Source organism: Hibiscus syriacus, unplaced genomic scaffold, assembly GCF_006381635.1.
Source record: "Hibiscus syriacus cultivar Baekdansim isolate YM2019G1 unplaced genomic scaffold, ASM638163v2 tig00111795_pilon, whole genome shotgun sequence".
Lineage (NCBI taxonomy): Eukaryota > Viridiplantae > Streptophyta > Magnoliopsida > Malvales > Malvaceae > Hibiscus > Hibiscus syriacus.
In genome coordinates, this window is record NW_024063181.1 from 82,051 (window position 1) to 149,072 (window position 67,022).

The window sequence follows — 67,022 nt, forward strand, 5'->3', positions numbered from 1 at the left end:
CTGCTCAACTTGGAAATGGACATTCTGCATTTCCTCTGAAAGAGACCAGACTATAGGCATTTGTTGTGGCATTTGAGAACTTTCTATTGCCATTTTTGATTTCTTAAGCTGCTCTGTTGCAAAAGACATCTTCGGTTCCAGCTCTTCGACTCTTAATTCTCGAGGTTGCTTAACTTCAAAACGGACATTTTGCATTTCCTCCGAGAGAGACCGGACTGCAGTTTCCGCATACTCCTCGCCTCCGAATGTTGCAGATGGTATCAAGCACAGGCATTCACCTATGTCTTTTATCACCCCTTCTAGCTTGGCTATGATACTTCCCTGGTTGGTTCTCTTTATGGCATTCTCCCACAAGATCTTTTGCCAGATTGACATTCTGGGAAATGGATTGTAGAATCTCCCTTGCATTTTTCGGGCGGTTTTCGGTACGCTTTAATTCCATTATCGCCGGAAAAACTCGATAAAGGTAACATCCAACTTCAAGAAAGCTTTCCTGCTCTATGTCTATACATTCTAATGATTCTGTTACTGCTGAAATATCTGCCAACAAGGATTCTAAAAGACCAGCAAAGGCGATGTTGTCTTTCTGGAAAACGAAAAAAAGATCGAATTCGAGACGTAAGTACTTTCTGTTTCTTGTAATTCAGATAAACAAGGCCAATATGAAAATTCCAGGATACAATCAAGCATTGTTCATGACCTAGACTATGGTTTCACTTCACATATTTATACATGTTTCGACGACGACGAGCTAGCCCATCTTATCCGGACTCGAGTATCGAATACAGTACGTATTGTACGATAACTATACTTGAATTTTCTTAAGTTCTTCATATATTCTAAAGACTATACATCAATAAATGCATCCAATACAAAAGAATGGAAGAGTGGTACAGAGAGATGAAGATTTTATAAAGCTCGTACCGACATCGTCGAACCGGAGCCGAAACCCTCCGAGGATTCTCCTGGTATTCAACAGAGTTTCAGAATCTCAAAAGACTTGAGTTGGGGATAACAAGATGTTTCAAGAAATAAAAGTAGGTCATTGAATCAGTCTCTTGTCCATGGTAGTTCAGCATCCTGTTCACTTTCATCATACTGAAAGTGGCCGATTTTAATTTCCTGATAAGAAAAGTCAATAACACTATTGATTATAATACACAAATTGTGTATGTATGTATATGTATTGACATGCATATACATACATGAATATGAGATAAAAAAAAAGTTGTTTGACAAAGGGTCATTTTATAATATTAATAATTCTAAATTCATCTCTTTTAGGGATTTCACTTTATATATTGACCTATAGGAGTTGTTAACTTGTGATTTTGGGGAAATGAAACCTTGGTTGATTTAATTAAAGATATTGGTCCACTAGTTGAGATGACGAGACTTTGGCCTTTGACTTTCGATATATATTATGTGAGAATAAATTACATAGTATGTTTAATTGACATTAATACTAGATTGGTGGTAGTTGGATGGTTACATCTTTGTTTATATATATATAATTATCGATATTTAATATATTGATCGACTAATTCAGATAGGGAACTGGAGAGGAAACGTGAACCTCCCAAACCAGTTTACTCCATTTGCAATCATCAGAGTTCGAGCCCCTAAAGAGAGCTAGAGTCTCATCCCACTAGACCAACTGGTTGTTAGTTGTCACATCTTTGCTTTGTAACATATTGGAGCATACTACATCTATATACATATAGTATGATTTAGGTTTTTCTCATGTTACTAAGAGTAGATTGTGAGTGTTGATCGAATTGATTAGGTCATGTAAAAATAAAGTAGGGAAAGAGAACCTCTCTCGACTTGTGAGTGTTGGTCTACTTGATTAGGGTATAAATGAACAAAAGTTCAATGAACTGTTCGGAACTGTTTGTATAATAAACATGTATGAACAAAATTTTTATGTTCATTTATTAATGTAAATAAACGAGTATGAACAAAATTTGTATGTTCAATAGACTGGTAGTTTATGTTCATTTATTAAGCTACATAAACGAGTATTAACAAAATTTGTATGTTCATTTAATAAACAAATGAACACAGAAAAAGTGTGTTCGTTTCGTTTATGTTTATGAACAAGCTCGTTTAGAAGCTTGTTTATTTTTTTGTATTTTAAATATTAGTGAATATATATACTAAATTGAATAAATGATGAAATTTGAGTTTAACTATGAATCCTAAGAAGTTTAAGCACTAGTTGTGTAGTTTTACCATTTTCCCTATTATAACACAAAAGAAAAACCTTTTCCCAGCTCTCTTTTTCCTTTTATTCTAAATCAACATGTTCGCGAAAGCTAAACAAATATATTTACAAATGATAAACGAATGCTAAACGAACATATTCGCAAATGATAATTGAATATTAAATGAACATGTTCACAAACGTTAAACGCTAAATGAATGTTCATAAATGTTAAACGAACATGTTTACGAACATTTAAACGAATACGAACACTTTCAAAAAAAAAAGTGAACTCGAACAAGATACTAAAAAATTAAACGAACATGAACACTATAAAAAATAAACAAATGAATACGAACACAACATTATTCGTTTAAATTCGGTTCATTTACACCCCTATACTTGACACTTATTATAACAATAAACGGTTTATTTTGCTGTGATCTTCTCTTGAATTCTTAAAACTTCTATCACTCGATCTATGAAGGGAAAGAGAACCCCTCTTGGCAGTGCTGCGGTGGAACCGGAGGCTCGGGAAGTCGGAATAGATGGTTACAATGGGCCTGAGACCAAGGAAGTAGTCACCTACAATGGGCCAAGTCTTAACCAGTTGGGTTTTGTTCTTTGTATTATAACCACCATGGATGGATCATACAGCATAATTAGCCCTACTATCACATGCTACGGACCTGGTGGGGGGGAACAGTCGATAGAAACAAGATTTAAGTAATTGTCTTATGTTTTCGATGCATACGAAGAAGAATTGTCGTCAATAGAAACAAGATTAACTGGCTATATCACCTAGAAGTAATCAAATTTGTCACAGTATATTGCACATTTCAATATGTCTAACTGTATTATTTCTTCTTCTCCAAATACGGTTTCGTACAATATTTTGTGGTGGCCATGTGGCGGAACATGCTATTCCACATGTTTCAAGGTACGTGTGGAACTATGTTTGCCGGATTTAGACCCACTGAATCATTCAAATGGTGTTGGAACATGAGCTTCAGCTTCACTGCTTTTCATGCATGGGTGTCAAGTAAGAGGTTGAGGGATTATTGTTATTTTTTGAAGTTTCGGGTGAATAACAGTTAAAACAACTGAAAATTGTTTTAAAAAAAAAGTTCGAGTAATGGGGGCATGGGAATGGGGAATAGTAGCCAACTGATTTGGGAAATCAAGATCGAAACCTTATATATATATATATGCGCAGCAAACAAAAATAAAAACTCTAATATTTAGGGTCAGTGCCCGTTTTGATGTTTTCGTTTTGTTAACGTCAGTGGACGTGTACTTTGTTCTTTGTTAAGAGTACTCTTTTCCTTCAATTAAGTTTAGGAGGTTTTTAACGAGACTTTAATATAAGTTTGTTTAATTAATAAAATTCATCTTGAGAAAAAAAAACCCTAATATTTCTCGTTGAATGCATGGCGGCAGACAGGAGCAGAACACACGTACCTTGCATTCTACGTTATCTAGCGCACCACCTCTAACACTATGCAGCAGCTTCATAGACCACTCTTTCAAATCCCCTTGCTCGTCTTGGACCTTGAAACAAGTATTTCAATTTATTACAAATTCTAAAAAGCATTGAGATTCCCATCTAGTTTTCAACTTCAATCTCGTTGACACAAGTGGGTGATATATCTGGAAGGTCCAAGTAATGTGTATATATATATATATATATAGTGAAAACCATAGTTCTAAGCTAAGAGCTTTGACTTGGGTTTTTGTTACATAGGTGCTGATATCTATATTTGACCTAATTCCACCTTTAAAACCTAAATTTGTTTCTGGTTTTTCATTCCCAGAAAGAAAAAATGGCTGCTGAGAGGGTCATAACATTCCTCTTCATTTTAGTTCTACTTTATTCTGCATTGATCTCCTTTGCACAAGACAATCAAGGTAACATAACACCATTATCAAATTTTTTTCCATCTGAGTATTTAATGCATGTTACCCTATAGTTTTAGGGTTTCTAAAGTTAAAGAACTTGATTTTCTCTTTATTGTTCCCAGGTTCAGACCATAACACAGTTCCAACGGAAAGGTAATATAAACTGATAACAATTATAATGATTTATAACTATTGAATGTTGCTTATGTCTGAAAAAGAAAAATATGGGTTTGAGCAGGAACTAGTGAATGGTGCAGGTGAAGTTGCTGCAAACAAGAACTGGGTAACTGGAGGGAGAAAATTAATGGTGCAAATGAAGACGGTGAAGGATGTGAAGATGAGTGCTGTTAACATTTCTGATGAGGCCAAGGATCATCAGTCAAGTTTCGAGACTTTGAATGCTGATTATCATGCACCAAGGCACCATCCTCCTAAGAATAACTAATTAGCCAATAATATATATATATATCAGTTTTCTTCAATAAAGAAGGTTTAAATTAAGAATAGTTTTGAGAATGTTTTGTTAAGATACAGTTCTGGTCTTCCCTTATATCCATGAATGTTAAACATATTAACATAATATCATCTTTTATCTTAAAGATGGGATGAGCTTTTAGTCCATGAATTTGGTAATATTTCTCCTTTTGATGGCACACACTTGTAGTACCATACCATCAGAAATAACGAATTGAAAAAAAAATGTTTTCTCAAGTACTATATGGAATTGCATGGGACGACAGTCATTTTAATAAAAGTTTTCTGATTTTAATGACTAAACTGTAAATACTCTAAAAATTCAGTGACTGTTAGTGAAGTTTACCCTTTTATTTTTATTCATATGGCATGTTCTGACCATTCAAAGAAAACTTCACATACCAACGTTTTTCAATTATCATCTCTTGCACAAACCAGAAGAATCCATGACGAACAAAGCACAAAATTCATCTCAAAAGCAATATTATTTATCAAACAAGGTCCATGAGGAGATGATTCAAGTGAAAGAACAAAATCCAAAGGGCTTAAAGAAGATATAAAACCAATTCCTACTCTGCTCACCCCCTTAGCTTAAAAGAAGCCAAATAATATTTACACCACACAACATTCCCAGAATCTTTCCCAACTAATCCTTCATCCCAACCGCAAACAAATCCTAAAACTACCTGGTATCAATATTCGGATATCTCGATGTCAAAACTGGCACGAAGTACCGAGCCTCGGTATCTGCTTCTGGCCTGAAGTAACGGATTTTCGTTTCTCGAATGCCGGGTGGAGCAACTCTTGGAACTTATCCAAGAAAAAGGTCCACTCCTCCTCGTTCATGTCGGCTAGCGTCACGAAGCTCGCACTTCCTGGAAGCTGCTCATTTGCACTCCTGTGGCCAGACGAGTTAGTGAGATAACCATTTTCTTGTTTTGTTTCAGAGGGTTTTGAATATTTCTGGCTCTTGTCACCTAAGCTGGTATTTTTTAGAGACATTGAAAGCTTCGAAATGGATGGGATCGTCTCGCCGGCTTTGAAAGCGGATAAACACTGCTGCTCTGCTTCCTCTTCACTTTCCTCCTCGTCTTCCTCAAAGCATTTGTCTAACCTTGAAAGTGGGAAATGGTGATTCACAAATCCATTTCCCAAATAGAATGGTGCTTTAGTCATAAAATCATCTGTACCCATTTTCAGGTTTACGTCTAACTCCAGGTCCTCAAAGTCGATATCAAATTGGAATTGAGCATCTCGCACATTTGACTTGGGAGATGACAGTTCCATTTCTGCAATCAACCTCCTTGCTTCAAGACAAACAACTTCAATCTCACTAGGTTCCTCTTCTCCAGTCCGGAATTCTCGACTCATCATTTCGCCGATCTCTGCGAGACAGAGACCAAGTGCTGCAGCTTCCTTGAGGAAAATTGTGCACAGTACCAGAACACGTAGGCAAGCCTCCCTGTCATGGGGAGTTCCCTTCGTAGTATCTCGCAATCCTTAATAGGATCAAGGTTTTGTATATACTCAAGTTCATCCTCAGAAAAAGGAATCGAGGCCTGAGGCCAATGAATCCACTCAAAATACGGATCCTCCAAAGTTTCAGGCAAGCAAAGACCATGATCAATGGGAATGAATTCCATTTGACCAAACCTTCCAATGCAATCAACCTTACACACTAAAATATTTCCGGCATGCCTATCCGTGTTAAAAATCCTTATATCGAGTATCCCTATGTGGTGCACAGAAGAAACAGGGAAGCTTGAGGTTCCATGATCACTACATCAAAATCATGCTGCACAAATTGTTGGAATGACGCAATCTTGCTAACCAGACTCTTCTTGTCAGGCCTATTTCCGTTCACACCATCATTTACATTGAAGACCGAGTGCGTAATCTTCACCAGCACTGTGGCGGCACATTGGAAAAGTGACCATGGTCGAGAAGGTCAGCCACAACTTCTCTGACACCTGTCTCTCCTACACGAACCGAGCGTTTCAAACCTGGTTGACCAAGGGCTTTCCCAGCAAAGCCTTTTGGATTGTTTGGTGCAAAAGGTTCTTCATCTGTCGGCTTCACAATCGCAACACTCTCACCTCTAGGGTTCCTAAAGTAGTAGGCACCCCCGAGACCACTATGAACCGGAATCGGATCAACACCCATCTTAATTGCCTTAAAAATATCCTTCACCACAACTTTTAATATATTAAAGCTATCAGAATGTCCCAGTATCTCAATAGGACCGCTTCTATCTCTCTGCTGAAGATCCTTTCCAATAGGCGAAAGACAGGGTAGAGGAGCTTCTGTGTAGGCAGTTCCTTGTTAGGAGAAGCGGAGTATCCGAACGGCACTAAGATCATTTTTCAACTCCATATCCCCGAAAGTCAGCAAGCTTTGCTCAATAGGGAAATTAAGTGCAACTTGCAACCTTTTTTTAACAGTATGAGCACTGTCACTGTGATCCAACTCCATACCCAACACACTACCCTTCTCTGTTTGCACAAAAACCCGTCTCCTTCCGACAGGTTGTTTACCTTCCATTCCATTCTTCTGAGGATATTCCCCTCTAAGAGGACTTTTAAACACTGCCAATGCAATCTGAGTTCTCCGAGACATAAATCGTCGAGAAAGACCAATCACAGGTTCCGAGGCAGCCTGAGGCAGAGGTGATACTGGGAGGGAGATTCGTCTTCCCCTCCAAGAAAACCCCAAACTGGGAATCCAATAGCAAATGAACAAGAAAAAACTCCAAATTCACCAACAATCATCAATCAATAAAACCAAAACCCCAACCCAAAACCTAAAATTAGAAACAATATAATACAAGTGACAGAACCAGCAGACCGAAATGAAGATATATCTTATACTACATCAAATAAGCCATCTTTAAGTGGAAATCCCCAAAAAAAAAAACCTGCAAAAACACAAGAACCAAGATTTGAATAAAAATCCTGAATTTGATTTAATCCAATAAAAGAATTACTATCAATATATACATCATATATCACGTAAATCGTTAGAACGTAGACAAATTAGTGTAAAGCTAGCTAAGTAAAGTAACAGTTACTAGAATCAATGCATTCATGACATGACATCCAGAAAAACAGAGTGAAATCAATTCAATTCTTCAATATTCAAGGAATCTAAGAAAGCTGCTAATATGAATATTAGCTTAAAAAGCAATCAGATTAGCAACCGAACCAAGGGAATTTAAGATTTTCAATCAATTCAACAAATATACATAAAACAATAAGAAATCTCTAGACATTGAATCTTTCAACGTTCCATTTTACAATAAAACACTGACATTCAAGCTCTAAAAGCACCCAGAAAAAAGAAAAGAAAAGGAAAATTAGCTTACCAGATGTTAGGATCCGGATAAAGGGTACAAAGAAATCTCGATTATCTGCTATCTGATTAAATTTGAACTTTCCCCAACAAAAATTTAAAAAAAGAAGAGAGAAATCCAGGAAATGATTTTAGAATCGGAATAGATGCGATGAATAAAGAGAAGCAATAAGGGCGAGTGCAAAAATAGCCCCAATGTTTACTAAAATAGTCATTTTGGTCCCTATTCTGTTTCTTTTTTAGCATTTTGACCCTAACATTTTGCTTCGGGAAAAAACTCTCTCTATAGATGAAAATCATTAGTTAACACATGATTAACACTAAAAAAAATGAGTCTTTTTAACCTAAAATGAGAAGTTGAGGGTTAATATGCCCTAGAAAAAAAGAGAGAATAAGAGATAAAATGATCATTTTGTCAAATGTTAGGGGTTTGTTTGCGCTAAAATAAAATATTGGGGGTCCAAAATGCTATAAAATGTAGAATAGGGGGCAAAATGACTATTTCTATAAACATTAGAGGCTAATTTTGACATTATACATTTATTATTAGGCTTAATACCAAAATAAGTGCTCAAACTATACCTCTTTTCCCAAATAGTTGCCTAAACTATTTTTTGACTCATAACGATACAAACGTTACCCATTTAGGTGCCCAACCGTCAACGTTGTTAATTCCTCCGTTAAATGACACTTGTCACAACCTAGTAATTTTAAAAATTTTATTTATATTTAAAAAATTAAAATTATATATTAAAAAAAAGAAAACACAAATTTTAAAATAAACTCAAAAGTTTGAAAGTCTTCATTTCAACCCCTAAACCCATATCGGCCGCCACCTTTTACCGTCGACGAAGCTCCACCCGACCTCCCTCCCCTCGAATACCAAAACCCCCATGAAATTGTGACCGACGGAAGACGAATCAATGTTTTACATCTCGCGAATCCTAGGATAAAAATCGCGATCCCACACGATTTCGACGTCCAATCGACGAAAACTATGATGACGTATGAGTAGGAGGATGGTAGAGACTATGTCAGTGGCAGTGGTCGTGGCCGGAAAAGGCAGCGGCAATGGATTAAGGTTAGGATATGAGAATTTGGGGTTGTTTTATAATATAAGAAGTTAGTTTTTTTGTAAATATTTTTAATATTTTTTAAAAAAAATTTCAAAATACCAAATTGTTACACATGTCACTTAACGGATGAAATTAACGCCATTGACGACCTAGGCAACTAAATGGGTAACTTTTGTAATGTTAGACACTAGATGAGTCAAAAAATAGTTTAGGTACTTATTTGGAAAATTTGTAATGGCAACCATGAGAAAATTTGTAATGTTAAAGGATGATGAAGGAGAGAGCTTGTTCTTTCTTTTACCTTGTATCATTCAAGTATCCCCCATGAGAAAATTTAGGAACAATAAGTGTGACATTCAAATATCTTGCAATGGCAACCATTTCAGAAACCTGTGGGAAGAAATATCATGTTAAAGGGGTAGCTAAATTCACTATCATGAACCCTAAACAATGTTGTATTTACTCACCCCAAGTCGCTTTTGATTCAATCCTCCATTAGGTGAAATAATTAGATATCCATTGCTTTTATAAACCCCTGAAAGTGGCCATTTAGAACAAAAAGAACACAAACAGGACATGGAATGAGGAAGAACAGGTAGAACTCACTTTGAGGTGGGAAAGAATCTGGGAAATAAAATGCAGATTTTGGCACCATGATTCCATCATCAAGTGTTGCCGACTGCATGGTGCAGAACCAAAGAATCAGTAGCATGGTTGAGATCACAAGTATCCAGAACTTGATGCAACCCAATGAAGATGGTTGATTTGCTGCTACAATCTTCATCTTTTCAGCTTAGAATAGTGAAGAAAGAAGAAACAGTTCTTATAACATTAACAATAAATCTATATAAATATATATATATGTTTGTGAAGTGTGAAAGAATTGATCAACGAAACATGGGACACATGTTGTGTAAGAGAGTTACCTTTAGTCACTTTGGAATGTGATGTTGATATGTTGTCTATGCAATTTCATTAAAAAAAATTTACAAAAGTTAATTTTATTAAATTTCTTCATTTTCAGCTCTAAACATGTGATGATATATTGAGAGAATAGACAATTACATAATTTAAAAATATTAGTCTTAAAATTATTGTGTTAGTATTGCATTTTATATCGTATTTAAGTTGTTTAATTTAATTTTTGAGATTTTTTAGGTATAATTATTGGTGTTCGATATATTACGATTAATCCGAATCGGATATTATAGAAGCGAGGGCGACCTTCCAACCCAATTTACTCAATTCACAATGTCAAGATTCCAACCCCTTTGTATATGATTTTCGAGATACATACAAATGTACGTCTACTTCTTTCCCAAACCTTTTTGTTTACCTTTTATAGAAATCGTGGTCTTTTATGCTTCTCTTTAATAATCTAAGTAAAGATTAATCGTATCGAATTTGCATAAATAAAAAAGGAAAAGGAAAATCCCAACATGTACAAGATAAATGTAATTTGATTTTACTTGCATACACAGTTGCATAATTAATAAACATGTAACAAATTTTGGTTTATATATATATATATATATATTCATGGTTCAGCTTCTGCATCAGTTTCTTGGAGCTGATCATCAGAAACTTGTGGATGATGATCAACTCTTGCCAATCATTCTTCTGGGTTTGTGTAAAAGTAATCTTCTTCCTTGGGCTTACCGGGAACCACCAATCTTTTTGCAGGGTCATCCGCGATCCCTTTCATTGAATCGTCCTTCCCTTCCCTTGTCATCATCAAATCCTTAGACTCACATTGCTTCGGAATTCCCTTGTTAGACTCATTTTCTTCGAGAGACAAGGGAACATCTTGCATACGTGTATCAGTGTCCTGTTTCTTGTTAGTCACACTCATTGTCGATATCTTTCCCAGAACGATTATCTTCAGGAGGCAAGGAAACGTATTGCAAGGGCATATCGATCTCCGACCTCTCTTTCATCAGTTTACGATCTCGATCTTTTACAGGATTGCAGAAAGTAGCAGACACTCTTCTCATCCACACCACTGTCGAACAAGATCTTATCTTGTGTCGGAACTCCCTCGTCAATACAAATGTCCTTGACAAAACTATATGCACTCTCTTTATAACAAACTACCAATTCAGGCAATTGACATTCCGTTACACTTTTGTCCAAATAGAAAACCGAGTCCTGAAAACAATCTGTATTCTTCGAAGAATGAAAGTTCGTCACATCGATGTCACAGAATCTCCGACCTCCTTTTCATTACCATTGGCAAAATCATGAACGCTGTTACAGAAATCGAGTTCCGGTGCTGTCAATGCATCTAGTGCATTCTCCGGATATCTCGAGAAATCTGAATCCTGATTACCTCCCTTTATATCATGCACGACTCCGCTCTGATTTTCCTTCAAAATTTCATCTGTGCTCAGTCCGGTGGAATCCAAAGGCTTGTCTTTGTTCTCGAAAGATTTAGAGTCGGCCACGAAGGAATAAGGCTTCGAGACACTACATCCTGCGGTTGAAATGCAAATCACTTGTTCATTATCTGCAAGCACATAAAACATATCTGGTAAACACCACATTCTTCATATATAAATCTCTAAATATAGTTGGCAGAGATGACGGAGGAAAATAGAAGTGTTGTTATTACCAAGTTTCATGTTTTATCATTCGTCCGCCTCGGATTACGATATCTTCACATACGGAATTCGAGACGAACTCTGCAGACGAAATGCAGGACAGGTTAGGTCAGCAATGAACTCGAAACTGAAACAGCTACCAGCAGACATTAAACATGAAATTGTTCAAACGCTAGGACAAAGCAGTTCATATGATCAACCGGAACCACCGTGTAACCAATGTTCGGCGAAAGCACTCGAGAAGATAAATATCGTCTTCCTCCATGATTGCTTTCAAACATTTTTACAAACACGGAAATACATGAAAATCAAACAAGGCAACCTTAACCCCAGAGATTGCTCCATGATCAAAGGACCTTTCATTTCACCATGGGGAATCTTACTTGTATCAGTCCCCAACATACAAAAAGAGGATAACAAAGCTTATAACTTTTTCAACAAAAGCTGCCATCTGTTCTGTTTATACCTTTAACTAGATCTAATCCATTGCAATTATTAATAAGAAAACCCCAGATTGGTTAAACTCAAATGCAGTAAAAAGCAGAAGGATATAATAATATCAAAGATCTGATAACAGATTCAAGCAAACACAAAAGAAACAAAAAGATGATAGTTTCTGTACCTTAATTTCTTCTCTGTGATTCAAAAACAAGTACTTTCATCAACCTTCACTGCAAAAACCAAGAAGATGGAAGGAATTAAGAAGCTTTTTGAATGAAGGAGAGAAGATGAAGAAGGATTTGGGATAAGTTTTTAAAGGTTGTTCTTTCAAACAATAGAAGCAGCTGTAGAAAGTGGAAAGATTGAGTTGATAAATAAGAGAGAAGCGGGATATGTAAATATATGTTATTAATGGCTAATCAAACCAAACAAATTCTCCATTTTTATTATTTTTTTATATTGGTTTATGGTTTTGGGTTTAGAGACTCCCACGTCACTCCTTCACTTTCCCAGAGAGGAAAAAAAGGACCCAGATTTTCTTTCCAACCAAACAGCAACATCAAGAAATACAGGTAAAAAGAAACCACCTTTCCCCTTTTGACTTTGATTTTGGAACCTGACAAAGATGATGGAGAATCTGAGCTCTTTTAAAGTTAAAATGGTAATGCTTATACTGTTTTTTCGCCGGAGAAACTGGTTTTAGTTAAAATTTAAAACGGCAGAGGGAGGAATATTATTGACGGAGGGGAGCTTAAACTGTAGATACGAATACATTGACGATGAAGAAGATGACGAACACGTGTCGCTTTGTTAGGCACCCACCTTCATCATCTCCACTTTTTTCGGGTCAAACTCCGATAGATATCCTCGACAATGGTTTTTACTGTAGAAAGTTGAAACCCATGGATCAGCCGTTGTATTGTGTTTAATAATATTTTCGTTGACTTCTTGATAGTATGGGTAAACTACCGGAATGATCACTTATCTTTTATTATATTTGTGCAATTTTGACTCACAACTTTCAAAAAACTTAAGTTTTGATAACTTAAATTATTGTTTTATTAAATTTTGATCACTGAGACGTTGAATATCATTAGTTTAATAATATAAAATATTAATAAAGTAATTTAACTTTTAATTCATAGATTTAAGTAAAATACTAAATATGTGTCGTTTTGTAATTTCAAAATAGTTTAGGAACAAAAATTGAATGTAAACTAAGGGATTGTTTGTTTACTTCAGAATGATTAAGCGCTGAATGATTCAAATGCTGAACGATTCAGAGACTCTGTATGAATTAGCTCTGAATGTGACGTGCTGTTTGATAATGGCTCTGAATCATTCAGAATGTACTTCTGTGCTGAATCATTCAACACTGTTTTGCTAAATCAGTCAGCACTGAATTATTAAGAGGTGCGAAACAAACGCTCTGAATGTTGAATGGTTCCATTAAGAGGCAAACAAACAGCCCCTAAGATATAGTTTTTACAAGATTCGAATTCTAAATATAATGTAAATCAAATTTAAATTCAACATAATTTTTTATTACAAAACCAACAAAAGAAGGAAAAAGAAGGAAATTTAGTTAATATGATATTTAACATTCTATTCTATTAAAAATCAACATTTAATTATTTAAGTTTCTCAAAACATATTTTTATTAATTTAAGGTGATTATAACGTAATATTTGTTCTAAAGATTCTCAATGATAGTTTATACCCTTGCATTTTATGGTGTTCGAATCTGAGACTTTCAAGAATAACGAACATTCTTTTTAACTACTTAAGTAACTTTGTTCGTGCTACATTTTTTTTATATAACCATCGGTATCTGATCTATTGATCTACCAATTTACTCCATGCGCAATAGCTAGAGTTTGAGGGACATCCATCTATTTATTTTGTATGTAAAATTGACGATTTCAGTATTATTTTCTCATAAAAAAATTCTTTTAAATGGAAAAATATAAGTGGGTTTCACTTACCAATTCTAGGCATACAAAATTTAGAAGGATTTGTGTCTTCTTAGGGTATTCGGTGGCAATATATAGAGTTTAAGGAATATAAATAATACTTTATAAAATGATGAAAAAAGTTAAAATAAAATAGAAAGAGAAATTATATTTGAAGTTTAATTTTTAAAATAGGTAATTTAGAGTTTTCAAACAAAAGTAATTTAGATAATACAAATTAGAAACAATAAGAACTAAAATCCTTTTTAAGTAAAATAAAATAAAATTAAAAATTAAAAAATAAGTCAAGCCTTTAAATTTAAAAAATAAAAATAAAAAAGTTAAATTTAACATATACTCATTTTAGTTTCAAATTTAAAATTAAAAACACGATTATTCTAATTAAAAATTCTAAAGCTATTCACTCATATTTTAAGGTGTAGTAGGTATCCTATTTAGACTTAATTAACCCTTTTTTTTATTAAACTAAGATGATTACAAAATAATATATATATATATATATTTTAAATAGTATCAATTATTTAACAATAAACGCTCAATCATCCTGCTACAATATTTGATGTTTAAACTCGTGATCTCTAAAAACAATAACTTTAACCACTAAAATAAGTTAATTCGTGCAATTAACCCTTTTTAGACATACTTTTAAACTTTTTCTTAAACTAAAATAAGGATGATTCTTCTGAACTCTACGAGCGGCGATGAACACCACTAACGATGAGAACTATTAATTTAATTTATAAAATTTAAAATACTAAAGGGCTCAATGTATAATTATAAATTACTTAAAAAATTAAAGGTAAATTATTTAAAATAAAGGGTAAACTATAACAGTGATCACTTAATTATTTCCTCTTTTCATTTTGACTACCATTTTTGAAATTTTGTCAATCAAGTTACTAAACTATTTAAATGTATTTAATTAAGCCACTTGTCTTTCATATTTAACGGAGAAACTGATGTGGCAGTTAAAATATTTGATATAGTTACACATTTGATCATTGTTACTTATATATTCTATCAATTTGGTCCTAATTTTAATAAAATTAAAATAAGTTTAACCCTCAAAGCTAGTAATAGCAACAAAAATTGTAAAAGTCATCCTTTCCTGGGAAAAAGGAATCGACATTGGATCTTGAGAAATTGATTTGGGAAATAGGTTGTTTTGAACAATAATTATAAAAGTCATCATTCGCTGGATAAAAGAAATCGACATTGGAATTGTTGATAACTTTGACAAAATAAAATGAAGAAAACAATTTAAATATTTTTAAAAAGGGAAAAGAAATAAATAAAAGAAAAATCTTAACCGAAAAATATATTTTGGTTACATAATAAAATATAATTTTAAATAGTAAAATCTCGTGTATAATTTGATATTATTTTATTGAAAAGAACAAGTGAAATGAATATACTGCCCATAGAAAAATAAAATCATTAATGCACATAGAAATCGAATGTTGGAATCTGCTCCCAGCAAGGACACAACAGGTTGATAAGTTTCTTTGTATTTTTTAAGTTTTATATTGAGGTTTATACAATTGTTTTGGTCTTTAAGCATTGAACTTCACATGTGTTAATGTTGGAACTTTGAAGTTATGCAATGCAAGAATGGTGATTTTATAATTTTTTATTTTTATTTTTACATTTTGATATGCTTGATGTAAAGCTATTTAGATGAAATTTTATACTTGAATTTGATTTTAATGTTCAACGTGATACTTAATTTTCATTTTAATCGCTAATTAGATACTTGAATTTAACTCTTTTTAATTCAAAACATATTTGTTTTGTTCCAAATTGATAGTTTATATTATGTTGGGGTTCCTAAGCCAAAGTTGAAGGATTAAGTTTATTTTAATTTATTAAAATTAGGACCAAATTGATAGAATATATAAGTAGCAATGATCAAATATGTAATTATATCAAGTATTTTAATTGTCACATCAACTTCTCCGTTAAATATTAACGACAAGTGGCTTAATTGAATGTTTAAATAGTTGAGTGACATGATTGATAAAACTTTAAATATAATGGTTAAAATGAAAAGGAACAATAATTAAGTGACCATTGTTATAGTTTACCCTTTATTTTAAATGATGCTTAATAGAATTTTCCTTAAAATAAAATATGAAAAATATAAGAATAAATAGATTCCATCCAGAGAATAACGACAAAACCAACCGAAATGACACGATCTCCTAGGTCAGATTTGGACAAATGCGATAGTGTCGTCCGGCTTCAACCGCTATTACAAAAACCATTATAAACGAGTATCTATACGAAACTTAATAACCATGTCGTCCAGTGGATCTGGTCAACTTTCCGATGAGAGCGACAGCAACATGCAACCAGCTGAAGATGATTGCGAGCGGCTCATGTCTTCACTGCCGGTGGAGAAAGGTTGGGTCGATCGCCTGTGTCAGTTTCAAGGTTTTTGGATCAGTCCTCGCAAGCTACGAGACGTGCTCACTTGCCAACGCCGCTTTCAAGCTCAGCACACCGACGTCCTCCTCGTTACCAATCCGAAATCGGGAACGACGTGGTTAAAGGCCATTGTTTTCGCCTTGATGAACCGGTTCCGATATCCATTCGCCGATGACAATCACCCTTTGCTCTCGCACAACCCTCACGTTCTTGTCCCGTTCTTGCGGGCCGAGCTTCACGTCGATGGTCAAGTCCCATCTCCGAGGATCATCGCTACTCATTTACCGCACCATTCATTGCCGGACTCGGTGAAGGACTCGCCTTGCAAGCTCGTGTATTTGTGTAGGAACCCAAGTGACACTTTCGTCTCGCTTTGGCACTTCACAAACAAGATCCGATCCAATGGTTCGGGAACGGAAGCGGTTTCTCTTGAAGAATCCTTCGATCAGTTCATCGGAGGTGTGAGTGTGTATGGACCGTACTGGGACCATGTTTTAGGGTATTGGAAAGCGAGTTTGGAGAACCCGGAAAGGGTGTTGTTTTTGAAGTACGAGGGACTGAAGGAGCGACCCAAAGTGCAGGTGGTGAAGCTAGCTGAGTTCCTCGGACGACCGTTTTCGTCGGAAGAAGAGACGAACGGTGCCGTTGATGGTATACTGAAGCTATGCAGCTTTGAGAATTTGAGCAATTTGGAGATTAACAAATCTGGGAAATTGACCTCCGAGGTGGATTTCAACAACTTTTTCCGGCGAGGTGAAGTCGGAGATGCTAAGAATCATTTGACTCCTCATATGATCGAGAAGCTAAACCAAGTTATTGAAGAAAAGTTGTATGGCTACGGATTAAAGTTTTAGCTCCTACAATGTTCTGATTACTCCGTGCACAAGGAACAGAATTCAAAATTTCATATTAGAATTATAAATTCAAAAAAAGTATAGTAAAAATTAAAAATTAAAAATATATAACCGTATTTCTTTTTTTAAAATGATAATTGAATTTATGTTTCTACTTTATTTTAGTTATTCGTAATTAAAAAATAAATAAAATTATTGGTAAGATAGAAACATGTTTACAAACTTTCCGACTCTCTTTCCATGATTTTCTTGGCAACCAAACAAATTTTTAACAAAGAGAAGAAAAAAATACGCAAATGCCGTTGACACTGCATATTGGCTCCATTTTGAAGCAATTCACATGGCATGATGTCGGCTTAGTGAACCTTGCACAGACTTCTTTGCTCTCAACGGAAGGTAACTGGAGGAACCCCAAATCAACCGAGACCGATCGCACGACCGGGCGACATAAACACTAGAAGAGGAAGATGGAAAAGATGGTGGGTGGAGTTGCCGTGAAGCACAGGATGTGGGGTTCAATTGAAAGGATTTCATGCAATGAAAAATTGAATCCAATCCCTACCGCCAATTGGCTTCAAACTAATAAAAATTGAATCAAGTGATTTTCTAATTTCCCACCGTAAAATTTCCCCTTGTGATTTTTAAATTCTGTTGCTTATGAGAAGAGAAGAGAATGAGAGGATTTAGGTTTAGGGTTGTAAATTAGGGTTTTATATCAAATAAATTATTGTTCAAATGCCAACATAGATCTTACTTAGATTAAATGACTTTAATGAAACAGTCCATGTCATCATCGTTATAGAAATCAGTTGTCATATCAGCGTTCCGTTAACGGATTAACGGTGAGGCGGCATAATTGGACTTAAACATAAACGCCAGTGTTAAAATTGGTAAAATTAAAAAACCAGTGATATTTTCAAACTCGCGTTTAAAGTGAGTGATATTTGAAGTAGATAACCCTAAATATAAATTCACGTCTTATTTCTATACAAGGCATATCTTATTAAATATGAAAAAAAATGTATTTGCTATTATCCAAGGGTTTCACGATTAAAGAGGTAGTTTTAACTATAAAAAGGGTAAATTACCTATTCAGTACTCACTAATAAGAATCTTAGGATGATGGTTGATTTAACTATGCATGTTCACTTACGATGATGAATAAACCAATGGATGATATTTTTTTTATATAGAGAACTAGAACTTTGCCAGAGGATTCCAACTAAGTCTTAAAAATAACTATTCATGTATTCTAAATTCGTCATTTTCTATTAAAAAAATACGTCAGTTTAAACTGGACGTTAACATGTTGACTACAATACAATAAACTATGATATTAAAATCTCAAATAATTATCATTATCAGTCAACAGATTAACGTTCAAGTCAGACTATCGTCAATATTTTAATAAAAATAATGACTTTGTAACTTATATCACGTGCAGACGACGGGTCTGCTGACTTCTGACGTATATCACGTGCAGCATTGCTATTCACGGAGAACTAAACCCCATAAAAATAGTTTTAAAATAATTAAATACATATTTTTAACTTTATTTTTATTATATTTTTAATTGAATGAAGTTTTGCTTAATACTGTGTATACCTTAGTGACGTTTTAATACCAGATGGTGCTCTAAGAAACAGTATGTAGTGTCTCGTTCCACTTCCAAAACCGAGCGTAGAAGCCTGGCCAACTCAGTTGCTGAACCAATATGGATTGAACAACTCTTATTGAAATCGGTGTAATGTATTATTCATGGGAAACCGATTGTAGAGGTGAGAGTGTGCATGGACGGTATTGGGAACTTGTTTTAGGGTATTGGGAACTTGTTTTAGGGTATTGGAAAGCAAGCTTGGAGAGCCCTGAAAGGGTCTCGTTTTTGAAGTACGAGGGACTGAAAGAGCAACCCAAAGTGCAGGTGTTGAAGCTAGCTGAATTCTTTTATTGGTTAAATTACTTTTTTAGTACTTAAATTATTAGTTTTGATATGTTTTAGTATCTAAACTTTCAAAAAAAAATCAAAATCATACCTAAATTACATCTAACCTCCTCAAATGTCTATATCCAATTCAATTATGTTTTAAAAATTTAGATAGCTTCTTTAAACCTTTTTAAATAAAAATTGGTAAAGTACACAAATGGTCTTCCGATTATAGGGTATTTCTTTATTAAGTCTTTCGACTATTAAAAGTTACAAAATGATCCTCCAACTATAGAGTGTTATTTTGTTGAGTCCCTTGACTATTAAAAGTTACAAAATGATCATCCTACTATTCATTATGTTCCAAACTCGTCCTAATATGTTAAAAATTGGTGGTATTTTGAGCCGAACGTTAACTTATTGACTGTGATATGATAAAATCTGATCTGATAGTCTCAAATGACTATCATATCCTAGTCATTATGTTAATGTTCAGCTTAGACAATCACTAATTTTTAAACGAGAAAGGACAAGTTTGAAACATAATGAATAATCGGGTGACTATTATGTAACTTTAATAGCCAATGGACTAATAAATCAATATTCTATAGTTGAGGGATCACTTTGTAACTTTTAATAGTTGATGGACTTAATAAAGTATTACTCTATAGTTGGGGGACCATTTGTGTACTTTACCCTAAAAAATTTATATAGACTGGAACAAGTAGGGGTGCTTAATAAGTTGAGTAGCTCGAACTTGACTCAGTTAAAACTCGGTAAAAGCTTGACTCTAGTTGACTCGACTCGAACTCGAGCTCGACTTGAGATCTTAACGAGCTAATTTGAGTAAAGTCCAACTCGACTCGATAAGTTTACAAGCATATCGTTAATTTTTTTTATAACTTTTTAGTAGTTATTTAAAAAATATTTTATTAAAAAATTATTAATTTACGAATAGATAATAAAAAAGATGATAAAATAGTAATCAAGTATTTTTTTAATAAATAATAAACAATACTAAATTATTAATTAATAATTATTATTTTACTACACTCAAAAATTAAATTTTAATTATTATTTTAATGTATTTGTGGATTGTTATTTTGAAGTTTAGACTTTGAATTTGTTTCATACACTCTTCTAATAATTTTTTTAAATTTATTAATTTATGTTTATATTAACTTTTATATAATATTAGTAGATTTTACGTATAATTATAAAAATAAGATAAAAATTTTGGTGAGCTTAACGAGCAACGAGTTTTTTTAACGAGCACGAGTCAAATAAAATTTTAACGAGTTTAACGAGCAACGAGTCGAGTCGAACAACAAAATTTTTTAATAAGCACGAATCAAACACTGTACAGCTCGCGATTACTCGCTCGATAACACCTCCTAGCAACAAGTATAAAAGGGGAACAGCCTTTGGCAACGTGAGTGAGAGTGGCATCCACCATTAGCTTTCACCCACGTGGATGGCTGCTGATTTGTCAACCACCCTCTGGCTGCTCCTAGACACCATTTCGATCTTACAATATTTTAATTTTAAATATTTAATAAAAATTTCTTAATCCAATAAATACGTATCACGTACATGTGAAGTCTGTTTTAAAATATACAATGATAATAAGTGGGGGTGTTATTTAATTAAAAATAATAATATAATCTGATACTTTTAATTCTTAAAATCTATATAGTCTAATTTATTATCAAACTATAATTAATTGATTCCGAGTGTAGGTTACCGATATGTTAACAATAGAGAAAGACAAAATATTGGGACACCTATAATTAATTGATTCCGAGTGTAGGTTACCGATATGTTAACAATAAAGAAAGACAAAATATTGGGACGTTTAAATCCCTTCAAAATATTCTTTGGCTAGAGGAAGTTAGGGACAGCTGGGAAGGTTGTTAGGTAATTAAGCTGTTAAAAGTAGGATGGTCATGAGTCGACTTAGGTCAGATTTTCTGTCAACTTGATCCGACTAAAAAATTATATGTACTCCACCCGACACGAATTCGACCTGAAAATTATACACTCTTTATCCGAGCAGAATCTGACCCTTTCTTTTTTAGATAAAATCTGAATCTGGCTCAAAATAATATATTTATAAAAAAACATTACTTTTATTTAATGAAAAATAGAGATTTCATTAAAACATAATATATAGATGGATCTTATTGTAATTATCCCAAAATATATAAAGTAAAATTATATTATTTTGGGTCGGGTTAGATAATTTTTATCTTAAATCCAAACCTAAACTGACCCGAACATAATCTGTAACATCCTCAATATCGAGTTAGTGACCAAATTGTAAAGTTTCAGAAATTGGTGATTAAAGTAGGATAATTGAATAGTTCAATGATTTATTTGGAAATATTTCCTTAAAGATGCTAGTAATTATAAAAGGTATTAAAGGGCAAAAGGGTCATTTGACCAAGAAATGAATTAAAAATGAGATATGATAAGGATATATACATGTGGGAAAGGAGAGATTTCTCCAGAGCTTTCTTCTTTCTTCTTTTTCTTCATACGTGAAAGAGAGCCAAGCAAATGTAAGCCTTCTGATCTGTTGATTATTTGTTAATTTAAAGTTTGAGTTTTGATTGTTAGATGATAACTAAGCTTAACTTATCTTAAAATCAAAAGATAAAAGAGTTAGGGAAGATTAAAGATTTGGAGTTCTTGAATGAAATTTTGATATAGAGTTGATAATTAGAATTGGAAGTTGGATTTGACTTGTCATCAATCTAGTTAAGACATATGAAGTGTTAGAAGTGGAATTAAATCATGTTGCAAAGTGGGTATAATTCTTGAATCTCATAAGGAGGATAGGATTTTGGGGTTTAAGATGAAATAAATGAGTATAGATTAGTTTAAATAGGTTTATAAGAGTTAAAAATAGAAAAAGGGATGAAATCTGAAGAGTTGATAGAATAAAGAAGGGATTTCGTGCTCAAAGTATCATTTCTGGGTTGTGTGCATCGATGCATCTTCAATGTGCATCGATGCACTCTCAAATAAATGAACATCGAATGTAATTAGTGCATCGATGCATAAGGAGTGCATCGATGCACCTGCTTAAAATATAAACATCAAATAGGATTTATGCACCGATGCATGGATAGTGCATCGATGCACCTGTCAAGGGATGCATCGATACATGGTGTAGTGCATCGATGCATGCCTTCATTAAAAGTTGGAAATAGCTTTCTTTTTAGCCTAAGGAACGATAGTTTAGAATATATCAATTAGTATACTGATATGTATCAATGTATTACTATGTAGATTTAGAACATAATCTCGTTCTGGAACAATTGAAGGATTAGAATCGAGTCAAAACAAGGCTAAGGTGAGTACATATTAGAAGTATGGTACAATGGAATAAGAGTTGTGATAAGTCTAATTCCTATGTTGATTTTCGTAGCACAATAGTTATGAACATGCATACATGATAATTATTATGATACATGCATAAAGTATATATGTTCATATTATTTGATAAATGATATATATGAATAGATTCAAATGTATATGTGACATGGTAAAGGATATGAGTTGTATGATCACAAGAGAAATGACATGAATACATGAACATATGAAATATAAGAATAATGTCCACGGTATACGATATGAGAGCTATAGGTATAGTTGGCATGCCAAGAGTCGAGGGTTCTACGTGGTCCTTCGGGATATATATGTATCCTTTGGAACATTTACAGTGTATTTTGAGACAGATTTGATCCATTGGAATATGTATATGGTTCTTAAGGAGTGGTCCTTCGGGACAAATACAATACATAGGTCCTTCGGGACAAAATTTCATAGCCCCTAGTGGGACCCATACGAGCTGTGGTGACAGCATAGTGCACAACCTCAATGTACTCGAATACCTTGAGTTCTCAAAAATGTACATGGGCCTATAAAAGGTTATCAAAGGTAATTACATTGTTATAGTTATATGTTATCATATTATTATTGTTTACATTGAATTGTATACGACATGATTGAATGGATAGATTGCATGTTCATATTCATACTGAATGCATTATTATTATATTTATATGCCTCACTAAGTCTATGACTTAGCGTGTAAGTGATTTACACGTAGGTACCAAAAATCAGGAAGAGCAGAAATAGGGTGGCAAGAACTGCAACACTGCTAGAAGATCAGATCAGAAGTAACGGATAAAGTATGTCTTTTGTCGTGTATATGGTTGACATGTAAGAAAAGTGTCTGTTACAAATGCTCTGATCATTTTTGTTTTATTTTGGTTAACCTGTGTAAAGTAACAATGTTATTTTAATGAAAGTTTTAAATTTCCTTGATTTTTCGTCAAGAGTCAAAGTTTGAAAAGTCAATGTGACACCTCAGACTCATATCTGGGTTGGGTACTGGTTGAGGGTGTTACATAATCTCTAAGAAAAACTGACCCAACTCAACCCGAACTCTAATTATTTTTAAAAAATATGACCCCAAAAGATAAGATCATGTCAAAATCTATCTGGTTCGAGTTCGAAGTATTATGGGGAGAAAAGCTGCCGACCGTTAGAATGATGATTAGGGTTGTCATTTGATTGACAATTTTGAATGCAATACAACTACATAATATAGTGCTTTATTAAGTCTCTTGACTATTAAAAGTTACAAAATGGTCATTTGACTATAGAGTGTTGTTTTGTTGAATCATTCGACTATTAAAAGTTATAAAATGGTTATTCGACTATTTGTTATGTTCCAAACTCGTCCTTTTTCGTTAAAATATTGTTGGTATTATGAGCTGAACATTAACATGTTGATTGTTATATGATAAAACCTAATCTCAAAATCTCAAATGGCTACATATCTTAATCATCATGTTAACGTCTAACTTAGACAACAATCAATTTTTATCAAAAATAATGAGTTTGAAACATAATTAATAGTCGGGTGACCATTTTATAACTTTTAATAGTCGAGTGACTTAATAAAGCAGTACACTATAGTCGGGGGGCCATTTGTGTTCTCTACCCAATTTTATTTTAGGGTTGTTATAACAAGCCGTTTAGTAAAATTTTCATTTTAATTTACACCCTGTAGTTTCAGTCAACCCATGTCCTCCACTAAATCTGATCAAGTCCCCTACGAGACTGATACTCAATCTGATCTTCCCAAATACCTCCGGGAATCGGGTCTCACCCCTGAATGCAAGCAGCTTATGTCTTCACTGCCGGCGGAGAAAGGTTGGGTAAATCAGTTCCATCAGTATCAAGGTTTTTGGATGAATCCTCGCATGCTACAAGCAGTGCTCACTTGCCAACGCCACTTTCAAGCTCAGCAAACCGATATCATCCTTGTTACTTATCCGAAATCGGGGACGACATGGTTGAAGGCATTGTTTTCGCCTTGATGAACCGGATCCGAAATCTTCCCACCAATCACGATCATCCCCTGCTCTCACAGAACCCTCACGTTCTAGTTCCGTTTTTGGAGGTCACGCTATACGTCGATGGCCAGGTTCCTGATTTCACCGATTTTCCATCTCCACGGCTATTTGGTACTCACATGCCCCACCCTTCGTTGCCGGACTCGGTGAATAACTCGGCTTGCAAGCTTGTGTATTTGTGCAGGAACCCGAGTGATACTTTGGTGTCGCTTTGGCACTTCACAAACAGGATGATACCCGATGGTTTGGGAAAGGGAACCGTTTCTCTTGAAGAGTTGTTCGATCAGTTCATCAGAGGTGTGAGTCTGTGTGGACCGTATTGGGACCATGTTTTAGGGTATTGGAAAGCAAGCTTGGAGAACCCCGAAAGGGTGTTGTTTTTGAAGTACGAAGAACTGAAAGAGCAGCCACAAGTGCAGGTGTCGAAGCTAGCTGAGTTCCTCGGACGACCATTTTCGTCGGAAGAAGAGGCGAACGGTGCCCTCGATGGTATACTGAAGCTATGCAGCTTTGAGAATTTGAGCAATTTGGAGGTTAACAAAACTGGGACATTGGCCTCCGGTGAGGATTTCAACAACTTTTTCAGGCGAGGTGAAGTCGGAGATGCTAAGAATCATTTGAGTCCCCATATGATGGAGAAGCTAAACCAAGTTATCCAAGAAAAGTTGTATGGCTACGGATTAAAGTTTTAGCTCCTACTAATGATCATAGTACTGTGTTCTGATTAATCCGTGAGTGTTTTAATAATGACCCGGCTTCGAAATGTTCAACCAAGTCCACCCTCGTTGATACAATGTTCAATGTCGTGCTTTAGTATTTTTTTTATAACCAGTATCCGATTATTAATCGACTAATTCAGAACGGGTATTGTAGAAGCAAGAGCGATCCTCCCAACCCAATTTACTCTATTCGTAATAACCAGAATTCGAACCCTAACCTCTCTTAATGTTTTAAGGTTTGTTGTTTTTGTCATAACGAGTAATGTTGGCGTAAAGTAATATGTGATTATAGTGGTGGTTTCATTAGCTTCTTGTTTTGGTCATTGTGAATTTCATTCTACACTCAAATTATTTTATAATCATCAGATCTATTAATTTTCTCGACCTATAAATAAAAATCGTAAAAATTTAATGTTAAGTTTTAAAAAATTAAAAGCTTAGATACTAAAATGGACTAAAACTAATAGTTTATATACTAAACGTGTTAAGTTTTTAACGGCGAGTTACTAAGATGAAATGAAAACGGTTGATATGGTTTTAAAAAATTGAAATTTTATATACTAAAACAGATCAAAATTGATATTCTAGGTACTAAATTCGAATTTACCCTAAAAATGTATATAGATTGGAACAAGTATACAAGGGTGTGAGTGAGAGTGGCATCCACCGTTAGCTTTCACCCACGTGGATGGCTGCTAGAGACCATTTCGTTATGCAATATTTTAATTATAAAATTAAATATTAAATAAAAATTCTTAATCCAATAAATACGTATCACGTACATGTGAAGTCTGTTTTAAAATATTACAATAAATATGTATCACGTACATGTGAACTATAAATATTAGAGAAAATAACCTCAGTGACCGAAAATGCCTTGTAATATACTATTTTGACCAATTTTTTTTGGATTTGTCAAAATGACCAAGTAAATCGCAATGCGATCTCCGGTATCGCAAATCAGTTTCCAAATTCGCAACGCGATAGTCGAAGTTCGCGTTGCGATTCATTCCAAATTCATTGCGAGAGGCGAAGTTTGCATTGCGATTCATTCCAATTCGTTGCGACAGGTGAAGTTCGCATTGCGATTCATACTTCGCCTTGCGATTCATTCCAAATTCGTTGCAATAGTCCAAATATTGCATTTGTTTCTTAAGAATTTTCTCTAAAAAGATAGAATTCGCGCGGACGTGTCAAGGAAACGTATTACCACGACCACGACCCGAGACGGGACGGCGGCGGCGGCGGCGGCGGCGCGCGAGAGTCCCCCTTGTTCTCTATCACTCAACAAGGAAGTGGGAAAGCCAAGCCTTAAATACCATTCCCAATAGTGTTTCCAATACTATGTGGGATTGAGCATTACCAACACTTGTTTCCAATACCATTACCTTCATTGTTGTAAGAGTTTAATTTTGAAACTAAAAAAATATTTATTCGAATAAATAACTTACCCTTTGAGGACTTTGATCATAAATGAAGTAATTGCTAAAACTAACTCTGATTCGGGTTCTTATAGTGTTCAAATGACTTGCTTGCAAAGAGTAGATGATGACCAAACAACTCGATATGTTTCCTTTGTGTCATTATCAGCTAGTTTTCGTAGCATCCTCAGTTGAAAACTTCCATCATTGTCTCCTTTGCATTTGTTTGGTTAATATTTTTCTTCCATCAAAGTCCTCAAAGGGTAAGTTATTTATTCGAATAAATATTTTTTTAGTTTCAAAATTAAACTCTTACAGGTAATGAAGGTAATGATATTGGAAACAAGTGTTGATAATGCTCAATCCCACATAATATTGGAAACACTATAGGGAATGGTATTTAAGGCTTGGCTTTCCCACTTCCTTGTTGAGTGATAGAGAACAAGGGGGACTCTCGCGCACCGCCGCCGCCGTCCCGTCCCGTCTCGGGTCGGGTCGTGGTCGTGGTCGTGGTCGTACGTGTCTTCGACACGTCCGCGCAAATTCTATCTTTTTAGAGAAAATTCTTAAGAAACAAATGCAATATTTGGACTATCGCAACGAATTTGGAATGAATCACAACGCGAACTTCGCCTATCGCAACGAATTTGGAATGAATCGCAACGCGAACTTCGCCTATCGCAACGAATTTGGAATAAATCGCAATGCGAACTTCGACTATCGCGTTGTGAATCTGGAAACTGATTTGCGATACCGGAGATCGCGTTACGAATTATCGATCGCATTGCGATTTACTTGGTCATTTTGGCAAATCCAAAAAAAGTCGGTCAAAATCGTATATTACAAGTCCGATTTAATTTTAAATACAACATTTTATAACAATATTTTAACTAAACTATACGTTTATATATATATTTTTTAAAAAAGAGACATTTTTAGCATCAAACTTATAATTAAGTGGTTTTGAGTGTAGTTTACCCATATATTTATAATAAATCCCCTCAAAATATTCTTAACGTAAATTAAAATAGATTTAAGCACACATATAGATGTCAAACGGACAGGGCGACTTGTGGATACTCTTTTTTTATCTTCATACTCACTTAATATTTTTATATCTATCATCTATTCACTACTCACATATAAATTTTTAAATTCATACCCGCTCACGCGGGTATGTTCTCAAATTCACCCCACCCCACTATTAAATGGATACTCTGTCTGACCAGTCCATGTTGACATAACAACAACGTCACGGATTACATAATCAACAAAACATAAAACAAATACATCCATTAAGAAGTATAATAAAATAAACCAATGATTAATTGAGTTTATACCCTAATATATGTTTGCATTATGTTCTAATTATTTTTGGCTTATTACGTTTCGTGTTCTTTCGTTTAGGAATATTACATTCTGCATGTAGACGGATACCCCTTGAAATCGGAAGCAGAGAGACAAAGGGTAACTCAGTGTCTCGAAGCTATCAGAATTTGGTAGTATGCTCTTGTTTTACTTGAATGATGGATTTCATGACATCAAATTCAAAGATTTCTTCACATATTTTATATAGGGACTTTTAATGCAATTAATCTTATTATCTTTAGTGATTACTTCAGTACTGTAAGCGTATCATTGATCTGCTTGAAATTTGGGAATTGTACTAAAATTAAACCCATATAATAATATAGGGACTTTTGATGGAATTACTATTATTTTTCTAGTGGAATAAATACTGAGTTCAAGTTGGAAGTTAATGCCAGCACCCAACGATGCTTCCCGGAAATTTCCTTCGACGTATATTTTATTTTATAAAAAAGAATGGAACAAAAGGGATTTATTTCCAGATTTACCCCTCTTAGCTACCACAATTTACACCAGATTCCAAGCAGGGATGGGCATGGGACCCGAATTCGATGGGTTCCGACTCGACCTGATCGGGTCGGATTATTTTTTTAAAAATTTGGGTTTGGGTTGGGTCGGTTTGAGTTTAGGGTGAAAAATACCCGATCCGACTCGAAAAAATTTATAATTTTACCTTATATATTTAGAGATAATTACAATAATACCCCTCTATATATTATTTTTTCAATTAAGTTACTATTTTTATTGAATAAAAATAATATTTTTTATTATTTCGGGTCGGGTTCAGGTTAGGTGAAATCTTGTTTTGGTCGGGTCGGGTCTCGGATGAGGATTCCTTGATCTCGGTCGAGTCAGGTGGACCAAAAACCCGACCCAACCCGACCCATGCCTAATTCCAAGTACCATAAATTCTAAGGTAATTATGTTCCTAAGTGAATTTTACTTTCTCTCGTTTACTTATCGTACTTTTAATTTTTTTAATTTGTTCATTTTTTGACAATTTTTTATTGTTCGTTAAATTTTAAAAATTGAATCATTTTGCTCTCTCCTCTATTATTTCTTTAACGTTGTGATGACATATTATTATTATTATTATTAATATAATATAATTGAAAATATAAAAGATAAATTACACCGTTCATCACTTAATTGTGCTATCTCTCCTATTTTGCTCACCTAACTAAAATAAAAATAGAAGGTGGTTGTATGCCATCGCCAGCCACCATCGACCACCGTAGATGGTGGTCGTTCGGTTTCAAATTTCATGGGTGTTTGCCTCGATACCTTAAGTCCGAATTCAACCTCCATTTTATCGGAACTTACTCCGAAGTCCACGAACTATAGATTGAAAGTGAGGAAGCCAAAACGTTACAATAGAGATTCACGAATTTTAGGATATTTTCATGTGAAACAACCACCAGATTCGGATTCAGAGGTCGAGACAAACCGTCCCATGAATTTTGGGTCGAAACGACCACTATCAACGGAGATAGATGGTGGTCGGAATGAACAATGATGTCGTAGCTGACGGTGGCAACTGATCACCTTATTTGTAAAGTAGAGAGAGAATGGAAGGAAAGAAGAAGATTCAAAACGATGTCGTTTTGGTGTATGTTTGAGTTGTTCAAAACGACACCATTTTGATGCTTGTGTCATGTCATAACACTGTTAAAAAGTTAACAACATAGTGAGCAAAATTATTCAATCCGAAAAGTTCATTGAGCAAATTAGAAAAATTAAAATACGGTGAGTAAAATAAGAGAAAAAATAAATTCAGTAAGAAACGGTGTAATTTACCCTATGTGATAGACAACAAACGATTTTTTTTTTCAATTTGTTTATTCTTTTCTTAAATTATTTAATTTTTCAGATATATTGTACTACTTTTTATTATTTAAAATTATTCTAAATATTTTATACGTATTAAATTTTACAAATAGCGGCACAGCGTTTATTATTTTTTCTCAGACATTGGATAAATAAATTGATAAAAACAATTCTGTAGAATCTATTTTTATTATACATATAACGATAATATATAATTATTTAGAATTTAGTCATAAATTATGTTACATGAGTGGTTGTAAATCAATCTTGCTCAATCATATAATTAATTAATACTGATTAATAGATTATTTAACGATAATATATAATTATTTAACTGCTATTTTGATTAAATAAATTTAGTTAAGGGTAAATTGCACTGTTCCTCACTGAATTTTATTCTCTTTCTCTCATTCTCTTATTTTGCTCACCGTACTTTTAATTTTTCTGTTTTGCTTACTTAATTACACAGATGGAATCATTTTGATCACTTTGTAGTTAACTTTTTAACGATGTTATGACATGACACAAACATCAAAATAACATCGTTTTGAAAAACTCAACTCTACACTAAAACGACGTCGTTTTAAATATTTTCCTTCCCCCATTGTCGTCGTTGGCCACCACATCATTTTTCATTCCGGTCACCGTCGACTGTCATGGTGGCCATTCAATCCCAAAATTCATGGGTAGGTTCGTCTCAACCCCCTGAGTTCGAATCTGGCGGTTGTTTCACAATAAAATATCCCAAAATATGTGAACCTTGACTGAGACGTTTTGGCCTCCTCACTTTCAATTTTTGATTCGTGGACTTCTGAGCAAGTTCCGACAAAATGGAGGTTAGATTCGGACTCAATGATTTGAGACGAAGCGACCCATGAAATTTGGGACCTTACGGTCACCTTCTACGGCGGTCGACAGTGGCTGATGGTGGCATTCAACCACTTTTTGCTTTTATTTTATAGTTGGGTGAGCAAAATAGGAGAGAGATAAATTTCTTTGAGGAATGATGTAATTTACCCTTTATATTTTCAACTATTTTATATTAAATAATAATAAAAAAAATGACACGTTATCACATCATTAGAGAGTTAACAGCAGAGTGAACAAAATGATTTAATTTTTAAAGTTCAGTGAACAAAATAGAAAAATTAAAAGTATAGTTAGCAAAATAGGAGAGAAAGTAAAATTCAGTGAGGAACGATGTAATTTGCCCTTTATTTAATTTAACAATAACATAAAAAGATTGAATTAAAATAATTATATACAAAAATTTAGAATACAATTAACAAAAACTATAAATTTTGGTAGAATGTTTTTACCATAGAATTCATCATTCGCAAATGATCTTAAACGACCAACCATTGTTTTTTCTTTTATATTATATTATATTATATTATTAACTATACGGATAATCAATTATATTTGTGTTAAATAATTAATAGGTCGGCAAGTTTTGGCATCATCTGAAAACACGATCTTTGTTACGCAACTATAGAATATAGTAAATTTAACCAAAGCCCAATTCAACTCGATATAATGTTAATAAATAGTAAAATTCAATACCAAATCGACAAACTCCATTACTAGGAACTGTAGTAAGCTTGCATTAATGATGAAAAACGGTGATAATATGTTACATTCTCGTAATCTTATTGGTTTACACGTCTAGGCCATGAAGCGTTACCTGAATCCCATGTTGTGGTTGAAGCAGGAGCTGAGTAAATGGCGAGTGGCTGTAGGATGGAGAAAGCGAGACCGCGTAGCGTCGTAGTATCATCGAAAGTGCCGTCTTCATCTCCGTCATGGCGAAGCTCATCCCCACGCAAGATCGAGGTCCCAACCCAAACGGAAGAAACGCACCGGAATTACGTTTCGTGGCATTGGCGATCCCTCCGGCGAATCTCTCGGGTTTGAAGACATTCACGTCATCACCCCACAAGTCTGGGTCATGGTGAAGTGCAAGATTTGAGACAAACAGAACCAAATCAGGTGGCAGGATCAGGTTGCCTAATTTGGCTTCAGCTTCAACTTGCCTCGCCACGCTAGTCACAGGAGGGTATAATCTTAGTGTTTCATTAATGATCATGGTCATCTGAATGCAAACACAGGTACTAATCGTTAATCCTTAATGGTATCGATCCTGAATTTGACATTCATTGGAATATATGTGCTGAAGGGATAGATTTACTCACAATCTTTAGTTTGCCGATGCCTTCCGGGTTCGGATTTCGTTCACGGAAGACCTCGATCACCTCTTGTCTTGCTTTGTCCTGCCAATCCGGATGTGTTGCAAGAAGGAAGACGGTCCATGCGAGTGAAGAATTCGTTGTTTCTTGTCCAGCAAAGTAGAATGTCTTGCATTCATCGACCAAATCTTGTTCCGAAAGCTTGTTGTTCTTGTCTGTATCATGGAAAGCATTTAACAGCAATCCCAGAAAATCAGTGCCGAAGTTATTGTCCCCATCATTAGCCAATTTTTGTTCTCTTTTCTTCACTATCTCCATCACACATTTGTGTATTTCTTTTACGATCTTGTCTGCTTCAATCTCATCAGCAGTTTTCCAGAACTTGCTGGAAAGAAAATAGAGCTGAACCCCAAGTATTCATGGCTAGTTTCTTAGCTAATTCAAGAGTAAAAATGTGAACTTTTTTTTACCTGATGACAGGAAATCTAGACCTGAAGAAGTTTCTGTTTGTTATGACAGACAGCTTTGTCAACATGTCGAAAATCTTTTCCCCATCCAAATAACTGCTACCGAAAGCTGTTCTGGAGATCACTTCTGAAGTGAGCAACCTGAACTGTTCGAACAATTCGATTTCTTTGCCTTGGAACTGTTTCCACCTTTCCAGCATCGTCTCCACGCTGGCAATCACCGCCGGACTCATACCCTGCGTACGTTGATTCGATACGTTAATTCGGTTAACACCAGAGAATGAACGCATATAATTTTAGAAGCATACTTTCAGGGTCTCCCCATGAAAAGCCTGGTTAGCCAATTTCCTATGCTTTGCCCATTTTTCACCTTCCGATGTCACAAGGCCATCTCCAACTATCTTAATGGCGAAATCATCTTCCTCCTTCCTTTTTCTACTAGTCCTCTTCGGGAAAACACCTTCAGTACTTTTCAGTAACTCTTTGGCAAGTTCAGGTTCTGTAATAAACAACAGAGGTCTAACACCTATCCAACCTAGATGATTCTTCCCTACAAAAAGGTTGAATTGTTCAAGTAAATCGAAAAAATTGGTATTCAAAAACATCTTAATCCCTACCATATGAGCTGATCCTCGAATGAATATGAGGTTGGACTCTGGGAAATATGTCATGTGAGAAAGCAGGCATGGGGTTTCTCAGGGCTTCTTGTCTCAATCTGATGTTCTCTTTGTTGTTGCCATGGATGAACTTGTAAGGCGGTCCGGTGATCCCTTGTGAGCTCATCAAGCGCTGTATACGGAGCGGCGTCCACCAGTATTTGTGCAGGATTTTGGTCAGGGCTATGATCAGTGACAGGCAGATAGAGCCTGCTGCAACGAGGACTGATGCCTTTGCCATGGGATTCATGATTTTGCAGGGGTGATCTTGGAGATATCAGATTTTTGGTCTTTATCTTGAAGATGAGAAAAGATGTCGGCTTGTTTTGGCATCATATGAAATCGTTAGAAGATAAGTGCACGAAAACGTGAAAAATCAAGATTTCTCTTTGATTAGAATGAAATTTGACAATACTATTTCTTGTTTGACCAAATAGAGGCGTAAAAGATTTTCTTTCTAGGTACAAGAATGGAATGTTTGCTCATAATATCATAGGTTACAAGTATAATTATACAATGTTTTAGGGTAGTGATGACCTTGCTTCATGTCTCTTGGGGTCTTATAACTTTTCTAACATGGACCTTCCTCACCATGCAAAGAGTGGAGGACAACCTGAATCCCAGCAAGTGGGATAATCAAGGAATTCAAAACAGGCGAGTGAACATAAGCCGGGGAGAGGACGAATCTGTATCGTTGCAGTATCATCGCGAGAACAATCTTCGCCCCGATGACCGCAAAGTTGGAACCGACGCAGGCCCAAGGACCAATCCCTTGTGAAAATCTTCGTGAGAACATTGTTGTTTGTAGCTATAGCCACCCCTTGTGAAAATCTCTCCGGTTTAAACAAACGACCAATTGTCACCCCAAATTTCGGGATCATGATGAACTGCCAAGCCTGGGAAGAACAACTGAAGGTTAGAAGGCAGAGTGAATTTCCCTAGTGTAACTTCACTTTCACATCTCCTTAGAATGCCAAATGCAGGAGGGTATAATCTCAAGGTCTCATTGATTATCATGGTCATCTGCAATGGTGGAAAAGGAAAAGATAAGCCATTTGGATTGTTATTATACCACAATTAATGTGTGATTTACTTGATTTTCTTACCGGGTTTAGTTTAGACAAGTCATCTGGATGTGGATTTTGGTGACCGAACAACTTGATCACTTCTTCTCTTGCTTTGTCTTGTACTTAATTTCGTTGTTATTTCATTGTTTTTTATTCGTTGGTTTATGTTGCTAAGTTGTACGTTTTCTATCATTTTTTATGACAAACATTGAATTCTATAAACTATGTTAAAAAAGACGAATTCTATAAGTTTTTATTTTTCTAGAATCATAATTGGAACAATGTGCATGACTTGGGGCATGACTTTGTTGATGTAGCGAAGAGTAAGCATCTTCTAGAAGATCCAATCAGCATTTTCGTACAAGCAAAAGACTCGGTTGTAAATCCAGACGTGAATTTAGGATTTATCTTTATTTTTTAGATCTATTTCAAACAATTATGGGAATTATATATTACAATTTATTAGGAATTTTTTAGATGGAACTAGATCCATAATGAAACCCACAATTGTATCCCCTGTCAAACACACGTCTAAAGCATCTATTATTACGTTCCCTCCGCACAAAGTATATAAAAGCATTCCAAACCAATCTAAAAATGGTGGCGCGAAACGACTTACCCCTAGCGTGAGCACAAGCCCATGCGACCTCACCCTCCCAATCAAGAGCCGAACGATGAATACCACTTGTACCCAAAATGATCTTCCAAATCTCCACCGAGAATGGGCATCCAAAAAAATATGGGAACGAGTCTCCTCTGCAGCATTGCACAACACCTAAGCAAGCCAAAGCCTCATCGGAGACCCCCGAGGCATAAACTTCACATTTCTTCGCATTAAGCCGCATGCCCGACCAATCATAAAAACGATCCAAAACACAACGGATACCAAAAATCGAATCCAACGAACCCTTAGAAAAGACAAGAAGGTCGTTAGCAAAACATAAATGAGTTAACGCCACTTTCTTGCACTTCGGATGGAACTGAAAGACCCCATTCCTCGCAGCCAAATCAAGTAACTTGGAATGGATATTCAAAGCCAAAACAAAGTGATATGGCGACAGTGGATCACCCTGACGCACCCCCTAGCCCCCTCAAAGAACCCCACCAGAATACCATTGAAAGACACCGAGAAGCGAGGTGACGTAAGTCAAATCTGAATCCACATGCAAAATTTCTCAGGCAATTCCATCACCCTCAAAACAGCAAGCACAAACCCCCAATCAAGACTATCAAAAGCCTTCTGCAAGTCGATTTTAATAGCGCATCGAGGAGAGAGAAACTTCCTAGTATAACCCTGGACTAACTCCTGTGCTAGCAGCGTATTATCCACTATATTCCTTCCCCAAATAAACGCCGATTGGTTCAGAGCTATCATACTAGGAAAAAAAACAGCCAAACGATTCAACAGAATCCGAGTGATAGTGCGAAAAACCATATTACATCAAGAAATCAGCCTAAATTCTCTCACACTACAAGCATTAATGGTTTTCGGAACCAAGACAATCGTTGTGGCATTGAAGGCAGGGAGAAGAGATAAAGCCTCAAAGAAATGTCTGACAGCCGGAATAAAATCAGCTTTAATGAAGAAACAAGGGGAGTAACCATCCAGCCCGGGAGCCTTGTCATCACTCTGCTGGAAGATAGCCTCCCTAATTTCATTCAGCCCAAGAGAGAGAGAGAAGAAAATCTCTCAACCTCTCCCTCCCCTTTCCTTCGCTCCTCCGCCGTATGGAGAAACAGAAAAGCCACGGCCGCCGTGAAGCGACGACGATGGCCTGGGAAACCGAACCTATAATAAACCCTAGGTATTCCTCTCTTTTCTCCCTATGAAAACCAAACCTTCAACTACCCAAAACCGAGACCCTCCCTTTTGAAAAACTATAGATTTGAGAAAAACAAAAGGGTTTTACTTCGGTGGTGGGTTTCGGGGGGCTAATGACATTCGGATCTCTCTAAAGGTAAGCTCTTTTCGATTTTTTCTTTATGTTTTTCTTTTTTTCTTTTCTTTTCTTTTTTTCTTGCATGTTATCTCCTTTGTGACTTGTAGATGTTATCTCCTTTTGACTTGTAGATGTGAGTGATGATATCTCTCGGGATTTTGTTTGATTTGCTCTCATTTTTTATTAGGTTGTTGATGGACTGTTGATGTTGATTTACGGTCACTGTAGAATGAAAACAGCAGCGTGATAGTGGTGGCGAGAATTTCGATAGCGGTTCACGCGGTTGAGAAGTCAAAGGGTTGGTGCTGCATCACACGTGCACCATCGAACGGTCCAGATCCCTTGATGGCAGCATCTACTATTTCTCCTCCGGGTTAAGGTTTTCAAAACCCTAAATGGCCATTGATCTAAATCATTGATTTGAGTCCAGATTCAATGGCTGGTGTTGGGACGGCGGGGGCTAATGGGTGAAAACCCTAGTGGGTTTGAGGTTGTCAATTTGGGCCTGAGACGAGTATGATATTGGGTCGGGTCTAGGCTCCAGTTGGGTTCTAGTTTGAGCTTGATTATTTGTATTCTAGGTATTTGTAAATTGGGCCTACACATGTAAAATAAAATTTTATAAATAATACTAATAAAGTAAACCCAAACAAAAATACAAAATCTATATTTTACTAAGAAAATATCATCTTTCATATTTTGTTATTTCTTTCAAAACATCAAGAATATATTTTATTTAATTAATTTTATCTTCCAGTTATAAATTTTGTTACATGAATATTTATAAGCTTATTTCATATTTTATCGTTACTTTCGAAATATTGAGTATAGATTATATTAAATTAATTTTATTTTCGAGTCATAAATTTTGTTATATCAATATAATTTTATAAGATTGTAATTTAATCTTACTCAACTATATAATTGACTAATATTAATTAAAAAATATTCATAATGTCTTTTCTTTTTATATTATATTCCAAAGTTGAATTGAATATTGAAGATGAAAAGGTTGATAATACGTCGGCACATCTGAACACACAATCTTCGTTACGCAACTATATGCAGTGAGCATTTGATCGAGTAGAGTTGAATTGGATTAAAAAATTTGAGATATTAGCGAGTGGTTATACCAATCTTGGTGTCGGTTGCTCGCGCCAATGTTTTCTTTTTATCTTGCATCTTTGTTTTTTCTTTATTTTTAATAATTATGTCTTTGTGGCACTAATTCCTCTGCTTTCATAGCACGGTTTTTCTTTGTCAGTTGACAAGTTTTTTTATTTTATTTTTCAATCTTTGTTGTTTATTTTCTCTTAGTGTTGGATTTGAAGTCACCATGATTAATTAAGATGTCCCTCATTTGTTATCTCGTTGATCTCCCCTACTTTGGGCCCTTGAATTGCATTTGGATACGTAACCTACGATCGTAGATATTTATCTCTTGATATTTAACTCTGTTTTGTGTTTTGTCGGTGGTCTTTTAGTAGTTTAAATCCCCCATTGTGGTTCGTTTTCCGTAGTAGTCAGATCGGTTTGTATCTACCGGTTGTTCGATTTTTTTCTAGATGAGATTTTCATCTTTTCCTTGTATGGTATTGATATGATCTTGAGTGGGCTAGTTTCTTAATGATTTTAGGAGAATATCTCAATTATGTATCTAATTTACTATTTTTATCTTAACTTTTATTGTAATTTTGGATAATTTCTATTTATTAATAAAAATATTTATTTCTATTTCAAAAAAATCGAGTTGACGAGTCTTATTTTATAACTCAAAGTTGACTTGAAATTTGTTCAAGTCGAATCGTGTTTATAAAATTTGAATCGAGTAGAATTTTCGAGTTTCTATTTAAATTTAATTATAAATATATATAATATTATGATATTATTTGATTCTAATTTAAATGGTTTTTTTATAACCATATACAATATATGTATATTTCTTCATATTTTTCATATGTGATATAGATCTATGATACAGAGTAGAGAGACTCAACTCAAACTTGAAAATCAATCCACTAATTATTAAATATTTCGAGTTATTCGAGTTTGATTTTACAACTCGATCGGTTTGAACTTGAAATTTTTCGAGTCAAATTGAGTTTATGAAATTACAAATCGAAGTTAATTCGAACCGAGTCGAAAAAATCGATTTTTCGAATCGAGCCGAGTTCTGCTCACCCATAATAGAGTATAGTAAATTCAAAGGTAATCCAAATTCAAATTAAAGAGTAAAATTTAATACCAAAGGTGATGATAGCAGTAATACATCAATAACGTATCAAATTAAATGTTACATTATCGTAATCTTATTCATCTACATGTCTATGCCATGAAGCATTATCTGAATTCCATGTTGTGGCTGAAGATTTACCTGAGTAAATGGTGAGTGGCTGTAGGAAGGTGACAGCGAGACATCGTAGCGTCGTAGTATCATCGACAGCGTCATCTTCATCTCCGTCATCGCAAAGCTCATCCCCACGCAGGATCGTGGTCCCAACCCGAACGGAAGAAACGCACTGGAATTACGTTTCGTGGCATTGGCGATCCCTTCGGCGAATCTCTCAGGTTTGAAGACATTCGCATCATCACCCCATAAGTCAGGGTCATGGTGAAGTGCAAGATTTGAGACAAACAGAACCAAATCAGGTGGCAGGATCAGGTTGCCTAATTTAGTTTCAGCTTCAACTTTCCTCACCACGCCAGTCACAGGAGGGTATAATCTTAGTGTTTCATTAATGATCATGGTCATCTGAATGCAAACACAGGTACTAATCGTTAATCGTATCGAATCGATGCCGAATTCGACATTCATTCAAATATATGTGATGAAGGGTTAGATTTGCTCACAATCTTTAGTTTACCGATGCCTTCCGGATTCGGATTTCGTTCACCGAAGACCTCAATTACTTCTTGTCTTGCTTTGTCCTGCCAATCTGGATGTGTTGCAAGAAGGAAGACAGTCCATGCGAGTGAAGAACTTGTTGTTTCTTGACCAGCAAAGTAAAATGTCTTGCATTCATCGACCAAATCTTGTTCCGAAAACTTCTTGTTCTTGTCTGTATCATGGTAAGCATTTAACAGCAATCCGAGAAAATCAGTGCCGAAGTTGTTGTCTTCATCGTTAGTCAATTTCTCTTCTCTTTTCTTCACTATCTCCATCACACATTTGTGTATTTCTTTTGCGAGCTTATCTGCTTCAATCTCATCAGCAGTTTTCCAGAACTTACTGGAAAGAAAATAGAGCTGAATCCAGTTATTCATGGCTAGTTTCTTAGATGATACAAGATTAAAAATGTGAACTTTTTTTTACCTGATGACAGGAAATCTAGACTTGAAAAAGTTTCTGTTTGTTATGACAGACAACTTCGTCAAAATGTCGAAAATCTTTTTCCCATCCAAATAACTGCTGCCGAAAGCTGTTCTGGATATCACTTCTGAAGTCAGCAACCTGAACTGTTCAAATAATTCGATTTCTTTGCCTTGGAACGGTTTCCACCTTTCCAGCATCGTCTCAACGCTGGCAATCACCGCCGGACTCATACCCTGCGTACGTTGATTCGATAGATTAATTCGATTAACACTAGAGAATGAACGCATATAATTTTAGAAGCATACTTTCAAGCTCTCCCCATGAAATGCATGGTTAGCCAATTTCCTATGCTTTGCCCATTTTTCACCTTCCGATGTCACAAGGCCATCTCCAAGTATCTTAATGGCGAAATCATCTTTCTCCTTCCTTTCTCTACTAGTCCTCTTCGGGAAAACACCTTCAGTACTTTTCAGTAACTCTTTGGCAAGTTCAGGTTCTGTAATAATCAACCGAGGTCTAACACCTATCCAACCTAGATGATTCTTCCCTACAAAAAGGTTGAATTGTTCAAGTAAATCGAGAAAAAGTGTATTCAAAAACATCTTAATCCCTACCATATGAGCTGATCCTGGAATGAACATGAGGTTGGACTCTGGGAAATATGTCATGCGAGAAATCAGGCATGGGGTTTCTCAGGGCTTCTTGTCTCAGTCTGATGTTTTCTTTGTTGTTGCCATGGATGAACTTGTAAGGCGGTCCTGTGATCCCTTGTGAGCTCATCAAGTGCTGTATACGGAGCGGCGTCCACCAGTATTTGTGCAGGATTTTGGCCAGGGCTATGATCAGTGACAGGCAGATAGAGCCTGCTGCAACGAGGACTGATGCCTTTGCCATGGGATTCATGATTTTGCAGGGGTGATCTTGGAGATATCAGTGTTTTGATCTTTATATTGAAGATGAGAAAAGATGTCGACCAGTTTTTAAATCATATTAAATCATTATCTATGTAAAATAATAGAAGATAAGTAAGTGCACGAAAACGTGAAAAGTCTCTCTTTGATTAATAAATTGAAATTTGACAAGACTATTTCTTGTTTGACAAGCATGGATAGATCGAGCGAGGTGTTAAGGATGCGATCGCTTTTTAAAATTTAAAATTTTCTTATATTTTATATGAATTATTTAATTTTATATTTCTCGAAATTTTATAATATTGCATTTCTTAAAATTTTAATATAATCTTTTATGTTCTCATCGTGAAGGATAACCTGAATTCCATGTTGTGGGACAATCAAGGACGAATCTGTATTGTTGCAGTATCATCGTGAGAACGATCTTCGCACCGACGATCGCAAAGTTGGAACCGACACAGGTCCGAGGACCGATCCCGAAGGGAAAATAGGATGTCACATTGTTGTTTGTAGCTATTGCCACCCCTTCTGAAAATCTCTCCGGTTTAAACAAATGAGCATCGTTACCCCAAAATTCGGGATCATGATGAACTGCCCAGCTTGGGACGAACGATCTTCTCTTGCTTTGTCTTGCCAATCTGTATGGATTGCCAGCAGCAAGACAGTCCACGAAAGCAAAGAATTGCTGGTTTCTTGTCCGGAAATGTAGAATGAGTTGCACTCGTCAATCAAATCTTGTACGAGGATCCTTTTGCTTTCATCGACATCGTGATACGCTTGTAAAAGCAATCCAAGAAAATCATTACCAAAGTTATCCATGTCTCCAAGTTTCACTCTTTCTTCTTTTTTCTTCGACCATTTTCATCACGGAGTCGCGCATTAGACTTAGAAGCTTGTCTGATTCGATCTCGTCCGAGGTTTTCCAAATCTCACTGCAAAATAAGAAATAACATTCCTGTCAAAGAGCAGGGTACATGATTAGGCTAAGGTTGAAGGAATACCTGATGCCTGGAAGTCTGATTTTAAACACATTCCTTCGTATAATGTCGGAATATTTTTTGGTCATGTCGAAAATGTTCTTCCCTTCCAAGTAGCTACTCCCGAAAGCTGTTCTCGATATAATGTCCGAAGTCAATAACCTGAATTCTTCGAACTCTTCAATCTCTTTCCCCTGGTGACGTTTCCATGATCGTAGCATCATTTCAGCACTAACAATCATCTCAGGAATCATTTTCTGCCAACAACAACCCCTTACCATGATGTGTTCTAGTAACAATCTAATGCTAGAACTCGCAGTAGGGAACTAGGAGGCTTACTTTGAGGCATTCCCCTTGGAAAGCATGGCTTATTAACTTGCGGCATTTGAACCATCGTTCTCCTACGGATGTGGCGAGGCCATTTCCCATTATCTTCTTGTTGTAGAACGGTGGCGGCGCCTTTTGAAATGCTTGATCCCTTCTATTCAACATCTCCTTGATTAACTCTAGCTCTGTAATATCTAGTTGAGGCTGGCCTCCTCTCCTCAGATCTTCGTTTCTCATTTCCAGAACTTCTTTGGTGTTCCCATGGATGAATTTGTAAGCAGGGCCTTTGATTCCTTGCTTTCGTAGTCGATACTGTATGCGAATTGGAGTCCACCAAAATCTGTGCAAGAACTTGAAGAGAAGCAAGAGCAAACACAGGCAAAATAAGCTTGACATGATCATCATTGGATCTCCCATTCTATGGATGGCTAATGCTTCATTGTTTAAATTGCCTCAGGTTCTGGCTTCATGTGAATGATTATTGTGATTATTATTACATTCTTTCGGTTTCAATAAACTTACATGTTTCATTAACACATTAATGTTGTCAACTTCATGACATCAAATCCTATATTTTTTATTGCATTGTTTCTCTTTCAATTCACTGTCTGTTCCATTAACATATTGATGTTGTCAACTTCATGACATCTCGTTTACCTATAACGGAAGGTGACATCGATTTACATCGAGCAGAACTACGATGAGGTATAGGCATAGTGAAGCTGTGAAAAAGAAGTAGAAGCTTACCGATGGTGTACATTGGAAGATGGATGATGGATTTACACAGGGTTCAAAACATTATTCTAACCAGTTTCGAAATCCACTCCGAAGGAAAGCTAGAGATCGACGAGTAGCTTTTACAAGAAGCAATCAAGAACAGGTTTAAAGAAGTATATAAACTGAGATTTTAAAGGTAGAAAACATGTTTACATTGATACAAAGGGGTACCTCAGACTATAATAGAGGTTTAGTTCAGTTCAACAACCTCAGTTTTATAACTGACCAACAGATGTTTATAGGACTGCCACACCATTATGGTTACATACATTATTTTAAGGTAATATATGACATCGTTTTATGTTTCGATCTCGGAGTCGACTATCTTTTCACTCTGCAAAGCGTGGAGAATGACCTGAATTCCATGTTGTGGGACAAGCAAAGAGTTTAAAACAGGCGAGTGAACATAAGCAGGGGAGAGGGTAAATCTGTATCGTTGTAGTATCATAGTGAGGACAACCTTAGCCACCATGGTCGCGAAGTTGAAACCGACGCAGGTTCGAGGACCGATCCCAAAGGGAAAATATGCTGCCACATTGTTGTTTGTAGCTTTAGCCACCCCTTCCGAAAATCTCTCAGGTTTGAACAAATGAGCATTGTCGCCCCAGATTCCGGCGTCGCGATGAACTACCAAGTTCGAAATGAACAAGTGAAGGTTCGCAGGCACAATCAGTTTCCCCAAACTAACTTCCCTTTCGCATTTCCTTACGAAGACGAGTGCAGGAGGATACAATCTTAGGGCTTCATTGATTATCATGGTTATCTGCAATGATGGGAAACGAAAAAACGGATAAGCTTTTCGGATCATACACAATGCATGTAACTCGATTTTCTTACAGTGTTTAGTTTAGATAAGTCGTTTGGATGTGGATTTTGGTGACCAAACAACCTGATCACTTCTTCTCTTGCTTTGTCTTGCCAATCTGTATGTATTGCCAGCAGCAAGACAGTCCATGAGATCAGGGAATTGCTGGTTTCTTGACCGGAAATGTAAAACGTCTTGCACTCGTCGATCAAATCTTGTACGAGGATCCTTTTGTTTTCATCGACATCGTGATATGCTTGTAAAAGCAGTCCTAGAAAATCATTACCAAAGTCATCTCTGTCCCCAAGTTTCACTTTCTCTTCTCTTTTCTCGACGATTCCCATCACTGAGTTGCGCATTAAACTTAGAAGCTTGTCTGCTTCGATCTCGTCCGACGTTTTACAAATTTCACTGCAAAACAAGAAAAAAAAACATTCCTATCAAAGTGCAGGGTACGCGATTAGGCTAAGGTGGAAGGTACCTGATGCCTGGAAGCCTGATTTTAAACACATTCTTTCGTATAATGTCGGAATATTTTTTGGTCATGTCGAAAATGTTCTTGCCCTCCAAGTAACTACTCCCGAAAGCGGTTCTCGATATAATGTCGGCAGTCAATAACCTGAATTCTTCAAACACCTCAATCTCTTTCCCCTGGTGATGTTTCCATGATTGTAGCATAATTTCAACACTAACAATCATCTCAGGAATCATTTTCTGCCAAGAAAGTGTTAGGAAAATAAACCTAATACAAGTAATTTTCCTATAACCAGATTAGTGAGAATGCGAAATAAAAGCGGAAAAATAATACCCAAAAATTGATAACGGAGTTCAGCCAATTGTGCTTACGTCTCCGGGCTGCTGCAGATCTTTTACTAAGAGAGAAAATTTACAGGTGTTTACAAAACACTCACTACTCACAAGAAAGCTCTCTAGTATAGGAAGAAAGAAATGTTTTAGGATGATTTTGAAGCTAAATGGGTAAGGGTATTTATAGTAGAAACTTAGGGACTAATCTTTGAAAATACCCTAAAGTGCAATGACTAAAGTGAATTTACCTATTCCTATTTTCAACAAACATCTACCAAAATTTTACCAAACTTTGAAAAACATTTTTCAAAGAAACATTTACCAAACTTTGAAAAAACATTTTCCAAAGTTGGTTGCCAAACTTTGAAACTTTTAACAATCTCCCACTTGAAGACTGATTTTAATATGTCTTCACACCTCGATCAATGCAGCAGCATGTCTGGTCTTGTTATTCTAGCATGCCAACTGAAGCTGAACACAACTTCAGTTTGTCCGTAGTCACCGTCTTTGTCAACATGTCTGCCGGATTTTGAGCTCCAGTAATCTTTTCAAGTTTCAAAATCCCATCTTCCAGAAGAGACCAGATAAAATGATATCTCAATTGTATGTGCTTTGTCCTGGAATGAAAAGACGGATTCTTTGCTAGATGGATAGCACTTTGACTGTCGCAATACAAGATATTGTTTTCTTGTTTCTTGCCTAACTCTTCCAAGAAACTTTGGAGCCAAACCATCTCCTTGCTGGCTTCCGTAACAGCGACATATTCTGCTTCAGTTGTGGAGAGAACAACTATCTTATGTAGTTGAGAAACCCAACTCACTGCAGTTCCTCCTAGAGTATAGACATACCCTGTAGTGCTCCTTCTGATGTCGACATTTCCGGCTAAGTCAGCATCTACATAGCCTGTCAGTATCATATCTCCACCTTTGAAACAAAGTGCTTTGTTTGTGGTACCCCGAAGATATCTGAGGATCCATTTGACTGCTTCCCAGTGTACCTTGCCCGGATTATTCATATACCTGCTAACAGCTCCCACTGCATGAGCAATATCTGGTCTGGTACAAACCATGGCATACATCAGACTTCCAATTGCTGAGGCATACGGCACCTTCACCATGTGTGCACGTTCTTCCTCCGTCTTTGGTGATTGGTCTTTGGAGAGTCTGAAATGAACACCTAAAGGTGTACTTACTGGTTTAGCATCTTGCATGTTGAACCTGGAGAGTACTTTGTTGATGTACTCAGCCTGTGATAACATCAAAGTCCCCGACTTTATGTCTCTCTTGATCCTCATCCCAAGAATCTGCTTTGCAGCGCCCAAATCCTTCATAGCAAACTGCTTCGACAATTTTTGCTTCAAGTGTATAATCTCTTGCATGTCTGAGCCTGCAACGAGCATGTCATCAAGTACAATAATAAAATAATGAAGCTGTTGTCGAACCTCTTGATGTAGCAACAATGATCTACTTGGCATCTGATAAAACCACTGCTACTCATGAAGCTATCGAACTTCTTGTACCACTGTCTAGGAGCTTGTTTTAAACCATACAAGCTCTTCTTCAACCTGCATACCAGGTTTTTTTTGTCTGCCTCTATGAAGCCTTCTGGCTGCCTCATATAGATTTCTTCCTCCAAATCACCATGAAGGAAAGCTGTCTTTACATCTAACTGCTCAAGATGTAAATTCTCTGCAGCTACAATTTTCAAAACCAGTCTGATTGTAGACAATTTTACGACTGGAGAGAAAATTTCATTATAGTCAATACCTTCTTTTTGCTGAAAGCCTTTGACAACCAATCTTGCTTTGTAGCGTTTGCTCCCATCGTGCTCTTCTTTGATCCTGTAAATCCACTTGTTGTGGAGCGCTTTCTTGCCTGATGGTAATTCAGCTAATTCTCATGTCTGATTTGACATAAGCGAGTCCATCTCATCTTTCATGGAAGACTCCCACTTGACTGAATCCTCCACTTGCATTGCTTCATCATAGCACTCTGGTTCACCATTGTCAGTCAGCAACAAGTAGTGTAAAGAAGGAGAATACTATTGGGTTGGTTTAGGAATTCTGGAGGAGCGTCTCAGTTCTAGTGTGCCTGGTTCTTCTTGAACTGCTTCAGGATTGATCTGAACATCATTTCCAGAAATCTCCTCAAACTCAGCAAATTCCTTTGTTTCAGCTTCGGTATTACTTGATTCTGCGGTTGACCTATCTTTGTACATCACATTTTCATTGAAAATGACGTCTCTATTTCTGATGATCTTTCGATTTTCGTAGTCCCAAAACCGGTAACCGAACTCATCACCACCGTAACCAACAAAGACGCATTTGTTGGACTTGGCATCAAGTTTACTTCTTTCAGCAGAGTTTATGTGTACATAAGAAATACAACCAAACACTCTTAAGTATGAAAGGTTTATTTCTTTCTTGCTCCAAGCTTCCTCTGGTATTCCGCCATCCAAAGGAACTGAGGGCCCACGGTTGATCAAGTAAGCTGCAGTGTTGATAGCTTCAGCCCATAGAAAATTGGGCAATCCGGCATGTATCCTCATGCTTCTGGCACGTTCATTTAGAGTTATGTTCATGCGCTCTGCTACGCCATTCTGCTGCGGTGTTATGGGAACTGTTGTCTCCATCTTGATCCCATTGTTTGCGCAGAAATCTCTGAATCTACTGTCTCTCTATTCTCCTCCATTGTCAGACCTCAACCGCTTGACTTTCAAACCAGACTCATTTTCCACCATGGCCTTCCATTTTCTGAAGGTATCAAAGACTTCTGATTTCTTCTTCAGAAAATAAACCCACACCTTCCTTGTTGAATCATCGATGAAGGTGACATAATATAGTGAGCCTGCAAGAGATGGAACTGGGGATGGTCCCCATACATCAGTATGAACCAACTCTAACCTTTCTGCCTTGGGTGTCTTGCCAATCTTTGTAAAACTGACTTTCTTTTGTTTGCCAAAGATGCAATCCTCGCATAGTCTGACATCTACATTCTTTAGATCCGACAGCTTCCCTTTTGATAGAAGTATCTTCATTCCTTTCTCGCTCATATGGCCAAGCCTTTGGTGCCATAGGTTTGATTTTCCATCAGCATCTGCTACTGCAATGATATTCTCTAAATTTGAGGTTATATAGAGAGTACCAGTCTTCTTACCACGAGCAATGACGAGTGCTCCTTTGGTAATCTTCCATTCACAGCCTGAAAAGGTTGTGCTATATCCTTCTCCATCAAGCTATCCAACAGAAATCAGATTTCTTTTGAGACCAGGAATATGTCTCACTCCTGTCAGCTTCCAGGTGGTCTGGTTTGGCAACTTTAGTCGGATGTCTCCTTTTCCGACGATCTTTAAGGTTTCATCATCAGCAAGATGAACCTTCCCAAAATCACCACTGACATAGTTCTCTATGATTTCTTGGTATGGGGTGGAGTGGAAAGATGCCCCTGAATCCAAGATCCATGATTCAATCGGACTGTTGACGCTTAGAATCATGGCATCACCTGTCTCCTCTGTCACGTTTGCAGATTCCTGTGCACCGGTATCTTTCTTCAGTGCTCGGCAATCTCTTTTGAAGTGACCCTTCTTGCCGCAATTATAACAGGTAAAATCTTTATTTCCTGTTCTTGATTTGCCCCTTCTGGATTTTGATCTGCCACGATTTGAATTTCTTTATGAAGTTCTCCCTCTAGACTCGGTGTGCAAGGCTGAGGAGGTTGATGCTTCACCCGATTCTCTTCGTCGAATTTCTTCACTCAATACCAGATCCCGAACATCGTCGAATTTTAATTTGCTGTTTCCCGACGAACTGCTGACTGCTGTAACAGTAGCATTCCTACTGTCTGGTAGAGATGATAAGAGAATTAAAGCTCGAACTTCATCATCGAACTCAATTTCCACTGAACTCAACTGGGTTGTGATTGTGTTGAGTTCATTTAGGTGTTGTGCCACCGATGCCCCTTCCGCCATCCGCAAATTGAATAATCGCCTCATCAAATGAACTTTGTTTGAGGCCGATGGCTTCTTGTGCATACTGGAGAGAGCCGCCATAAGACCCGCCGTGGTCTTTTCCTTTGCTATGTTAAAAGCAACATTGCGGGATAACGTCAGTCGGATAACTCCGAGGGCTTGTCTGTCGAGAAGAGCCCAATCTTCATCCTTCATGCCCTCTGGTTGCTTTCCTGAGAGAGGTTGATATAGATTTTTCTGGTACAAAAAATCTTCAATCTGCATCTTCCAAAAACCAAAGTCCGCACCATCGAACTTTTCATTTTTCACCTTCCCTTCGTCTGCAGCCATCGCTCCCACTCGAATCTGGCTTCGTTTGGATCGTTTCTGACAATTCTTGCGAATCACCGTGTATTAGAACACCACCGTCGATAAACTCGTATCGCCGACCGAATTTCACTATTCACGAAATTCACTATTCACGTGAATAGTGATGAATAGTAACCTCGCAGAAAATTTGACAAAATTCACAACCAAAAGCTCTGATTACCAGTTGTTAGGAAAATAAACCTATTACAAGTAATTTTCCTATAACCAGATTAGTGAGAATGCGAAATAAAAGCGGAAAAATAATACCCGAAAATTGATAACGGAGTTCAGCCAATTGTGCTTACGTCTCCGGGCTGCTGCAGATCTTTTACTAAGAGATAAAATTTACAGGTGTTTACAAAACACTCACTACTCACAAGAAAGCTCTCTAGTATAGGAAGAAATAAATGTTTTGGGATGATTTTGAAGCTAAATGGGTAAGGGTATTTATAGTAGAAACTTAGAGACTAATCTTTGAAAATACCCTAAAGTGCAATGACTAAAGTGAATTTACCCATTCCTATTTTCAACAAACATCTACCAAAATTTTACCAAACTTTGAAAAACATTTTTCAAAGAAACATTTACCAAACTTTGAAAAAACATTTTCCAAAGTTGGTTGCCAAACTTTAAAACTTTTAACAGAAAGCAACCCCCTTAACATGATATGTTCTAGTAACAATCTAATGCTAAAATTTGCAGTAGGGAACCAGCCAGCTTACTTTGAGGCATTCCCCTTGGAAAGCATGGTTTATTAACTTCCGGTGCCTGATCCACTGTTCGCCTACGGATGTGGCGAGGCCGTTTCCCATTAACTTCTTGACGTAGAACGGCGGGGGCGCTTTCTGATATGCTTTATCCCTGTTGTTCAGCACCTCTCTGATCAGCTCTAGCTCTGTGATCGCTAGCTGAGGCTGCCCTCCTCTCCAACTAAGGTAATTCTTCCCTATTCCAAAAACATATACATACATGCATACATACATATACTATAATAAGAAATTCAAGAACAAATCAAGAAGATGAAGACCAACCTTACCATACTTGTTCTTCCATGTATAGACCTGAGGCAGCACTCTGGGGAGTATATCATCCGATAAACCCAAGGGTTTGCTGCGGTTTTATTTCTCATTTCCAGAATCTCTTTGTTGTTTCCATGAATGAATCTGTAAGCAGGACCTTGAATTCCTTGTGAGCCTTGTTAGGAAAATAAACCGAGTACAAGTAATTTCCCTATAACCAGATTAGTGAGAATGCAAAATAAAAGCGGAAAAATAATACCCGAAAATTGATAACGGAGTTCAGCCAATTATGCTTACGTCTCCGGGCTGCTGCAGATCTTTTACTAAGAGAGAAAATTTACAGGTGTTTACAAAACACTCACTACTCACAAGAAAACTCTCTATTATAGGAAGAAAGAAATGTTTTGGGATGATTTTGAAGCTAAATGAGTAAGGGTATTTATAGTAGAAACTTAGGGACTAATCTTTGAAAATACCCTAAAGTGCAATGACTAAAGTGAATTTACCCATTCATATTTTCAACAAACATCTACCAAAATTTTACCAAACTTTGAAAAACATTTTTCAAAGAAACATTTACCAAACTTTGAAAAAACATTTTCCAAAGTTGGTTGCCAAACTTTGAAACTTTTAACAATCTCCCACTTGAAGACTGATTTTAATATGTCTTCACACCTCGATCAATGCAGCAGCATGTCTGGTCTTGTTATTCTAGCATGCCAACTGAAGCTGAACACAACTTCAGTTTGTCCGTAGTCACCGTCTTTGTCAACATGTCTGCCGGATTTTGAGCTCCACTAATCTTTTCAAGTTTCAAAATCCCATCTTCCAAAAGAGACCGGATAAAATGATATCTCAATTGTATGTGCTTTGTCCTGGAATGAAAAGACGGATTCTTTGCTAGATGGATAGCACTTTGACTGTCGCAATACAAGATATTGTTTTCTTGTTTCTTGCCTAACTCTTCCAAGAAACTTTGGAGCCAAACCATCTCCTTGCTGGCTTCCGTAACAGCGACATATTCTGCTTCAGTTGTGGAGAGAGCAACTATCTTCTATAGTTGAGAAACCCAACTCACTGCAGTTCCTCCTAGAGTATAGACATACCCTGTAGTGCTCCTTCTGATGTCGACATTTCCGGCTAAGTCAGCATCTACATAGCCTGTCAGTATCATATCTCCACCTTTGAAACAAAGTGCTTTGTTTGTGGTACCCCGAAGATATCTGAGGATCCATTTGACTGTTTCCCAGTGTACCTTGCCCGGATTATTCATGTACCTGCTAACAGCTCCCACTGCATGAGCAATATCTGGTCTGGTACAAACCATGGCATACATCAGACTTCCAATTGCTGAGGCATACGGCACCTTCACCATGTGTGCACGTTCTTCCTCCGTCTTTGGTGATTGGTCTTTGGAGAGTCTGAAATGAACACCTAAAGGTGTACTTACTGGTTTAGCATCTTGCATGTTGAACCTGGAGAGTACTTTGTTGATGTACTCAGCCTGCGATAACATCAAAGTCCCCAACTTTGTGTCTCTCTTGATCCTCATCCCAAGAATCTGCTTTGCAGCGCCCAGATCCTTCATAGCAAACTGCTTCGACAATTTTTGCTTCAAGTTTATGATCTCTTGCATGTTTGAGCCTGCAACGAGCATGTCATCAACGTACAACAATAAAATAATGAAACTATTTTCGAACCTCTTGATGTAGCAACAATGATCTGCTTGGCATCTGGTAAAACCACTGCTACTCATAAAACTATCAAACTTCTTGTACCACTGTCTAGGAGCTTGTTTTAAACCATACAAGCTCTTCTTCAACCTGCATACCAGGTTTTTCTTGCCTGCCTCTATGAAGCCTTCTGGCTGCCTCATATAGATCTCTTCCTACAAATCACCATGAAGGAAAGCTGTCTTTACATCTAACTGCTCGAGATGTAAATTCTCCGCAGCTTCTTTTTGCTGAAAACCTTTGACAACCAATCTTGCTTTGTAGCGTTTTCTCCCATCATGTTCTTCTTTGATCCTGTAAATCCACTTGTTATGGAGCGCTTTCTTGCCTGGTGGTAATTCAGCTAATTCCCACGTCTGATTTGACATAAGCGAGTCCATCTCATCTTTCATGGAAGACTCCCACTTGACTGAATCCTCCACCTGCATTGCTTCATCATAGCACTCTGGTTCACCATTGTCAGTCAGCAACAAATAGTGCAAAGAAGGAGAATACCGTTGGGTTGGTTTAGGAATTCTGGAGGAGCGTCTCAGTTCTGGTGTGTGTGGTTCTTCTTGAACTGCTTCAGGATTGATCTGAACATCATTTCCAGAAATATCCTCGAACTCAGCAAATTCCTTTGTTTCAGCTTCGGTATTACTTGATTCTGCGGTTGACCTATCTTTGTACATCACATTTTCATTGAAAATGACGTCTCTGCTTCTGATGATCTTTCGATTTTCGTAGTCCCAAAACCGGTAACCGAACTCATCACCACCGTAACCAACAAAGACGCATTTGTTGGACTTGGCATCAAGTTTACTTCTTTCAGCAGAGTTTATGTGTACATAAGAAATACAACCAAACACTCTTAAGTGTGAAAGGTTTATTTCTTTCTTGCTCCAAGCTTCCTCTGGTATTCCGCCATCCAAAGGAATTGAGGGCCCACGGTTGATCAGGTAAGCTGCAGTGTTGATAGCTTCAGCCCATAGAAATTTGGGCAATCCGGCATGTATCCTCATGCTTCTGGCACGTTCATTCAGAGTTCTGTTCATGCGCTCTGCTACGCCATTCTGCTGCGGTGTTATGGGAACTGTTATCTCCATCTTGATCCCATTGTTTGCGCAGAAATCTCTGAAACTATTGTCTCTGTACTCTCCTCCATTGTCAGACCTCAACCGCTTGACTTTCAAACCAGTCTCATTTTCCACCATGGCCTTCCATTTTCTGAAGGTATCAAAGACTTCTGATTTCTTCTTCAGAAAATAAACCCACACCTTCCTTGTTGAATCATCGATGAAGGTGACATAATATAGTGAGCCTGCAAGAGATGGAACAGGGGATGGTCCCCATACATCAGTATGAACCAATTCTAACCTTTCTGCCTTGGGTGTCTTGCCAATCTTTGCAAAACTGACTTTCTTTTGTTTGCCAAAGATGCAATCCTCGCATAGTCCGACATCTATATTCTTTAGATCCGGCAGCTTCCCTTTTGACAGAAGTATCTTCATTCCTTTCTCGCTCATATGGCCAAGCCTTTGGTGCCATAGGTTTGATTTTCCATCAGCATCTGCTACTGCAATGATATTCTCTAAATTTGAGGTTACATAGAGAGTATCAGTCTTCTTACCACGAGCAATGACGAGTGCTCCTTTGGTAATCTTCCATTCACAGCCTGAAAAAGTTGTACTATATCCTTCTCCATCAAGCTGCCCAACAGAAATCAGATTTCTTTTGAGGCCAGGAATATGTCTCACTCCTGTTAGCTTCCAGGTGGTCTAGTTTGGCAGCTTTAGTCGGATGTCTCCTTTTCCGACGATCTTCAAGGTTTCATCATCAGCTAGATGAACCTTCCCAAAATCACCACTGACATAGTTCTCCATGATTTCTCGGCATGGGGTGGAGTGGAAAGATGCCCCTGAATCCAAGATCCATGATTCAATCGGACTGTTGACGCTTAAAATCATGGCATCACCTGTCTCCTCCGTCATGTTGGCAGATTCCTGTGCGCCGATATTTTTCTTCGGTGCTCGGCAATCTCTTTTGAAGTGGCCCTTTTTGCCGCAATTATAACAGGTAAAATCTTTATTTCCTGTTCTTGATTTGCCCCTTCTAGATTTTGATCTGCCACGATTTGAATTTCTTTCTGAAGTTCTCCCTCTAGACTCCGTGTGTAAGGCTGAGGAGGTTGATGCTTCACCCGATTCTCTTCGTCGAATTTCTTCACTCAATACCAGATCCCGAACATCGTCGAATTTTAATTTGCTGTTTCCCGATGAACTGCTGACTGCTGTAACAGTAGCATTCCAACTGTCTGGTAGAGATGATAAGAGAATTAAAGCTCGAACTTCATCATCGAACTCAATTTCCACTGAACTCAACTGGGTTGTGATTGTGTTGAGTTCATTTAGGTGTTGTGCCACCGATGCCCCTTCCGCCATCCGCAAATTGAATAATCGCCTCATCAAATGAACTTTGTTTGAGGCCGATGGCTTCTCGTACATACTGGAGAGAGCCGCCATAAGACCCGCCGTTGTCTTTTCCTTTGCTATGTTAAAAGCAACATTGCGGGATAACGTCAGTCGGATAACTCCGAGAGCTTGTCTGTCGAGAAGAGCCCAATCTTCATCCTTCATGCCCTCTGATTGCTTTCCTGAGAGAGGTTGATATAGATTTTTCTGGTACAAAAAATCTTCAATCTGCATCTTCCAAAAGCCAAAGTCCGCACCATCGAACTTTTCAATTTTCACCTTCTCTTCGTCTGCAGCCATCGCTTCCACTCGAATCTGGCTTCTTTTGGATCGTTTCTGACAATTCTTGCGAACCACCGTGTATTAGAACACCACTGTCGACAAACTCGTATCGCCGACCGAAATTTCACTATTCACGAAATTCACTATTCACGTGAATAGTAATGAATAGTAACCTTGCAGAAAAATTGACAAAATTCACAACCAAAAGCTCTGATTACCAGTTGTTAGGAAAATAAACCGAGTACAAGTAATTTCCCTATAACCATATTAGTGAGAATGCAAAATAAAAGCGGAAAAATAATACCCGAAAATTGATAACAGAGTTCAGCCAATTATGCTTACGTCTCCGGGCTGCTGCAGATCTTTTACTAAGAGAGAAAATTTACAGGTGTTTACAAAACACTCACTACTCACAAGAAAGCTCTCTAGTATATGAAGAAAGAAATGTTTTGGGATGATTTTGAAGCTAAATGGGTAAGGGTATTTATAGTAGAAATTTAGGGACTAATCTTTGAAAATACCCTAAAGTGCAATGACTAAAGTGAATTTACCCATTCATATTTTCAATAAACATCTACCAAAATTTTACCAAACTTTGAAAAACATTTTTCAAAGAAACATTTACCAAACTTTGAAAAAACATTTTCCAAAGTTGGTTGTCAAACTTTGAAACTTTTAACAAGCCTAGTAGATTCTGCACGTAAACCGGAGTCCACCAAAATCTTTGCAAGAACTTGAAGATAACTAGGAGCAAGCAGATGCAGAAACAGGCCGAGAGAAGAAGCATGGTTGGATCTACCATTTTCCGCTTGCTGGAACTCTACATTGTTTGCTTTGTTTGATAAGAAAATTGGCTGTGTCTTGATGGGGACGAAAGCTGGAGAGCAAAACAAGATCAGATGCCTGATGGCCGAAGATTTGGCTCCATGTGAATCATTATCGTGTTTATTAAATATTAAACTTTTGGATTTGGATAACAACTCTGATCCGGATATGAATACATCGATAGTAGATCAAATATCAACGTTTATGCTATTTATGTGTGGGGATGGAGGTGGTTAGGTGCTCGTTCATGGTGATTCAAATGGTGTCTCGTTTATGGTGGTTTGGTGTCTCTGACTCAAAGATGACTCGGCACGAAACCAATGCGATGCAGCAAGCTGCTAATGGGTCCAATGTCACATTTGTTTCGAATTGTTCATCGCATAAAGAAAATCACGAGTTTGTGTTTTATATTCATTAATATATTTATTTTGTGAAATAAATTTGCTTTTTTAAATAAAGAAAAAATTGTTGTCGGTTTCGTTATTTTTATGCGCTCAGTGGTTTTACGGATTTTCAAGAGGCACACGGTTTTGTTCAAGGAAGTGGAATAAAATATTTGATGGTGTGAATTTATAGTTTAAGTTATATCCTAAATTTTTGAATATTTTTAATGGTTTAATGCAAAAATAAGTGTCAGAATTAATTGTATCGATAAATGTTTGAATGTTTAAAGAATTTTTTACTAAAAATAAGTATCTAATATTTCAAACGTTATATTTTTAAGTGTTCTGGCGTTAATTGTTATTAAAAATCTACGTTAAGTGACACATACCACATTATGATAATTTTTAAAAAATATTTAAAAAATGAAAAAAAAAATTGTATATAAAAAAATAATAACCCCCATTCCCTCCCCTCTTTCCATTCTCTCTTCCTTCTTCTCCTTTTCATAGTTGTCGGCCCAATCAGAAGTGATCGTCACTGTCACCGTCATCAACATCAGAGTCAACTTCCTGTCAAACCTTCGTTGACCTTTCCTCGTAATATGACACCATTTGTCATAGAGAAGCGTTCAAAGGTTCATTGGATATCGTCGTCGTTCTTCGACGATTCCGTCGTTCATAAGTCACACCGCCGTCGCCATTCGAACCACCGTGCAATTCCGATAAAAACCCCTACCGTTTGGCGATGACGATGATGGCCGGAGATAGTCGGCGCCCATTTGGGTTGGGAAATTGAAATTGAGAGTTAGGGATTTGGATTTTGGGATTTTGGTTGACGGTAAGGACAACAATTGATCAATGAGTAGATAACGACGGGTGGGTGACCGTTCGGCGATGACGATGGTGGTCAGAGATGACCGACGACAGTTGATAATGGTGATTAAAAATGAGAGATTTTAGTTTTTTAGGGATTTTTATAATTTTAATAAAAATTAAGTTTTTATAAATACTTTTTATTTTATTTATTTTTTAATTAAAAATAATATTTTTATTATTAAAAATAAAAAATAAAAGGTATACACATAAAAATATAACTGAGAAAACCTTAGTTACCTATTTTTAGCAAAAAATTATTTTCGACACTAAAATGTTTTTCCATTCATAGTTTGGACACTGATTTTTGTATTAAGCATATTTTAATTTATAAATTTGTTCAAGCTAGTCAAATTCATGTTGGTTTTAATATTATGAGTTTGAGGTTCAAGATTTCTAAGTTGTTTTAATTGCATCACATGTCTTCAAAGTATGATCTTCATTTTAAATTGGTCTCTAAACTTTTTTAATATTCTAATTTCATCCTTAAACTATGGTTATCATTATGAATTACTTCTCAAACTTTTGAATGTTTCAATTTCATTCCCAAACTATGACCTTCATTCTAAATTGGTCCCCAAATTTTTGAACATTTTAATTTCATCCCAAACTATACATATATACTAATCTTATCCCTTGTTAATAAAATTGTTAGGCCAAATTATATTAGTATATGTTTGAAAAAAATTTAGGCTAAATTATGGTTGAAACTAATTACATATTTGGATGAATTTGGGGATGAAATTGGAATATTCAAAAGTTTGGGGACCAAATTAGAAAAAGTCATACTTTAGGGGTAAAACTAGAATGTTCAAAAGTTTAAAGACTGATTTAGAATGAGAGTCATAATTTAAGGATGAAACCAAAATATTCAAAATCTTAAACACCAACTTAAAATTAGAGTTATAATTTGAAAACATACTATGGTAAACTATGCATTTAGTACCTAACTATCAATTTGGTCTTTTTCAGTGCCTAAACTTTCAATTTTTTTCAAAATCATACCTAACGTTTAGTTTTTGTTTCATTTTAGTACCCCCACTGTTAAAAGTTTAATGCATTTAGTATATAAACTATCAATTTTGGTCCATTTTAGTACCTAAACTTTCATTTTCCCCCCCAAAACTTAATATAAAATTTTGAACATGGGTACAAAAATGGAGCAAAAACTAAACTTTAGGTATGATTGTGAAAAAATTGAAAGTTTAAATACTAAACCAAACTAAAACTAATAGTTTAGGTACTAAACGCATAATTTACCCTTAACTTTATCCCTCGCAATCTTTCATGCGTACCTTGAGAAGTGGGGGTTGTTGTTAGTCTGATAATAACTCGAATTCAAACTCAGGTGAGTTAGACCCAAAAATGCGAGTTGGAGCCATTTGGGGAATCTGTTTTGGGTATTTGGCCCAGTACCTTATGGGATATGCATTAAATCTTCTAATTTCAACCGGACCTGGAATCAAGGATAGACCGAATGGATGCTAAGGGGTCAAATTCTCTAAAAAAATTAAATTCCGTTATATTTAGATTATTGATTATTTAATTTCGCATCCTTACAATTTTTAATGTATTTCTTAAGTTCGTATCTCCTAATATAAATTCATTTGTCCGTTTCTACCTGAAAACAGAGTTTGACTCGGTCATCATGTTGTCACCACTCACCTCTATGGCTCTATCTCTTCCTATTGCCGTTTGTTTTCCTATTATAAGCACAACTTGTAAATTGACAAGCAACAAATCTCGTCATGATTTGGTGGAATAAATAAACAAACTTTGAAAGGGTCTATCACAAAACAACACCCATATGAGTATACAGTAGCTTAAGTTTCATCATTTGTCATCAAACTATGATAAACAAGTAAAATATATAATTATGACCCCACCAAAGTCGAGTTCTTTGCAAAAGGTCACTTTGCCAGTAATATCTGGTATTGTTTATTAGGCCATTATCAAAGCTACGAGCTGGTGCCTACCAGATATTAAGCCTCCGTAGGCACGGCGCCGTTGAATTCCCGGAGCTGAACAGCTAGAACGACAACGACATCGACCTCGGCCTAATACCGAGATAGCTGATATATATGATTTAGCTTGACATAATTGGGAGAAGCCAAACTAGATAGAATGATCATTCTTTGCTTGAAATGTATATACATTTTCATCAAAAACCATATGTTTCAGCAGATTATTCTCCATTGGAATCCATTCTTCTCGACTGTGGCTCTTCAGCTTTGCGAGCTTTATCGTATGATGGCCGGAATTGGACTAGTGGCAGCTCATATTTCATCGCTTCTAACTCCGGTAACGGCTTCCCTGTGTCTCGATCGTCTTCGGAAGGGACATCTGCGCCTGAAGTTCCCTACATGACTGCTAGGATGTTCCACTCCAAGTTTACTTACACATTCAATGTGTCCTTTTAAGTAGAAACCAGAGGACATTCATCATTTGATCCTGCATGATTAATAAGGGTCACTACTCGCTATTTCAACAAAAAAGATTGTCCTTTTAGGCCAAGAAAACCGTTTTTCAAAGGCCAAATTTGTTGTGAAATTACAGCAATTGCATAGTACAGTCTAATGGTGTATTTGCAGCTTCAGCAAAGCTGATCCAAACCCAGCATCTCCACTGCAACAAACATGTCCTTTTAGGCCATTAAAGCATCAGGTCAAATTTTCACCCACACACCAACCCCTCTTTTCCTTTTTCTCAATACACACTTTAGTAGTATTGTATTTACAAAGGTCAAATTTTGGTCTTGGTCCCTCTACTGTATATACTGAAATTTGAGGGTTTTAGAGATTAAATCTCAAATTTCTATACATTAGAGGGACCGGAACTTATAATTATAAAAACGATGGGGTTTGAGTTTAAGCCGAGAGCCAGAAATTAGGATGTAAAATCATGTAATCGTTCAAGTTTCAATCGGATTCTGTCGGGTCAGGTAAAATCAGATACAAGTCGTATCAGATCATTTTGATGGTTGGACTCAAATTGGATCGGGTTCGGGTCATTTTCAGGTTGATTTGACATCCGATTCAGTTCGGGTTTAGGTGGGGTTAATTCCAGTTAAGATCGATGTCAGTTCGGGTCAAAACGGGTCAGGTCCGGAACAGTTAAACACCATGTTAATTCAAATTCGGATGGACTTCAGTCGGATCTCGTTCAGATCAGGTCGAATCTTTACCGAATAAGGATTGACTTTAGATGGAGTCATTTTTTATTTTTGGATTAATTATTTTTCGCCTTTCGTTAACGTTGAATTGCAATTTATAATTGTATATGATTTAGAGTAAATTACTAAAAATATAAATAATTATTGATCAATTTTGATAAAATTTTATTTTAAGGATAAAATTGAACCAATATGAAATTACAAGTAAAAATTTAAATAAATTAAACAACACGCATTGATGAGGGACAAATAAAAAAAATTAAAATGTGAAGTTAAAATTAATATAAAAAAGTATTAAATTATACCCATTTAAAAAGTTATGGGTCCATTACAAAAATATAAATAAGTAATAAGTATGAGTCAATTTCATATGCAAATATAATTTTAAGAACTAAATTGAATAAATATGAAATTACAAATATGAAATTCAAATCAAAATAATTGTAAAATATTAAAAAAATATGTAAAATGAACTAAACTGCATTCATTTCAAAATTAAAAAAATAATAATATAATAATTATATATATATAAAAACTATATAATAATATAATATATATAAACTATATAATTTATATTTATATATTATATATAGTTTAAAAAAATCATATTTCAAGACAAGGAGCTATATAAACCTTGTTTCGAGGGCTTCGTGACGGAGAGAAGAACCATCGTGTCATGACATTGGACGGCATAAGACATTGCCCACTGCAAAGCTCCGTTGGCTTCAATGGTGGAATCAACGACTACCATGATTTTCCGGCCGAGTTAAAACTCGGGTCTATTTTCTCCATGGTAAGGATCAACTCGGGTCTATTTTTGAAATTTTTTATTTTTATATTATTTAAATATATTATTTAATTACTAAAAATCATTATAAATATATTATTTTAACCGTTTAAAATATAATAAATAATTATAAATATATTATTATAAAATATATTATTTTTAGCATTTTAAAATGTAAAAAATATTTATAAATATATTATTATAATTTATAAAGTATATTATTTTATTTTTAAAATATTAATATATTTTGATCGAATTGGGTTTTAGTCTAAAAATTGAGGCAGGTTGGAGGCTAAAAAATCTTAAAATTCTTCAATATAAGATATATATTTTCATGTCGGGGTCAGGGAGACCAAAAATCGGCCAACCCTGCCCCGTGCCCATCCCTAGTTTTAGTATCTAAACTTTTGATTTTTCTAAAACCGTACCTAACATTTATTTTTTATTTTATTTTATTATCCGTTAAAAACTTAATGTGAGTTTTGAAAAAAAAATGAAGATTTAAGTACTAAAACGGGCCAAAACTAATAGTTTAAGTACTAAATACGTTAAGTTTTTAACGATGGGTACTAAAATGAAATAAAAACTAAACATTAGGTATGATTTTGAAAAAATTAAAAGTTTAAGTACTAAAAGATGTCAAAATTGATAATTTACATACTAAATGTATAGTTTACCCTAAATTATATAAAACTTCCGTCATATCAGAAGTTTTCTGAACTGTATATTCCCATTCACTAATAGTGGTTAAAATATAATTTTACTGTATAACAATTTATAATTTTATAGTTTTTCAAGGGTTTTATAAAAATAATAGGGTAAACTACACCAATGGTTACCAGTTTTGAGTAAGTTTTTGTTTTACCTGTTAAAGTTTCAAAAGTAACAAATTAGTCACTAACGTTATCGATTTGTAACAAAACGGTCAATAATATTATCGATTTGTACTAAAATGGTCACTCCACCATTGCCTCTGTTAAATTGATAACTTGCTATCGTTAATAAAAAGGTAAATATTTAGTTATACCCCTGAAATATTGCTAAAACATCAAATAGGTCATTAAACAATAATTTATATCTAATTTATCCCAAAAACTTTATGATTTCAATTTTTTTAAACACCCCACCATGTCAGTTATATTCTAACCACTTTCCTTACAAAACGAAAACCACACTTAAACAAACTCTTATTTGTCTTTAAATATTCTAACCATTTTCCTTACAAAACGAAAACCATCCCGAAAGTATTATTTTTTACATTAAAATTAATTGATTATATGGCTTTAAATACACATGTATTTGTCTTAATGGAAAAACTCCATTTATCTATGCAGTGTGATTTTCATTTTGTAAGGAAAGTGGTTCGAATATAATTGTGGTGGTGGGGTGTTTAAATATATATATATAAATTAGTAAGCTTTCGAGATAAATTAAATATAAAATCATTGTTTAAGGACTTATTTAATGACCATCCAGCTCAGTTGGTAGATCACAAGGTTCTTAACCTTGAGGTCGTGGGATCGAGTCTCACGGAGGGCATTTCATAATTCGGAGGTCTCCTACGAAAGCTGCTCTTAACCTGGCGTTGGGGGCAGCCTACTATCCTACCTCCCCCTTACCCCATTACATATGGGAATAAGGGTAAGCTAATAAGCTAATTTTAATGTTTTAGCAATAGTTTAGGGTAAAACTAAATATTAACCTTTTTATTAATGTTCTCGTGTTATCAAATTAACAGAGAATACGGTGGAGTGACCATTTTGTTATAAATTAATAATATTAGTGACTATTTTATTACAAATAAATAATATTAGTGATTTAATTGTAAAATAAGTGTGAAGATTTAGAAGTTCTTAGAAACAAAACAATTTGCAAAAGGAAAGAAGAAATTGTCACAACATATCTTAAAGTATAAGAATATTGTTTTATAAGTCCTTAGAATTTACAAAAGCATAAAAAGGGGTCAGTCAAGTCATATGATTTTAATTTGGCAACAAAAGTTGTGATTATTTAGAAGAAATTAACAAATTAAAGCTAATATTACTTGCAAAAAGTAAGGTCAAATAGGTGAGTGGTCCATTCCAAATTCTTTAACTTTGTTTGATTTGACATTTGCATGAAGCAATTTACCCATTTAATGCCCTACATATGTACACCGACGTCAGATCGTATTGGAGTGAAGGATAAAAACCTCATATCTAGAGGTAATAGTGTAATTTTAATATAAATTTATGAATAATTGTTATAATATCTCACTTATCTATTTTTTAATTAGGTTTTTATTTTATATTAAATCGGATCGAATTTATACTCTAAAAATTTGGGGTGAATTAGTTTCAGCCGAAAGATATATGCTTTTTGGATTGGGTCAAGTCGGATGGAGGGTATATATTTTTTGACTCGAATCAAGTTTAGGTTAAGTGTATATATTTTTAAACGTCGGCTCGTGTCTCGGCCCATTACATCCGATTACCTATAAAATCCGGATACCCGTATTTTTAGGTCACGGATACCCAATCCATAATTGTTATTTTTTATTTTTTATTCTTTAAATTATATATTTTTTTAAAAACATATATATAGAAAAATTTTAAATTTTAAACTTTAAAGGTCTATAATATATATAATTCACACATAAAATTTAAAAATTCAAATTAAATAATTAAAATAAAATTTATTAAAACTTAATATAAAGAAATATAAATAAATTTCAAATGTTTTGAAGTTAAAATTAATATTTTAAAAAACAATTTAGAATGTTAATCTAAAATAGTTTAAGAAATTAAGAATTTAGAAAGATATGATAGTAAAATTTAAGAAATTAAGAATTTAGAATGTTAGAGTGAATAAATTGAGAATTATGAATAGAAATTTAATATAAAATAAAAATAATATATATATATATAATAAACTGGGTACCGTGTCGGCGGGTACCGAAAAGCAATATTTTGTGAACTGAGCCCGACCTGAAAACTCAAAAAAATAGCAGGTTGGGTACCCAACCCGAAAAATCAGATATTTTTACTATAAGTATCCGATATTTTTTAACTAGGTCGACAGGTCAGATCAATCGGATCGAATATTTTTGAATACCCCTAAGGTCCATCTCTGATCATATATCTTTTATACAAATTACTAATAATATTATTTTATGCATAATTTTTTAAAAAGTATATACATATAAAAAATGTGTTTTTCACGAAAAATCACCGGTGACGGTATATTTACCGATCTAACACCAGTCAAATTATATTTCTCGATTTAACACCCATAGCAGTAAAGCGTGCTCCATGCCCCGCCCTATATGCTAATTTGGCGCCACGTGGGGTATAGTGCACCCCCTGTACCGCGCTATACGCTGACATGGCTTACACGTGGGGTATAGCGCGGCCCTTGATCCCCGCTATATCTGTTTATCTGACACGTGAGGTATAGCGCGGTACAAGAGGCGCGCTATACCTTTAATTACCCCCAATCCTCTCTATAAATACACATCCTCTATTACTTTCATCACACCATATTCTCTCAAATTCTCTCAAATACTCTCTCTATTTAAGGTATATTTTATAATATTTTTAATATATGAACGAACCTGATTAAAAGTGCGGCAATATTATATCTGGAAAAAAATAACTGAAACAAATCTGATTAAATAAATTATATATGAACGAAAATATAACACAATAAATTTTTTACACATCAACGTAAATAATTTAAATAATTTAATTTTATATTATTACCTGTACCACAAAACTATTTTGACGTATGCTCATGCTTTTCAATTTTACAAACACAAAAATTAATTGAAAATAATTAGTATAATATTTTTTTCAAATAATTATAATAAACAATAAGTATAATAAAAAAAATTATAACGAAATTTATAACGAAAAATCACACGAACTTCTAAATCAAATATAAGAAATTATCAGAATTATTACTCGTTGACGGAATTGTTGTATTAATTTATAAGTTAGAGGAGAGAGATATGAGGAAATGTGAGAAACTTAACAGGGAGCGAAGGGTATTTATAACCATATAAGGTGCGGTACCTGCACCGCGCTATATGTAATTATTCAGATAAAGGTATAGCGCGGACCAGGTCCGCGCTAAATATAATTCATACCCAAGTATAGCGCTGAGCAGGGCAGCGCTATACCCCTACGTGGCGTATAGCGCGGATCAGAGGCGCTATACCCACGGTAAGCCATGTCACCGTATACGCGGTACAGGGGGCGCGTTATACCTCACGTGACGCCAAATCAGCATATATCGCGGGGCAGGAAACGCGCTTTACTGCTACGGGTGTTAGATCAGAAATATAATCTGACCGATGTTAGATCATTAAATATACCGATCACCGATAATTTTCGGAAAACACGTCTATAAAAAGTTTCCAATTTAATTTCTTTTGTGCAAATAAAGAAGCTTCGTGGGCGCCACAAAATGTGAATTAGAGTCCTACGCAGTTTATTTCTAGGTATAAATTCCAAACCTTAAATCTCTCAACTTTATAATATTTTTATATTAAATCGAATCCCATCATTAAGTTCAATCTTTCTTTGTTTTTTGAAATTGAGTGAACTAATCCTTGGGAGCTTGTTGTTCTAGTTTGCACATCAGCGAACACGAAGAAGACGGTTCCCTTTATCAGACCCAGAACTCCATCCATGCCCTATGGGACAAGGTATCGTGTAGAATTATAGTGTCCCTTTGAGTTAGGTTTGAGACAGATTGTTTTTAGTTTCGAATATGAACAGACCTGCAATTTCGAGATGTTTTTGATTCTATGCACTCGTCGTTTTGCAGTTCGCCGGAGTAACAGCGATAAACAATCCGATGCCCCGCTTCGAGTTCTCAAGCCTCAGCCCCTCCGAATTTCAATGCTGCATCTGATGATATACAGTCTGGCAATATTGTCACATTGGCTCCAAGTGTCTTGTACTTCAAAGAAGATACCGACAAGGATCATCGACGGATTAAAACACGTGAAATGATAGTAACGGAGACAAGTCGAGTGGACTTCGACGCAAAGGAAGATCGACGGCAGAGTCCCGGTCGAAGTTCTGGAACGAGAACCTGAAGCTGAAGTTGCTTGTGCCTATGGATCATCAGAGGATGAGGACGTTTGTCCCACATGTCTTGATGGTAAATAAGCACCTTTTGGATTGTTGATTCCTTAATCAGTTTATAGATGTACATTGTCTTAATTCGACTGATTTCGATTATCGATTTATCGTGCAGAGTACGAACGTGAAAATCCACGAATAGTTCTTCAATGTTCCCACAGCTACCACCTCGGTAGCATATACGAGTGGATGGAGAGGTCAGAAAAACCGTCCAATTTGTGGAAAGGTAATGCATTTCTTACAAGCTTCTGCAATTGTTTCATAATTCTTAACATTTAACTGCTGTTTTAAGTTCTATCAACCATTACCTAACAGTTATTCATTGAATGTCGAGAATCGAATGCTAAACCGGAACTGTTAGCTCTTCATATCATATAGATGAACATTATAGTGTCATACTTTGTCTAGCATGCTTAGTTTGATTCATTCGACCTTTTCCTAGAACATATGGCGATTATCAACTGAATTTGCAGAAGAAGATGTTTGATGAAGCAACTTGAAATAGGATCACCGGAGACACACACACCGAAGATTAACCTGATTTTTTAATTAGTTTTAAGGGCACATTTCAACAAGTTTTTGGGGTTGTAGTTTGATAAGCAAGTATTACAGGTTAGTGCTTGCCATTCATACAATGGCATTAAACAATGTATCTTTTTTCCTGATGCAAATTGCCTTGTGATAGGCTGCAACTGATAACGACAGAATACAAGATATACACTTATCGTCCACATATATATATATATATATATATATATATGTATTAAATCAATGTAGACATAAAAGGCATGAGTCTTCTTTCTCATCCTTTGCATGGATCTATGTTCATATTAACATAAACTCGAAAGCATTGATGAAACTGTACCGATTTTCAACCAGCAAGCATCCCAGATGGCATGAATAATAGGTTCCAGAGTAAGATCAAGTTCATTCCTCCTCATTTCTGTTGCTTCTTCCTGGTATGGCCGCTGCATCAACCAAATCTTTAACTGAGTTATTGCCACTTTCATTATAGACACTCGAAAATGTTTGGGATTGCCTTCTTTGGCCTACGTTTAGGGTTTTACCCGATATTCAGGCAGGGCGGAGGCTGTGGCGGTAGAAAGGATGATGAGTTGAGGCCATGGTTTTGCTGCCCCCACTGTGACTGCTGCTGCTGCGCGACTGTCTCCTCCCTCTCTTGATCTACGCATGCAAAAGAGATCGCAAACTTCAAGTTTTTTTGCTAAAACTCTTACAATCGATTCAATAGCTAAAACTGCATGGTGTTTTGCTAGTCACCTGCTTTGCTAGCATGGTGTTTTGCTCCTGTATTGCCTTCTCCTGTCATATAGGCACCGCAAATAGAGATGACATTACGAAAACCGAAATCGATTAGCTTCGTTCACTTTGTTACAACTAAATCTTACACCAGTAAGAATTATACAATTCGAGTTCATATAATGCTCCATATATGTTCTATGTGTCAGTGTCCGTACCTTCTTTGAAGCTCAGAGATTGACTCATACATGAGTTGGTTCTGCAGAAGATAGAAAGGCCACAAAATTCATCATTTAAACAAAAAGAAAACAATTCTAATGGTAAGACTATAACATAGGAAAAAACATGCTTTTTTCGAACGAATAAGCTTAAGAGCAGTATCAAGCTGCTGCTCCAAATTCTGCAGCTCCTTGAGACTCAGTGAGTCCAATTCTTCTCCCATGTAATGCCTGAAGAGCAAATAAAGCCCAATGTAAGATTTGAAAGTTTCGATTTTTTACTATGTCGCTATAAATTCGTATTCGACACGTATTCGGATATGACACATGAACTTATGATGCTTGACACATATTC

General features: G+C 35.9%; 5 protein-coding genes and 2 pseudogenes across 5 annotated transcripts in view; 1 reads left to right on the forward strand and 6 right to left on the reverse strand.

Annotated features, from left to right (window-relative positions):
- LOC120170882 (putative U-box domain-containing protein 42) overlaps positions 1-1,121 on the reverse strand; it is a 3,953-nt gene extending 2,832 nt beyond the window's left edge. The window contains 3 exon segments of the mRNA XM_039178721.1: positions 1-316; positions 318-586; positions 925-1,121. The exon segment at positions 1-316 is cut by the window's left edge and continues 756 nt beyond it. Of these exon segments, the coding sequence (XP_039034652.1) occupies positions 1-316; positions 318-586; positions 925-930 (591 nt within the window). The 5' untranslated portion in view covers positions 931-1,121.
- Positions 1,122-5,061: 3,940 nt separating this feature from the next.
- Positions 5,062-7,488, reverse strand: LOC120170873 (annotated as a pseudogene).
- An 8,826-nt stretch (positions 7,489-16,314) lies between these two features.
- LOC120170886 (cytosolic sulfotransferase 5-like) lies at positions 16,315-25,403 on the forward strand. The gene is made up of 3 exons (XM_039178724.1): positions 16,315-16,943; positions 19,138-19,219; positions 25,074-25,403. Exons 1-3 carry the CDS (start codon positions 16,315-16,317, stop codon positions 25,344-25,346), a joined length of 984 nt encoding a protein of 327 aa, XP_039034655.1. The 3' UTR covers positions 25,347-25,403.
- Positions 25,404-31,495: 6,092 nt separating this feature from the next.
- Positions 31,496-33,641, reverse strand: LOC120170888 (cytochrome P450 CYP749A22-like). The gene is made up of 5 exons (XM_039178725.1): positions 33,260-33,641; positions 32,951-33,192; positions 32,646-32,878; positions 32,182-32,560; positions 31,496-32,081 (listed from the first exon to the last, which is right to left on the reverse strand). The coding sequence occupies exons 1-5, from the start codon at positions 33,546-33,548 to the stop codon at positions 31,647-31,649; spliced, it is 1,578 nt and encodes a 525-aa protein (XP_039034656.1). The 5' UTR covers positions 33,549-33,641; the 3' UTR covers positions 31,496-31,646.
- A 4,959-nt stretch (positions 33,642-38,600) lies between these two features.
- Positions 38,601-40,547, reverse strand: LOC120170889 (cytochrome P450 CYP749A22-like). Its single transcript, XM_039178726.1, has 5 exons — positions 40,233-40,547; positions 39,924-40,165; positions 39,619-39,851; positions 39,156-39,534; positions 38,601-39,057 (listed from the first exon to the last, which is right to left on the reverse strand). The coding sequence occupies exons 1-5, from the start codon at positions 40,519-40,521 to the stop codon at positions 38,623-38,625; spliced, it is 1,578 nt and encodes a 525-aa protein (XP_039034657.1). The 5' UTR covers positions 40,522-40,547; the 3' UTR covers positions 38,601-38,622.
- Positions 40,548-41,302: 755 nt separating this feature from the next.
- On the reverse strand, positions 41,303-41,735 carry LOC120170890 (cytochrome P450 CYP749A22-like). Its single transcript, XM_039178727.1, has 2 exons — positions 41,531-41,735; positions 41,303-41,461 (listed from the first exon to the last, which is right to left on the reverse strand). The coding sequence occupies exons 1-2, from the start codon at positions 41,728-41,730 to the stop codon at positions 41,341-41,343; spliced, it is 321 nt and encodes a 106-aa protein (XP_039034658.1). The 5' UTR covers positions 41,731-41,735; the 3' UTR covers positions 41,303-41,340.
- Positions 41,736-42,863: 1,128 nt separating this feature from the next.
- On the reverse strand, positions 42,864-60,024 carry LOC120170887 (annotated as a pseudogene).
- Between the last annotated feature and the right edge of the window lie 6,998 nt (positions 60,025-67,022).

Excerpts from the sequence above, each read along its gene's own strand:
- LOC120170890 (XM_039178727.1), bottom strand. The coding sequence starts at position 41,730 with ATGATGCTACGATCATGGAAACGTCACCAGGGGAAAGAGATTGAAGAG. Across the intron at positions 41,462-41,530 it reads ATCAGACTTCCAGGCATCAG|TGAGATTTGGAAAACCTCGG; the intron begins GTATTCCTTCAA and ends CTTATTTTGCAG.
- LOC120170888 (XM_039178725.1), bottom strand. The coding sequence starts at position 33,548 with ATGAATCCCATGGCAAAGGCATCAGTCCTCGTTGCAGCAGGCTCTATC. Across the intron at positions 32,879-32,950 it reads TTCATGGGGAGACCCTGAAA|GGTATGAGTCCGGCGGTGAT; the intron begins GTATGCTTCTAA and ends CAACGTACGCAG. Across the intron at positions 32,082-32,181 it reads GCATCGGCAAACTAAAGATT|ATGACCATGATCATTAATGA; the intron begins GTGAGTAAATCT and ends GTTTGCATTCAG.
- LOC120170889 (XM_039178726.1), bottom strand. The coding sequence starts at position 40,521 with ATGAATCCCATGGCAAAGGCATCAGTCCTCGTTGCAGCAGGCTCTATC. Across the intron at positions 39,852-39,923 it reads TTCATGGGGAGAGCTTGAAA|GGTATGAGTCCGGCGGTGAT; the intron begins GTATGCTTCTAA and ends CAACGTACGCAG. Across the intron at positions 39,058-39,155 it reads GCATCGGTAAACTAAAGATT|ATGACCATGATCATTAATGA; the intron begins GTGAGCAAATCT and ends GTTTGCATTCAG.
- LOC120170886 (XM_039178724.1), top strand. The coding sequence starts at position 16,315 with ATGTCGTCCAGTGGATCTGGTCAACTTTCCGATGAGAGCGACAGCAAC. Across the intron at positions 16,944-19,137 it reads TACTGGGACCATGTTTTAGG|GTATTGGAAAGCAAGCTTGG; the intron begins GTATTGGAAAGC and ends ACTTGTTTTAGG. Across the intron at positions 19,220-25,073 it reads AAGAGCAACCCAAAGTGCAG|GTGTCGAAGCTAGCTGAGTT; the intron begins GTGTTGAAGCTA and ends CCACAAGTGCAG.